Raw genomic sequence first — 72,089 nt, 5'->3', positions numbered from 1 at the left:
CCCTTTCTTGGCTGTCCCCCCAGACCCATTCGCCACCTTTGCGTAGGAGCACGTGTAGCGGCTCTAGCAGCGTGCTCAATTTGTGAAGAAAGTTACCAAAATAGTTCAGGAGCCCCAGGAACGAACGCAGCTCCGTCGTGTTACGGGGTCTGGGTGCTCTCTGGATCAATTCCGTCTTGGACACAGTAGGGCTGATCCCGTCTGCTGCTACCCTCATCCCCAGGAATTATACCTCTGGAGCTAGGAAGACGCACTTCGCCTTTTTCACTCGCAGCCCTACCCGGTCCAGTCTGCGTAGCACCTCCTCCAGGTTGTGGAGGTGTTCTTCAGTATTGTAACCCGTGATGAGGATGTCGTCCTGAAAAACCAACGTCCCTGGAATCGACTTGAGGAGGCTTCCATATTTCGTTGGAAGATCGCGGCGGCCGAGCGAATCCCGAACGGACATCTGTTATACTCAAACAACCCCTTGTATGTCATAATGGTGGTCAGCTTCTTCGACTCACTCGCCAGCTCCTGGGTCGTGTAAGCTGAGGTCAGGTCCAATTTTGAAAAATGTTTGCCACCGGATAGCGTCGTAAGGAGGTCCTCCGCTCTCGGTAGCGGGTACTGGTCTTGGAGTGACACCCGATTGATGGTGGCCTTGTAATCACCACACATCCTGACCGACCCATCCGCCTTGAGCACCGGCATGATCGGGCTCGCCCAGTCACTGAATTTAACTGGCGAGATGATGCCTTCCCTCAGCAGGCGGTCCAATTCGCCTTCTATCTTTTCCCGCATCACGTACGGTACTGCTCTGGCCTTGTGGTGTACTGGCCTGGCATCCGAGTTTATGTGAATCACTACCTTGGCCCCCATGAAAGTGCCAATGCCGGGTTGAAATAGTGAGTCAAATTTGTCAAGGACCTGTGAGCATGATACTTGCTCCACAGAGGAAATTGCATTGACATCGCTCCATTTCCAGTTCATGACAGCAAGCCAACTCCTCCCCAGTAGTGCGGGTCCGTCCCCCGGGAGAACCCAGAGTGGCAACCTGTTCTCCGAATCTTTGTGGGTCATGACTACCGTGGCGCTGCCTAGCACCAGAATGATCTCCTTTGTGTATGTCCGTAGCTGTGCATCAATCGCCGACAATTTTGGCCTCCTGGCCTTGGACGCCCACAACTTTTCGAACTGTTTGATACCCATCAGGGTTTGGCTGGCCCCCGTGTCTAGCTCCATTGATACTGGGATGCCATTGAGGAGCACTTTCATCATTATTGGTGGCGTTCTGGTGTATGAACTGTATACGTGCTCCACATGAACTCGCTGAACTTCAGCTTCCAGCGATTTCCCCCAGCGTTCATTTCTGCAATTTCTGCAGCTATTTTGCTCATCTCTGCAAACTCCAGCTGAGTGTGTGCCTCCACACCTCCAACATGAGCTGTTGTTGGAAACAAAATGTCCCTTGCCAGTCGATCGTCCCTGACTGCCCCTATTATTGTCCTTGAGTGCACCATTAACAGGTGTTGATGGCCCCATTACTGGCCGCATTGTCCCTTGCAATGGTGTGAATCGCCGTTCAGCTTGCCATTGTCTCTGTTGAACTCCCCCTCTGGGTTCGACTACATGTTGGGGCATGCCCGATTGCCCTTGTCTGCCTGGAGAACTGTGTGCTGCTTTAACAATGTTGAATCTCTGTCCCAACTATTCCTTAACACAGTACCTCTCATCTGTTCTGCTAGTGGCCATGCTCGCATGGTTTAAATCCCAGTTTCTCGTCGCCATTGATACGTCCTTGCTATACAGTATAAATGCACACGAGGCCCATGCTTGAGAGAAGGTCAGTCTGTGACCTGTCCTTTATTCCTTCGCACTCAAGTGATGAAAGTAGGTGGAGCTTCCCCTGTTATACCTGAAGGTCCAGGTTAGGAGTGTCTCCCACAAGTTCACCACCTAGTGGTCATTGTTCTCATAGTGTACCACTTAGGTCAGATTATACATGGGTTACAATGCTGGTTGAATACATGACAAGAACAACCCCACCTTCTCCCATCTATCCATGTAACTGAAGTCTCTCATCCCGGGAACCATTCTTATAAATCTTTTGTGCACCTTCTCTAAGGGCTTCACATTGTTTCTAAAGTACGGTGCCCACAATTGGACACAATACTCCAGTTGAGGCCGAATCACTGTTTTATAAAGGTTCATCATAACTTCCTTGCTTTTGTACTTTATGCCTGTAGTTATGAAGCCCAGGATCCCAAATGCTTTTTAAAATGCTTTCCAAATTTGCTCTGCAAACTTCAACAATTTGTGCACATATACCGCGCCCCCCCCACCCCGCACCCCCATCCCCCGATCTCTCTGTTCCTGCATCCCCTTCAGAATTGTACCCTTTAGTTTATATTGCCTTTCCTCATTCTTCCTACCAAAATGTTTCACTTTTCTGCATTAAATTTCAGCCGCCACGTGGTCCACCCATTCCAGCAACCTGTCTATGTCTTCTTGCAGTCTCTCACTATCCTCCTCACTGCTCACTATACTTACAAGTTTTGTGTCATCTGCAAATTTTGAAATTGTGCCCTGTACACCCAAGTCTAAGGTATTAATACATATCAAGAAAGGCATTGGTCCTAGTACCGACCCCTGAGGAATACCACTGTGTTTCCTCCAGTCCGAAAAACAACCATTAACCACTAATCTCGGTTTCCTGTCACTTAGCCAATTTCGTATCCATGCTGCCATTGTCCCTTTTATTCATGGGCTTCAACTTTGCTGGTAAGCCTATTATGTGGCATTTTATCAAACGCCTTTCGGAAGTACATGCACACTATATCAACCGCATTGCCCTCATCATCCCTCTCTGTTACCTCATCAAAAAACTCAATCAAGTTAGTTAAACACGATTTGCCTTTAACAAATCTGTGATGGCTTTCCTTAATTATTCCATACTTATCCAGGTGACTGTTAATTTTGTCCGATTATCATTTTTAAAAGCTTCCCCACTACCGAGGTTAAACTGACTGGCCTGTAGTTGCTGGGTTTAGCCTTACACCGTTTTCAGAACAAGGGTGTAACATTGGCAATTCTCCAGTCCACAAGTATCAGCCCCGTATCCAAGGAGGATTGGAAGATTATGACCAGTACCTCCGCAATTTCCACCTTTACTTCCCTCAGCATCCTAGGATGCATCCCCTCTGGTCCTGGTGATTTTCCTACTTTAAGTACAGCCAGCCTTTCTAGTACCTCCTTCTTATCAATTTTTATCCCATCCAATATCTCAACTACCTCCTCTTTCACTATGACGTTGCCAGCATCTTCTTCCGTGGTAAAGACAGATGCAAAGTATTCATTTAGTACCACTTCCTCCATGCAGAGGTCTCCATTTTGGTCCTTAATCGGCCCCACCCCTCCTCTTACTACCTGTATACTATTTATATGCTTATAGAAGACTTTTGGATTCCCTCACTGCTATTAATTTTACATACTAGGCCAAAGCAAAGCCTAGCTGAACAATGCTGAGGAAACTGAATAAATGATTGGCAATGCTAACCAGGGTTATAAAACATTCAGCTCGATGATTGGCAATGCTAACAGGGGTTATAAATTGTTCAGCTCCTGCCATTATCTACCACATTAGTTTGCTTTTGGGAGCATGAAGATCATCTGAAAGCATGACAATAGGAATTTATTGTGTGCAAGCAAATTGTGAGTAATCTGTGTAAGATTTGGTCTCTTGAACAAAGAGGCTAGAGGATGATTTGTGGTATAGAGGTTATGTCTGTAATGTACTTATGAATGATTCCACGAGGCAATGTGTTGTACTCAAACTGTAATGACCTTGGTTCTTTATTCGTAACTCCAGAGTGAGGCACAAGCATGGTGGGCAGCCTTTTATACTGGATCCTGCACACCTATGCAGGTGACCCTCAGGTCACCCACCGCAGTGCCCTCGAGTGGACAGCCCCTGCCACAGGGTCAGGAAACCCTAGTCTCCACCAGTTGCACCCTCTAGTGGTGCCAGCATAGTATATACACAGTGTAAACCTTATTGAAAGTACATCAGGTAACAAGTCTCCACCTTATGCAACTATACAGAGACTACACAGAGAGTGTATCTATAGTCTGCATATATAACATCACTCTCCCCCAAGTCCTTTGTGCCGATTACCTTTGCACAATGTGCTCTGGCTTAGCTCTCCCCAGACAGCATGTTGGCTGTGCTTTGGTTTGGCCCTCTCCCTGTTAACCCCCAAGTCCTTTTGCCACAATGTTGGGTAGTGGTTCGATGATGCTGTGGAGGTTCCAGTGGGTTCTGGGTGTGATCCATGTGTGTGTCCATGGCTACATACATCCATTTCTGTCCCCCCTCCCCCATCCCCCACCCACAGCGAGGTCATGCAGCAGGCCCATTATATTAACATACAGGATCAGACACAGTGCAAGTACAAAGAAAGGAAGTTACAGTTTGTATCGTGACACCTTGGTTCAGTGACTTACATTCATTACGTTTTGCGGTCGTGCGCCAGGATTGGGTAGATTGCAGTCATGGTTCAGTAATGGTAAGTACAGATATGCGAGGACGCAGGTTCCAGAGCAACTGGATGGAGTCCTAGTCATCTGATAGCGGCGTTGCACCCCCTGCTAGCGGGGTGAGCTTGGTTCGCTCACCTAGCCAGGACTCTCGGCCTTTGCTGTTGCCTAGTGGTGGGCAGAGCCACAGATGTGTGTGGCCTCCCTGTCCTCCTTTGAGAGCTGCAGAATCTTCTGCCTGCTCTCTAACGGTGTTGGGAACCTGACTGTTCCAGGTCCCGTTTGGAGAACTCGTTGGTTCTGACCTTTCGCTCCCGGACATGGCCGAGGTAGTGACTGGGTCTGGGGGCTGCACCATCTCCAACCGGGTGGTGGGCAATGGCGGCCAACTGCGCGTATTGGCACTGTTTTCGTTTCCAGGTCCGTGGCAAATAGTGCCATCGGGTGCCTGCAGCTTGGGATAGACCTGGGGCAGGGCATCAGGATCAGTACCTTCACCCTCCTGAGGTCACTCGCTTGCTACTTTTGGGGACACTCTATTCCCGACATCTCGCAACAACATTTTGTTCTTTACATTAGGGCTGGTACCGACATCTTGCAACAATATTTTGTTCTTTACATTCAGAATAGTACCGACATCTCGCAACAACATTTTGTTCACAATCTTAATTGGTTCGTTACATTGATTGCCATGCATACAATGTCTCTTTAAGTTCCGTTGGTTGCAGGTCTCCTTTAAGAGAACCCTGCTGGCTTTACCCCAATCAAATCCTTTGTTAGACACCACATGTTGGTCCCTCAGCGTTGCACTCCGTGATATGGCCGCGGCCATCTTTTTTTTCAGCCACGTTGCACCTCGCTGCAGCCGGGATGCCATCTTGCCTCTGTCCTTGAGGTCAACTGCCTTGATCCTTCTCTCCCGTGATTCTGCCACAAACGCTGTAAGAGTGCCTGTGAACTCGATTTTCCTCCCCAGAAGTCCTGCCACTGGAGCCGGGAAGGTACTTTTAGGTCGTTCCGGTTGGATCATTGCCATGTAGTCGTGATGGATGGTTTGTGCCTCAGGTGCTGCGCTGGTCTGTTCTCTGGTGCCTGGCCCAAGCAAAGGTGAGATTTTGCTCTGCCTCTGAGCACGGGGGACATCGATTGCTGGAGTGAAGAGGTCTTCCCCTTTCCACTGGATCTTCCCCATCCACCTTCTTCCGAGTAGTGTTAGACCATCACCTGCAACAATCCACAGAGGTAACTTGTGCACCACGCCATTATGGATTACACTTATATCCGCACTACCAAGGACTGGGATCAGTTCCTTGGTGTAGGTGCGCAGCTTTTCCTGTACTGGAACCAGCTTGGGTTGTTTTTCATTCCATAGCCTCTCAAAGATATCCTGGCTCATCACTGACTGGCTCGCTTCCGTGTCCACTTCCATGAAGACTGGAACACCGTTTATCTCGACTTCCATCTTCACTGGAGGACAATCGGTGGTGCAGGTATACACTCCACACAGTTTTTCTTGGGACTGAGCTGCCTCTCTGGCCAAATCATCATACTCCCCGCTGGATTCAAAGTCATCTACCGACTCCTCTGCTAGATGGTGAATCGTATTTCTTTTACACATACGCTGGAGGTGGCCCTTCGTGTTACAGACTTTGCGTACATACTCAGCAAACCGACACTGGTGAGCCCTATGGTTTCCTCTGCAACGCCAGCATGGTGCTACTCGATTAGTATCCCCTCGGCAGACTCTGAGTTCTAGAACCCTGAGGTCTGTGCTCTCTGCCCTGGGCAGAGCCACATTCTACAGTCTTGCCTGTGAAAGGCACCATTCAGTGTACAGTACTTGCCGGGTGTGAGTCCACAGGATGAATAATTTGCAGGTCAAGGTCATGAACGCCTGACTGATGCTGATGGCCTTCTGCATGTTGACTGTGGTATCAGCAGATAATAGCTTGTGAAGGAGGCCATCGTGGCCAATTCCCATAATGAAGATGTCTCGCAATGTTTCGTTGAGGTGCGTGCCAAAATCACACGGTGCCACAAATCTCCTGAGATCGGCAGCATATTTTTAAATCTCCTGGCCCTCAGGTCTATGGTGAGTGTAGAATCTGTGCTTGGCCGTGAGGATGTTCTGTTTTGGTTTTAGTTGGTCGTGAATTAGTTCAGGCAGCTCATGATATGTCTTATCCTTGGCCTTCATGGGTGCCAGCAAGTCCCTGATGAGGCGGTAGACCTCGAGCCTACAATTGGTCAGCAGTATAACCTTGCGCTTCTCCGCCAATGTGTCCGTCTCCCCTGCCAGGTCGTTTGCCATGAAATATTGCTCGAGCCTTTCGGTGAAGGCATCCCAATTATCACCCTCTGCGAAGTCTTTTAGTGAGCCAAAGGTAGCCATAATTGCGTGAAAGTCCGTATTCTCATCGCCAATTGTTATGTCTGTAATGTTCTTATGAATGACTCCACGAGGCAATGTGTTGTACTCAAACTGTAGTGATCTTGGTCCTTTATTCGTAACTCCAGAGTGAGGCACAAGCATGGTAGGCTGCCTTTTATACTGGGCCCAGCACACCTATGCAGGTAACCCTCAGGTCTCCCACCGCAGTGCCCTCGAGTGGACAGCCCCTGCCACAGTGGCAGGAAACCCCAGTCTCCAACAGCTGCACCTTCTAGTGGCACCAGCATAGTATATACACAGTGTCAAAAACCTTATTGACAGTACATCAGGTAACAAGTCTCCATCTTATGCAACTATACAGTGACTACACAGAGAGTATATCTATCGTCTTCATATATAACAGAGGTTTTATTAAGATGCAATATAAGTAGTAAAGATGATAAAATACAAGAGTACAATTATAACATACTAAATAATATGTTGAGATACAAACTGGTGAAGGTTAACACCGACAAGAATGGTTCCAGGAATGAGAGATGTCAGTTATGTCGATAGACTGGAGCAACTGGGGTTGTTCTCCTTGGAGCAGAGACGGTTGAGAGGAGATTTGATAGAGGTGTTCACCAAAATCATGAGGGGTCTGGACAGTCGATAGAGAGAAACTGTTCCCATTGGCAGAAGGGTCGAGAACTCGAGGTCACAGATTTAAAGTGATTGGCAAAAGAACCAAAGTCGACATAAGGAAAAACTTTTTTATGCAGCGAGTGGTTAGAATGTGGAATGCACTGCCTGAAAAAGTGGTGGAGGCAGATTCAATTGTGGCTTTCAAAAGGGAATTGGATATGTACCTGAAGGAAATTAACAAAATGCAGGGTTACGGGGAAAGGGCGGGGGAATAGGACTAGCTAAAGGGCTCTTGCAGAGGGCCGGCATGGACTCGATGGGCAGAATGGCCTCCTTCAAGGTTTCAAGGGATCAATCTCAAAAGGCCTTGTATTAACACTTGAGCGGTGCAGTCTCGCTCTGAGATCGCTCTAACATATGCGATTTATATCCTGCCTTATATACGATATGATAACCCATTAAACCTGACAGACCTTGACTCTTGAGCCTACCTATCAATCAATGTCTCCCAAGCCAAGCAGCCATCTGCTGACTTCTGCACATTCCACAAGAAGGTAAAAACAGTCAGTACTTGATAGTAATGCTTCCCATTTCACGATCCAAATTAAGTTAATTTAAGGGTTAAGTCATGGCAGGAGAGCCCAGACCCATGTCATGCTCCTCCTGTGCTATGTGGAAAATCAGGGCCGCTTCCAATGTCCCTTACGACTATGTGTGCAGGAAGTGTATCCAGCTGCAGCTTCTGACAGACCACATTGCAACACTGGAGCTGCGCATTCACTCTGGAGCATCCGCGATGCTGATGATGTCACGAATAGCACGTTTAGTGAATTAATCACACTGCAGGTAAAGGTTACACAGACAGACAAGGAATGGGTGACCAGCAGGAAGTGCAGTGGAAGGAAGGTAGTGCAGGGGTCCCCTGCAGATATAACATTTTGGGTACTTTTGGGGGAGATGACTCATCAGGGGAAGGCAGCAGCAGCCAAGTTCATGGCACCATGGGTGGCTCTGTTGCACAGGAGGGCAGGAAAAAGAGTGGGAAAGCTATAGTGGTAGGGGATTCTATTGTAAGGGGAATAGATAGGCATTTCTGCAACTGCAATCGAGACTCCAGGATGGTATGTTACCTCCCTGGTGCAAGGGTCAAGGATGTCTCGGAGCAGCTGCAGGGCATTCTGGAGGGGGAGGGCGAACAGCCAGTTGTCATGGTGCATATAAGTACCAACGATATAGGTAAAAAACGGGATGAGGTCCTACAAGCTGAATTTAGGGAGCTAGGAATTAAATTAAAAAGTAGGACTTCAAAGCAGGATAGTTAAGATGAATACGTAGCTCGAGGAATGGTGCAAGAGGGAGGGATTCAAATTCCTGGGACATTGGAACCGGTTCTGGGGGAGGTGGGACCAGTACAAACCGGATGGTCTGCATCTCGGCAGGACCAGAACCAATGTCCGAGGAGGAGTGTTTGCTAGTGCTGTTGGGGAAGGTTTAAACTAATATGGCAGGGGGATGGGAACCTATGCAGGGAGACAGAGGGAAGTAAAATGGGGGGGCAGAAGCAAAAGGTAGAAAGGCGATAAGGAAAAGTGAGGGGAGAGAAATCAAAGGCAAAAATCAAAAAGGGCCACATTACAACATAATTCTAAAAGGACAAAGAGTGTTAAAAAAAACAAGCCTGAAGGCTCTGTGTCTCAATGCGAGGAGCATTCGTAATAAGGTGGATGAATTAACTGCGCAGATAGCTGTTAACGGATATGATGTAATTGGGATTACGGACACATGGCTCCAGGGTGACCAAGGCTGGGAACTCAACATCCAGGGGTATTCAATATTCAGGAAGGATAGACAGAAAGGAAAAGGAGGTGGGGTAGCGTTGCTGGTTAAAGAGGAGGTTAATGCAATAGTATGGAAGGACATTACCTTGGATGATGTGGAATCTGTTTGGGTAGAGCTGCAGAACACCAAAGGGCAGAAAACGCTAGTGCGAGTTGTGTACAGACCACCAAACAGTAGTAGTGAGGTTGGGGATGGCATCAAACAGGAAATTAGGGATGCGTGCAATAAAGGTACAGTTATCATGGGTGATTTTAATCTACATATATATTGGGCTAACCAAACTGGCAGCAACACGGTAGAGGAGGATTTCTTGGAGTGTATAAAGGATGGTTTTCTAGACCAATATGTCGAGGAAACAACCAGAGAGCTGGCCATCCTAGACTGGCTGTAACAAGAGAGGATTAATTAGCATCGTGTTATGTGAGGCCCCTTGGGGAAGAGTGACCATAATATGGTATAATTCTTCATTAAGATGGAGAGTGACACAGTTAATTCAGAGATTAGGGTCCTGAACTTAAAGAAAGATAACTTTGATGGTATGAGACGTGAATTGGATAGGATAGACTGGCTAATGATACTTAAAAGGTTGATGGTGGATAAGCAATGGCAGACTTTTAAAGATCACGTGGATGAACTTCAACAATTGTACATCCCTGTCTGGCGTAAAAATAAAACGGGGAAGGTGGTTCAACCGTGAATAACAAGGGAAATTAGGGATACTGTTAAATCCAAGGAAGAGGCATATAAATTGTCCAGAAAAAGCAACAAACCTGAGGACTGGGAGAAATTTAGAATTCAGCAGAGGAGGGCAAAGGGTTTAATTAGGAGGGGGAAAATAGAGTATGAGAGTAAGTTTGCAGGGAACATAAAAACTGACTGCAAAAGCTTCTATAGATATGTGAAGAGAAAAGATTAGTGAAGACAAATGTAGATCCTTTGCAGTCAGAATCAGGTGAATTTATAATGGGGAACAAAGAAATGGCAGACCAATTGAACAAATACTTTGATTCTGCCTTCACTAAGGAAGACACAAATAACCTTCCGTAAATACTAGGGGACCGAGGGTCTAGCGAGAAGGAGGAACTGAAGGAAATCTTTATTAGTCAGGAAATTGTGTTAGGGAAATTGATGGAATTGAAGGCCGATAAATCCCTAGGGCCTGATAGTCTGCATCCCAGAGTACTTAAGGAAGTGGCCCGAGAAATAGCGGATGCATTGGTGGTCATTTTCCAACATTCTCTGGACTCTGGATAAGTTCCTATGGATTGGAGGGTAGCTAATGTAACCCCACTTTTGAAAAAAGGAGGGAGAGCGAAAACAGGGAATTATAAACCGGTGACATCAGTAGTGGGAAAAATGTTGCAATTAATTATTAAAGATGTAATAGCAGCGCATTTGGAAAGCAGTGACAGGATCGGTCCAAGTCAGCATGGATTTATGAAAGGGAAATCCTGCTTGATAAATCTTCTAGAAATTTTTGAGGATTTAACTAGTAGAGTGGACAAGGGAGAACTAGTGGATGTGGTGTATTTGGACTTTCAACAGATTAGTGTGCAAAATTAAAACACATGGTATTGGGGGTAATGTATTGACGTGGATAGAGAACTGGTTGGCGGACAGGAAGCAAAGAATAGGAATAAACAAGTCCTTTTCAGAATGGCAGGCAGTGACTAATGGGGTACTGCAAGGTTCAGTGCTGGGAACCCAGCTATTTACAATATAAATTAATGATTTAGACGAAGGAATTGAATGTAATATCTCCAAGTTTGCAGATGACACTAAGCTGGGTGGCAGTGTGAGTTGAGAGGCAAATGGTAAGAGGCTGCAGGGTGACTTGGACAGGTTAGGTGAATGGGCAAATACATGGCAGATGCAGTATAATGTGGATAAATGTGAGGTTATCCACTTTGGTGGCAAAAATAGAGAGGCAGAATATTATCTGATTGCTGACAGATTGGGAAAAGGGCAGGTGCAACGAGACCTGGGTATCACGGTACATCGGTCATTGAAAGTTGGCATGCAGGTAGAGCAGGTGGTGAAGATGGCAAATGGCATGTTGGCCTTCATAGCGAGAGGATTTGTGTATAGGAGCAGGGAGGTCTTACTGCAGTTGTACAGGGCCTTGGTGAGGCCACACCTTGAATATTGTGTACAGTTTTGGTCTCCTAATATGAGGAAGGACATTCTTGCTATTGAGGGAGTGCAGCGAAGGTTCACCAGACTAATTCCTGGGATGGCAGGACTGACATATGAAGAAAGACTGGATCGACTGGGCTTATAATCACAGGAATTTAGAAGAATGATAGGTGATCTCATCGAAACATATAAAATTCTGACGGAATTGGACAGGTTAGAAGCGGGAAGAATGTTCCCGATGTTGGGGAAGTCCAGAACTAGGGGGTCGCAGTCTAAGGTTAAGGGGTAAGCCATTTAGGACCGAGATGAGGAGAAACTTCTTCTCTCAGAGAATTGTAAACCTGTGGGATTCTCTACCACAGAAAGTTGTTGAGGCCAGTTCGTTGGATATATTCAAAATGGAGTTCGATGTGGCCCTTACGGCTAAAGGGATCAAGGGGTATGGAGAGAAAGCAGGAATGGGGTACTAAAGTTGCATGATCAGCCATGATCATATTGACTGGTGGTGCAGGCTCGAAGGGCCGAATGGCCTACTCCTGCACCTATTTTCTATGTTTCTATGTTTCTATAATGGAGCTGGGCAGGGGGAAGGGGAGGAATTTGGTACATTAGCGCCTTCCGTTAACGTCAGCAGATGGATGTAATGAGGCACTAGAGCATTATCACTGGGTCGAGGTGAATCCAGCATCACACGCCAAATCCTGCCCCTCCCACACCGCTCTGTACTGCTCCCGCTAACAGTTATCGCCAGAGCCTCAATGCCAGGTGGATCATGACGTCAGTGAGTGTGTAACACTCACTCACTGCTCGATCTGCAAAATTGAATGTCGCCACCTACCTTAGCGCCTGGAGGAAACAGCGACAGGGAAAGCTGGTATGAAACACCAGGAAGCCGGATCCAGGGACTTTATTTGAAGGTTTCATCAGTAATGAGTTGCAGGTGTAAGTTAGTGGAGCTTCAGTGCTTTCTTGTCAGTTTCACGTAGTGCAACAGTCTCATTCCATGATTTCAAGGTTATTTAGGATCAGGAGTGTTGCAGCAACTAAAAGGTACTACATTTATTCTTTAAAAAATCAAACTGCTACACATGGGGGCTGTACTGGCAGTCAACTTCACCCTCCAGGATCTACGGCGGAGGGAGCAGAGGTAGCAAGAAAGAGTGGAACATGTGGCCAGAGGAGGAGGGCCATCAGGGCTCTCAACAGGAGGCCTTACCCTCCGACGGTATTCCGAGAGCACCTCTCCTACCTCCAATTAAGCGAGGAGCAGTGTACTAGAAGGCTCCGCTTCACCACGGAGGTGGTCACAGACCTCCTGCAATCAAACCTCCAGCCTCAGACCAGGGCGACTCACAGCTCTCCCAGTGGCAATCAATATCACCATGGTCCTCAATTTCTTCCAAGAACAGTGGGATCCTTCCAATCTGCAGCAGGAGATATAGCTAACATCTCACAGTTCGCTGTCCATCACTGCATCTGGGAGGTCACTTAGGCGCTCTACAACAACAACAACAACAACAACTTGTATTTATATAACGCCTTAACGTAGTGAAACATCCCAACGTGCTTCACTGGAGTATTATGAGATAAATATTGAACACCGAGCCGCATAAGTAGAAATTAGCACAGGTGACCAAAGCTTGGTCAAAGAGATATGTTTTAAGGAGCATCTTGAAGGAAGAAAGAGAGGTAGAGAGGCAGAGAGGTTTAGGCAGGGAGTTCCAGAGCTTGGGGCCAAGGCAACAGAAGGCACAGCCACCAATGGTTGAGCGATTTTAATCAGGGATGCTCAGGAGGGCATAATTAGAGGAATGCAGACATCTTGAGGGGTTGTGGGGCTGGAGGAATTTACAGAGATAGGGAGGGGCGAGGCCATAGAGGGATTTGAAAATAAGGGTGAGAATTTTGAAATCGAGGCCAATGTAGGTCAGCGAGCACAGTGGTGATGGGTGAGCGGGACTGGTGCGAGTCAGGACATGGGCAGCCGAGTTTTGGATCACCTCTAGTTTACGTAGGGTACAGTAGGAGAAGGGACTACATTTCCTTCCTCATCACCAGAGAGAAGCAGGAAGAGCGTGCATGTGGCTTTGCCGGAACAGTAGGATTCCCCATGGTGTAGAGCGTCATTGACTGCACCCACCTGGCTTTCCGCGCACCGCATAACAATCGTGAGATCTTCCGTAACTGCAAAGGCTACCACTCACTTAATGTGCAGCTGGTGTGCGACCACAGAAGTGAATCCTCAATGTCAATGCCCACTATCCTGGCATCAGCCACAATGCCTTCATCCTGCACCAGACCAATATGCCAGCTCTCTTCCAAGCTCATGGCTGGCTGGTTGGAGACAAGGGCTGCCCGCTCGCCACTTGGCTCACGACTCTCCTCCACAACCCCAACTCTCCTGTCCAGCACTCATATAATGAGAGCCATTCTGCCACCAAGGAATACCATTGAGCAGACCATCGAGGTGCTTAAAAAACGATGGTTCTGCTGGGACTGGCCCTCCAGTACTTGGCTGAGCGGGTGCCCCATTTCGTGGTGGTCTGCTGCATGCTTCACAACTTGGCCATCATGAGGGCATTGCCCTTGCCACCAGGGATTGCGGGACCACCTCAGGAGGAAGAACAGGGAGAAGAGGAGCAAGAGGAAGACAAGGAGGATGATGAGGAGAACAAGGAGGAGAAGCAACAGGAGCGATCGAAGAGGCAGCCATTCAATCGGCCTTCAGACTGCGGTTCGAATGAATTAAATCCATTGCTCACCACATCTGCATCATTCCATCCCGGTCGCAGGCCATATCACAGCGCAAAGCTGAAATGAGAGACACCACAATAGAACCCGACCTGAATTAATAAATGAACACTAATCCATGAAGACATATTTACATCAAAAATATTAACTATTCACCCTTGTACAATCCCTTAGTGCCTCTTGTTACAGTGCCTTTGCCTACTCCAGCGCTCCTACAAAGTATTGGCCCAGTGGTTGCAGCACAGCAGGTGGAAGCCTGCTGAGTGTCCATGCGGGAGACCCCAGATGGCCTTGCAGGATGCTCTCGACCAGATCAGGGCCTGGAAGGCCCGGCTGTAGACTGCACCACCATAGCATGGGTGGCAGCAGTCTGGGCTGGTTGGACGACAGGCAGCGACAATCATCATCATAGGCAGTCCCTCGGAAATGAGGAAGACCTGCTTCTTCTCCAAAAGTGAGTTCTAAGGTGGCTGTAGAGTCCAATGTGGATCATTTCCCATACCTCGGGAACCTCTTATCAACAAGAGCAGACATTGACAACGAGATTCAACAATGCTTCCAGTGCGCCAGTGCAGCCTTCGGCCGACTAAGGAAAAGAATGTTTGAAGACCAGGCCCTCAAAACTGCCACCAAGCTCATGGACTACAGGGCTGTAGTAATACGCACTCTCCTGTATGGCTCAGAGACATGGACCATGTACAGTAGACACCTCAAGTCGCTGGAGAAATACCACCAACGATGCCTCCGCAAGATCCTACAAATCCCCTGGGATGACAGACGCACCAACATTAGCGTCCTCGACCAGGCTAACATCCCCAGCATTGAAGCACTGACCACACTTGATCAGCTCCGCTGGGCAGGCCACATCATTCGCATGCCAGACACAAGACTCCCAAAGCAAGCGCTCTACTCGGAACTCCTTCACGCAAACGAGCCAAAGGTGGGCAGAGGAAATGTTACAGGGACACCCTCAAAGCTTCCCTGAAAAAGTGCAACATCCCCACTGACACCTGGGAGTCCCTGGCCAAAGATTGCCCTAAGTGGAGGAAATGCATCCAGGAGGACGCTGAGCACCTCGAGTCTCATTGCCGAGAGCATGCAGAAATCAAGCGCAGGCAGCAGAAAGAGCATGCGGCTAACCTGTCCCACCCAACCCTTCCCTCAACGACTATCTGTCCCACCTGTGACAGGGACAGTGGTTCTCGTATTGGACTGTTCAGCCACCTAAGGACTCATTTTAAGAGTGGAAGCAAGTCTTCCTCGATTCCGAGGGACTGCCTATGATGACAGTCCAATGTGAGAATTACAGTCTCTGTCACAGGTGGGGACAGACAGTGGTTGAGGGAAAGGATGGGTGGGGAGTCTGTTTGCCACACGCTCCTTCCGCTGTCTGCGCTTCATTTCTGCATGCTCTCGGCGACGAGACTCGAGGTGCTCAACGCCCTCCCGGGTGCTCTTCCTCCACTTTGGGCGGTCTTGGGCCAGGGATTCCCAGGTGCCGGAGGGGATGTTGCACTTTATCAAGCAGGCTTTCAGGGTGTCCTTGAAATGTTTCCTCTGCCCACCTGAGGCTCGCTTGCCGTGTAGGAGTTCCGAGTAGAGCGCTTGCTTAGGGAGTCTCTTGTCGGGCATGCGGACGATGTGGCCCGCCCAACGGAGCTGGTCAAGCATGGTCAGTGCTTTGATGCTTGGGATGTTGGCCTGAGCGAGAACACTGATGTTGGTGCGACTATCCTCCCAGTGGATTTGCAGGATCTTGCAGAGGCAGCGCTGGTGGTACTTCTCAAGCGCTTTGGGATGTCTGCTGTATATGGTCCACATCTCTGAGCCATATAGGAGGGCAGTTATCACTACTGCCCTGTTGACCATAAGCTTGGTGCCAGATTTGAGGTCCTGGTCTTCAAACACTCTTTTCCTCAAGCAACCGAAGGCTGTGCTGACACACTGTAGCTGGTGTTGGACTCGTCATCAATGTCTGCCATTGCTGATAGTAGGCTCCCAAGGTATGGAAAATGGTCCACGTTGTCCAAGGTCACGCCATAGATTTTGATGACTGGGCGGCAGTGCTGAGTGGCGGGGTCAGGTTGGTGGAGGACCTTTGGCTTACTGATGTTTAGCGTAAGGCCCATGCTTTCGTATGCCTCGGTGAAGGTGTCGATAATGGCTTGGAGTTCAGCCTCTGTGTGTGCGCACACACAAGCGTCGTCTGCGTACTCTAATTCGATGACAGAGGATGGGACAACCTTGGACCTATGAAAGTAAACTAGCATGAAATATAAAAACAGATAGATAGTAAGAGTTTCTGCAGGTACATAAAAAGAAAAGTAGTGGCTAAAGTAAATGTTGGTCCCCTAGAGGATGAGACTGGGGAATTAATAATGGGAAACAGGGACATTGCAGAGAAATTGAACAAATATTTTGTATCGGTCTTCATGGTAGAAGACAATAAAATCATCCCAATAGTGGATAATCAAGGGATATAGGGAGGGAGGAACTGAATTCAATCACTATAATTAAAGAAGTAGTACTTGGTAAAATAATGGGACTAAAGGCGGACAAGTCCACTGGACCTGATGGCTTACATCCTAGGATCTTAAAAGAATTGGCTGCAGAGATAGTGGATGCATTGGTTGTAATCTACCAAAATTCCCTGGATTCTGGGGCGGTCTCTGCGGATTGGAAAACCGCAAATGTAACGCCCCTATTTTAAAAAGGAGGCAGACAAAAAGCAGGAAACTATAGACCAGTTAGCCTAACACCTGTCATTGGGAAAATGCTGGAGTCCATTATTAAGGAAGTAGTGGTGGAACATTTGGAAAAGCATAATTCAATCAAGCAGAGTCAGCATGGTTTTATGAAAGGGAAATCATGTTTGATAAATTTGCTGGAGTTCTTTGAGGATGTAACGAGCAGGGTGGATAAGGGGGAACCAGTGGATATGGTGTATTTGGATTTCCAGAAGGCATTCGATAATGTAAGGGATAAATTGCAAGAGTTGCAAATAGGTGGTCAGAATTATGCTGAAGGTAGTGAACTTATTAGTATTAGAAGGGTCTGTATAATTGCCTATGTATGTAACACTTGCTTATGTAGGTGTAGCACAAATGTATAACGCATTAAACTGAATCAATAACCTCTGTAATACTTAAACAGCAAAATCAGCTGTTGTTGATCAGAAGTCTCTGAGGAAGAGATAAGGAAGCCAGTTTAGGCATCTATTATACTGTGACAAAGTGCAAGTCATGGAACAACACCATAGAAGATGGCCAATTGCATATACCACTCAGAGACAGTTTGATAAGAGTCGACAAATCAATGTAACTTTGCTGATAGAATTAGACCTATGGAGGATTTTGTAGGAAGGTGCTCCTCTCCAAAACCTGTATAAATTGTACGTGAAACCACTTGTATTTCCGAGGTTTTAGACTGAATCTTCCCGTGCATTGCTCGTAATAAAACTGGTAAACCTGAGGTTTCGTTTGTTTACTTCCGTGGTCGGTATACAATGAGAAGCTGGGCGAGGTGTCGATTAACTATATCAGTTAGTCCACCCCAGGGAAGAGGAGCCTTCCTTTTAACCCCAACAGACGGGCAGGTGTCGATTAACTATATCAGTTAGTCCACCTTAGAAGGAGAGAAGCCTCCTTTGTACCTCTACAGTTGGTGTAGTCGGCAGGATACAAACCCTCCGACCTGGATGATGTGAGAGCTGAATGGCAGTGAGTATGATTTTGTATCACCTGCAGCTGTGGCATTGACGGGGAAGGAGGTAATCTGTATAAAGTATTAGAAGGGTTAATCTGTAGAACAAGTTATAGCGAACCACGGAAGGACAAAAACCAAGGTTGGGAATAGGTGTAGTGCCTGAAAAAGAAGGAATACAACCTAAGGGGGAGAGGACCCCAGCGATCGTTAGAGGACAAATAAGGTGTATGTTCCGAAGCGTGACATGGTAATAACACGGAGAAGCCGGTATTGATCGTGTGCAACGCAAACAAGAAGGAATACAACCTAAAAAGTGGGGAGGGACTCCACGATGTTTAGGAAAACTTGCCAGTGAGATAAAATGAAGACCAAGGGAGGTCTCTGGAATATGGACAAAAAGGGTCCTGGGTATATATGCTAGCTGAGAAAAATGGAAAAATAATAAGAGAAAAGAAAAATTGAATGTCTAATTGGGGAAAAAAATGTTTGCGATGGTCTTATGTAGTTTAAATTACAAATTCACAGAGACACAAGCCCTCGGTGTAAAATGCGACCTTGAAAGCTACAGCTGCTAAAAAGGAAAACAAAATAGCTATAATAAAAACTTAACGAGTTAAACCCGACACAGAAGCTTTGTGCCGAGAAAAAAAAACAAAGATATTTAACTATGGACTGGAGGAAGGTCATCAAAAAATTAAGTTCAGATTAAAAAGGGGGAAAAGATCTAAGTTATGCAAACTCAGCACAGAAAGAAAAAACTGGGAATTCGAAAATTCTTTAAAAAGATGGAACCACACGGAAGTTTAGATTGTGTGCCAAGAGAAATAAAACACAAGATTTGCTCAGTGAACGGGACGGTAAAAACAAAATGCTGGAATTTATATAGCTTGTGTGAAAATTGGATTTCAGTAAACAAAATAGCTATTAAAAATGTGTGGTCTCGTTTTAAATCAATGAAAAAATCTTTGGCAAGTATTTGAATTGGGAGTTTAGAGAAATTGGAGTTTAATCTAAAATGCTGTCTTTCCTGATGAGAAGGTTTTATTATGACAATTTTACAAATGATTTCTGCTGTTTTAACAGATTCTTAATTTCTAAGCAAGTTTTGAAAGCACAAAGACTTGGGGGAAAATTTTCGGATGATTACGCGAAGTCACGTAATGATATCAGGCCTTCTTACAAACCTGTAAAGGAGTTAACCCTTTCCATTGTCAGCTGTTTTATACTGGACATTATTAATTTGGATTTCTTAATAAAAGAAAGAATACTCACCTGACAGACAGAGGAAATGGTGGGATAGTCAGAATAAAAATAAAACGAAGAAAGCCTATGTAATAATACTCACCTGCTATAGAGGACAGATAGATACTCAAGCAAAACAAATTCAAGAGTTAGAAACATAGAAACTCAGAAAATAGGTGTAGGAGTAGGCCATTTGGCCCTTCGAGCCTGCACCACCATTCAATAAGATCATGGCTGATCATTCACCTCAGCACCCTTTACCTGCTTTCTCTCCATACCCCTTGATCCCTTTAGCCGTAAGGGCCATATCTAACTCCCTCTTGAATATATCCAATGAACTGGCATCAACAACTCTCTGTGGTAGGGAATTCTACAGGTTAACAACTCTCTGAGTGAAGAAGTTTCTCCTCATCTCAGTCCTAAATGGTTTACCCATTATCCTTAGACTGTTTCCTCTGGTTCTGGACTTCCCCAACATCGGGAACATTCTTCCTGCATCTAACCTGTCCAGTCCCGTCAAAATTTTATATGTTTCTTTGAGATCTCCTCTCATCCTTCTAAACTCTAGTGAATACAGGCCCATTCGATCTAGTCTCTCCTCATAAGTCAGTCCTGCCATCCCAGGAATCAGTCTAGTGAACCTTCGCTGCACTCCCTCAATAGCAAGATCGTCCTTCCTCAGATTAGGAGACCAAAACTGAACACAATATTCCAGGTGAGGCCTCACCAAAGCCCTGTACAACTGCAGTAAGACCTCCCTGCTCTTATACTCAAATCCCCGAGCTATGGAGGCCAACATACCATTTGCCTTCTTCATCGCCTGCTGTATCTGCATGCCAACTTTCAATGACTGATGTACCATGACACCCAGGTCTCGTTGCACCTTCCCTTTTCCTAATCTGTCCCCATTCAGATAATATTCTGCCTTTGTGTTTTTGCCCCCAAAGTGGATAACTTCACATTTATCCACATTATACTGCATCTGCCATGCATTTGCCCACTCACCTGTCCAAGTCACCCTGCAGCCTCTTAGTGTCCTCCGCACAGCTCACACCACCACCCAGCTTAGTGTCATCTGCAAACTTGGAGATATTACACTCAATTCTTTCATCTAAATCATTAATGTATATTGGAAATAGCTGGGGTCCCAGCATTGAGCCCTGCGGCACCCCACTAGTCACTGCCTGCCATTCTGAAAAGGACCCTTTTATCCCGACTCTCTGCTTCCTGTCTGCCAACCAGTTCTCTATCCACGTCAGTACATTACTCCCAATACCATGTGCTTTAATTTTGCACACCGATCTCTTGTGTGGGACCTTGTCAAAAGCCTTTTGAAAGTCCAAATACACCACATCCACTGGTTCTCCCTTGTCCACTCTATTAGTTACATCCTCAAAAAATTCCGGTAAAAAACGGGATGAGGTCCAACAAGGTGAATTTAGGGAACTAGGAGTTAAATTAAAAAGTAGGACCTCAAAGGTAGTAATCTCAGGATTGCTACCAGTGCCGCGTGCTAGTCAGAGTAGGAATCGGAGGATAGCTCAGATGAATACGTGGCTTGAGGAGTGGTGCAGAAAGGAGGGATTCAAATTCCTGGGACATTGGAACCGGTTCTGGGGGAGGTGGGACCAGTACAAACCGGAACCGATGTCTGCACCTGGGCAGGACCGGAACCAATGTCCTAGGGGGAGTGTTTGCTAGTGTTGTTGGGAAGGGGTTAAACTAATATGGCAGGGGGATGGGTGTCATGTATCTCACAACTGTATCTTACCATGCTATACATGACTGTAACTAGATATGACCTGTAACCACAAGCATACTTTACCATCAGGGGTGCACTTGCAGGAGACACTGCATACCTGTTCCACACAGGTATATAAAGGCAGATCTCAGGCAAGTGTGGCACTTGAGAGCTGTGAAATAAAGGTGCAGGTCGAGAATGACCTTGACTTCAGCATGTGCCTCGTGTAAGTCTGTACTGCAGGGTCAGGACTTTACAATGGGAACCTATACGGGAGATAGAGGGAAGTAGAATGGGGGCAGAAGCAAAAGATAGAAAGAAGAAAAGTAAAAGTGGAGGGCAGAGAAACCCAAGGCAAAAATCAAAAAGGGCCACATTACAGCAAGATTCTAAAGGGGCAAAGTGTGTTAAAAAGACAAGCCTGAAGGCTCTGTGCCTCAATGCGAGGAGTATTCGTAATAAGGTGGACATATTAACTGCACAGGCAGCAATTAATGAATATGATATAATTGGCATCACGGAGACTTGGCTCCAGGGTGACCAAGGCTGAGAACTCAACATCCAGGGGTATTCAACATTCAGGAAGGAAAAGGAGGTGGGGTAGCGTTGCTGGCTAAAGAGGAAATTAACGCAATAGTAAGGAAGGACATTAGCTTGGATGATGTGGAATCTGTATGGGTGGAGCTGCGGAATACCAAAAGGCAGAAAATGCTTGTGGGAATTGTGTACAGACCACCAAACAGTAAAAGTGAGGTTGGGGACAGCATCAAACAAGAAATTAGGGATGCGTGCAATAAAGGTACAGCAGTTATCATGGGTGACTTTAATCTACATATTGATTGGGCTAATCAAACTGGTAGCAATACAGTGGAGGAGGATTTCCTGGAGTGTATTAGGGATGGTTTTCTAGACCAATATGTCGAGGAACCAACTAGAGAGCTGGCCATCCTAGACTGGGTGATGTGTAATGAGAAAGGACTAATTGGCAATCTTGTTGTGCGAGGCCCCTTGGGGAAGAGTGACCATAAAATGGTAGAATTCTTTATTAAGCTGGAGAGTGACACAGTTCATTCAGAGACTAGGTCCTGAACTCAAGGAAAGGTAATTTCGATGGTATGAGACGTGAATTGGCTAGAATAGACTGGCAAATGATACTTAAAGGGTTGACGGTGGATAGGCAATGGCAAATATTTAAAGATCACATGGATGAACTACAACAATTGTACATCCCTGTCTGGAGTAAAAATAAAACGGGGAAGGTGGCTCAACCGTGGCTAACAAGTGAAATTAAGGATAGTGTTAAATCCAAGGAAGAGGCATATAAATTGGCCAGAAGCTAACATAAATAAGCTGGAAGAGACAAAGACAGGACCAGATGGATAGTGCAGTGCACAGCCATAGCCATGTACCCCACGGTGGGCAAGTGTAGTCCACAAACCCAACCTAACAGTAAAGCAGACTGGGATAACGAGTGTGGAGTAGAGTGCCCTCCGACACATGATAATGGCTATCTATCAGCGGCACCGATAAACACTACCACCATTCCCTCCAACGGACGTAGAGCAGCTCACATTACCATACAGGAGGTACTCCTCAGCCCAAAGGAGAGACAAATTCTATTGAATGATTTACCAACCCTTAAAGCAAATAATAGGAATACAGAATTCTGGCAAAAGGTGGAAGAAATGCTAGACACCCATGGGGAATAGCAGAACAAGGGAAGAGACAGATTAAGTTAGGATTTAAGATAGGAGATGATTACGATGAAACTTTGGAATGGGCAGAACAGGTAGAAGAGCTAAAGTCAGAACAATGGGAGAAGATAGCAAAATAGTAGCAGAGACGAAGGGGGAGGAGACACTTCCCTGCGCAGCTCCCCTGATGTTTTAGCTGCAATAAGGGAGGAGGCGCAGGGAGGCGAGCCCCACAACAGGCAATATGTGGATGATATTGTCTCCAGCACAGAACAACAACACGGACTAGCTTTAACTACAGTGCTAGGAGCTCTACAGAGCGCAGGATTAAAAATAAATCCTAGGAAGGTGCAGGTGGAAAGGAGCGAAGCAACATCTAGGATACATGACGGAGGCCTAAGGACAGAAAGGAAGCAATTCAATCAATGCCCAGGCCAGGAACCGTGAAAGTGGTCAGGCAGGTACTAGGGCTATTCAACTACTGCAGAAAGATCAGGAAATTTGGTTGTAAGGTTAAAACAAGCGCTCACAAGTGCTCCAGCCCTGGGATTACCCGACCAGAATAGGCCCTACCACATTTATACCCACCACAGTAAAGATCATTACATGGGGACAGGCATAGGCCAGTGGCATAGTAATGTCGGGACACATACCCAGCATACCTTAGTAGAATTGCTTAAGACAGGAAGGCTAAAAACGATATCCGACACGCGAAGGGAAAGGTGGGAAGCATGCTCTTACCCCCCCAACGGGACGGTAACAATAAAAGACAACTGTAACAACCCTGCAGGATGGATCATTACCCAGGGAAAGGAGAAGGAGCATCAGTGTAGCTCGACAGGAGAAGACGAGGGAAATAGTCAGGCTTGAGGAGGTAGACATGGATTTATATGTAGATGGATCTCGGCGCTATATGGGATACCACGGACGGGCCGTGGTAGATAGCAGCGGACAGGTCAAAAGGGAAGGATAGTTTGAAGGGGGTCAATCAGCTCAAGTGGCTGAATTAGTGGCTCTCACTGAAGCTCTGAGGCTGGCTCGGGGAAACACAGTAAACATCTATACAGACAGTCGATGTGCTTTTGGAGTAGTGCATGATTATATGATAGCCTGGAGCAGATGGGGATACATGATCTCAGGAGGAGGGCCGATTGTTAAACACTTAGTGGAAGCCTCCCTCCTACCCCAAGAGTGTGTGATCAACATCAACAGGGGAATGCATGGGTAGATGAAGCAGCCAAGCGAGTGGCAGAGACAGGTACACTGGCCGGGGAAGCCCAAGTCGGAGTATGTACAATCGGGCCTGAGGAAGTAAACATGCTTAAGGAACAGGGAGAAGCCACTCCACAGGAAAAGGAGGGGCGGAAGCAAAGAGGGGCCCAACAAGGGACCGACGGGATATGGAAGAAATAATGGGAATGCGGTGGCCCCGGAATGCATCCAGGGGAGCCTATTAAATTTATACCACAGGTATGTCCATACAGGTAGAACCAACACGATAAGCTCGATGTCCAGATGCTGGTGGTGGAAGGAAATGGGTAGAGATATGGAGGAACACTGTAGAAGGTGTGTGATATGCGCAAAATACAACCCAGGGGGGAAAGTGAAGGTCAGAATGGGAATCAGCCCCAACCGAAAGGACCCTGGGAAAACTTGCAGATAGATTTTACTGGACCGTTACCCAGCAACAAAGGGAAGACATACTGCCTAGTTATAATAGATCAGTTTACAAAGTGGGTAGAGGCTTTCGCCACTAGAAATTGTTCAGTAGAAACTGTGGCCAGGATCCGAGCAGAAGAAATAAGTAGACTTAAATCAAGGTAACCACTTCACAGGGAAGATAATGGAACAGGCCTGTGCTTTACGAGGGATCAGGCAAAAATATTCCATATCAAAGAGACTGGAAAGGGATGGGTAGACAAGATACCCTGAGTACTAATGAAGCTCAAGGCAACCCCTAGTCGGACGACAGGACTGATACCCTTTGAACTAAAAAAAGATAGGATATGGAGATTTGTAATGGAACTCTGTAAGCAGTTACATGATTTAAAGACACAGGCTAGAGATTAGCAAATCAAGGACTTAGAGAACGACACTAAGGAACAGAAGGTCCAAACACCCCAAATAGGCAGTCAGGTGATTACCCCAGAGAGGTCCAGGCTGGCACCCAAATGGACCGGACCCTATCAGGTAATAATGGTAAATTATGGTAGTTATAAGAGGCATCGGCAAGTGGAAACACTGGACCCAGTTAAAAAATAATGGTCATTAACTAACCGGTGAGGACCGGGAAGTATTGTTTTCTGCAGGACTCTAGTGCTCGTGGAAACAACGTGGGTAACGGAGCTTCATATCAAGGACAACAGTCTGAGGGACGGCAAGGCCTGTATTACAGGGATTCGGGCGACATTAGTTTTTAAAAAAATCAAAAACACTGATAGTGACGCATGGAGCAACAGTAGACTTAAATAATGGGCATAACACAACGTAACGAGGAAACGAAACAACATTAGGGAAGGGCCAGTAATACGGGACCAATAATTAGTGGGAATAAGACCACGGTGTGTTTTATAATCAGGAGGGACAAAGATACTGCACCTGGGGGAAGGGGATTCAGATTTCACTCAACATCTATGAATGGTGGTGGAGGGGTATCTCCCGAGATAGACCCACCAACACGGTCCCACCCACTACTTTAATAACAGTGAGCACTACCAGGGGCCCGATCATCACACCCCCAGTGCCACAAACATGTACAACTATGAACGTTGGGGCAAAAGAAGGATTGATAAGGCAGACCAAGGATAAGATACACTTTGGGGTACATCAGCGAATAATGAGTGTATTCCTAAGTTTAAACACTATAACCACCCCCAACTTCTGCGGGTTAAACACTTTAAGCCTGTATAGAAACCTGACCTGCGAGCACTTAAAGGCCCTGAATCAAAAACCATGAAGTTTAATGTGGAAAGAGGGTCAGGTAAAAAACGGGACCGGGGAAAAAAAGAGATATTAGAAATGGTACGCAGTGGGATTATCGGCAGGATACAAGGCGGGATACGTGGCGGGAGTTGCGACGGTAAACATTATAGACCTACACACGATAGATGATCGAGTTAACGCTCTAACAGGAACCTTACAGGGATTGCTGGAAAGGGATGAGGATAATGAAAAGATACAGGCACAACTGGGTAATGGCGCAGGAAGGGAATTATTACAAGTGGCCCACACATTGGGCCCAAGTTTCCACATGATTCACGCCTGATTTTTAGGAGCAACGGGTGGAGAACGGACTATTTTAGAAATCGCAATTTTTTTTCTGCAGTTCTAGTCAGGTTCTAGTTTAGAACAGAATTTTTTCTTCAAAAGGGGGCGTGTCCGGCCACTGATGCCTGATTTGAAAGTTTCCACAGTGAAAATGTACTCCAAACTAAAGTAGAATGGAGCCAGTGAAGATTTTTGTAGAACTAAAAAAACCTGTTCTACACATTAAAAAATCAGGCGCAGGTTACAAATTAGGCGTCCAGAACGAGTTGGGGGGGAAGGGAACTCATTAAATTCGACAATAAATCCTTATTTATACTTCTACAAATATTATACAAATAAATCCAACCTGAATAAACATTTATAAGCCAAGAAAAGATTAAATAAACCATCTTCCTACCTGTGTGAAAGTGCTTCAGACAGGGAGAATTCTGCAGCCGTTCGTGCCGCTGAGCGGGAGGGGGAGAGAGAGAGAGAGAGAGGGGGGGGAGGAGGGAGGGAGAGAGGGGGAGGAGGGAGGGAGAGAGAGGGGAGGGGGAGAGAGGGGAGGGAGAGAGAGAGAGAGAGAGGGAGGGGGAGAGAGAGAGAGGGAGGGGGAGGGAGAGAGGGAGGGAGGGAGAGAGAGAGAAGGGAGGGAGAGAGAGGGGAGGGAGGGAGAGAGAGGGGAGGGAGGGAGAGAGAGGGGAGGGAGGGATAGAGAGAGAGAGGGGGGGGGTCGGGGAACAGGAGCGTGGGTCGGGTCGGGTGGGGGGGGGGGCGAGGGTCTCGGGTCTCGGGGCGGGGGGGGGAGCGAGTCTCGGGTCGGGTCTGGTCGGCGGGGGGGGGGGGGGAGCGGGTGTCGGGTCTTGCCGGGGGCGGGGAGCAGGAGCTGGCCGTCGGAGGAGCCTTCTTCACCCAGCCCCAGTGAGGCCATTGGGCCAGGGCTAGGGGCTGCGTGCTTCGGGCCCCTCCCACATAGTTCGGCGCCTGGAGCTACTGCACTTGCGTGCCGACTGTAGCGCGCATGTGCAGAGGTCCCGGCACTGTTTTCAGCGCCGGGACCTGGCTCCGCCCCCCCACAGCTCGTGCTGGCTGCGCCGAGGGCCACAGGACCTGTAAGTAGGTGGAGAATACCAAGGATTTATTTAGGCGCCGTTTTAGGTGCGGAAAATGGGCGCCCAGCTCGGAGGGGCGCCCGTTTTTTTTCTTGTGGAAACTTGGGCCCATTGTGAGACCACGCCAGAACTATAAATTCAATGAATAGAGCAGAACGGAACTTCAGTAAAACCATACAGACAGAACTAGTATGTACAGGATATGGAGCATGGTTGCTCAATGGAATACAACATAACCTAGAGCAGCTTCAGAATGGAAAGGTGCCGGATTGGATAACACTTGATGTATTTACCAACTGGACCTTGGACAAAAACATGACTCATGCCTGCGAGGTGCGGAGAAACAGTCATGCTTGGGTCCCAAAGGCCAGATGTGTAACCAGACATTTAAATATAATAGGTTTTGTATTATCTATACCACAGTATGATGTGACAAAGGGAGATCCTCTATACCAAACAATGTAGGAGAAATAAGAAATCAAACTCGCGAGCGGTACCATGACAAACCAGAAATGTAACTGAAGAGAACAACATTACTAAGAGTCTCAGCATAGATGATTGTTATAAAAATAACCAAGTTGCTTTATGTCGAGATCCGCTATGAATGATCAAAGATGACTGTGGATATAACCAAGTGGACGGGTGCACCTTGAGTATCACCCCCCTAACACAGGGCTGCTAAATTATCGCTGTTCCACGAGGAAATGGAGATTGATGTGTGAGCACCACGGCAACTGAAATGAAGAAAGGAACACCTCATGCACCATTATGGATATTGACTTCTGCGTTACTCCGCTTGATGAGACAGATATAAACGGGTTTATTATAACCCCTGCTAAAGGAGGAAAGATCGGTGGAACAATGATGGACATTACCTGAGGAGATTATGCGAAGGCCATCGGGCCACAAGGGAAACCGATACTTGAACTGAAAGAGGAACAAACTCGACTGAATTGGACACCATCCGACAACATAGAGGATACCCCAGGCGGGGCAGAAAGTCGGCAGCATAGAGAAGACCCCAAGTGGAGGAAAGATAGAAGAAACAGAGGATACTCCAGGCGGGGCATAATTCGAACACTGAGAAAATGTTGGCTAAAAGGACTTATACACGAACTATGCTGGACTAAATGCACTGGTTGTTGTGGAAATGTATTTTTATCTAAGCTGATACCATACGGTATTTGTGTGCCTTTTGATTAAAATGGAGTCCTGGCCCTTCCAGAACTTTCTGCATTTTAGCAGCCAGCTTGCATAAACAGCCAAACCTGCTGTTAGATGGCTGATGATTATCAGACAGCTAGGAGACAAGTCATGCTGAGACAAGTAACCCCCATGGTGCTCTCCTATTGTCTACACTACAGGAGTTCCATGTCACCCCACCCTTATCTTCTAGCCATTATCTCTTTCCTTTACCTCATCCATTTGAAGCAAACAGGTAAACTGACCAGGAAATTGGATAATCCTGACACAATACAAGACAGGTGATAGCCCATTACCTATGACTCATGGAGTAATGGCCGTTTGGCTTTCTGATAACCCTGACAAAAGGAAATATCTCGACACCATGTCAGGACCAGGATATAGTAATTAACTCTTTATCTGTATTCACTAACTGTGAGACAGAGCAATACACAGGGAGAGGCCAGAACTTGGGTTTTACTGTATAAATATCTTGTGAAGCTGTACCATTGCGGAGGTGTTCATTTAGCCCTTGACTGAGTGAAACCTACCCCTTGCGAGCAAGTAAATTAAAAGGGAAACTTCTATCGGAGCTGTAAGTGTCGGAGTCATTCTTTTCTGAGGTCGAGATTTCGACAGTTATTGGAGGTTCCACCGAGATGCATACTCTCTGTCCTGTGAGTAAAACGGATACAGGCATAGTGCCTCTCCAGTGAAAGGCTTCGGTGGCCAAACAAGGTGAGCCTTTGCTCACAAGAGGTTTCTTCACTGTTGAATCGCAGATGTAATCTGTTGTCCACAGCTGAGGTACTGCATCTACAAGACTCGGCATTTAAAAGTTAAAGGTATTTTTTTTATAACCATTTCTTTCTCAGCTCGCCAGCAGAAGAGAACAGGTTCTGGAAAAAATCTCGAGACAGCCCGGGGAAGGTTTCAGTAGGTAAGGGAGCGCTAGTCGATCGAAAAGGGTTCCAGGTTCTTATGTGATAAGATTTTTATTGTTTTTAATTCGGAAGGGGTTCTTATGTGATAAGACTATTAAAAGAAAAGAAAAAAGAAAGCGCTAATCGATCGAAGGTTCTTATGTGATAAGATTTTTATTGTTTTTAATTCGGAAGGGGTTCTTATGTGATAAGACTATTAAAAAAAAAAGAGCGCAATCGATCAAAGAGTTTGGGTACGGAACCTTAAGTTTTATCAGCTGTTATTAGGATAAGTTAAGGACTCGGTCTGTAGTGGCTTACAATGCAGACTGAGAATTTGTTTAGAGGTTATGATTTGTGTACTCACGGGAATATTGTTTGTTGTCCTTGTACTACTGTTGGGTGCAATACCTTTGTGAGTCATTGCCATTAGAGAAACGGGAAGAGTCACTAGGGAAAATTGTGATTCGAAAAAAAAACACAAGGATTGATTAAGAAAAGAAACAGTAACTGATTGATCAACTACGGTTGGTTCGTGCCAACATATCTCACACACCCAGACTGAGCCCGAATTAAGAGCCTTTTCAGGCCACGTAACGGCCAGGAGAAGTGGGCGTAGAGAACTCGGTTGGCCGAAAGGATTGTGAGATCAGAAACTGTGGGAAAATCTTAATCATCCAGAATGGGTGCCGGAGCAAGTTAAAACACCACAAAAGGCACACCAGCCTATGTCATGCTCCAGAATTGTGGTCAGTCTTCAATTGACCAAAGAAACAAAAACGGTAAAGTGGACTAAGGGTGAAAACAGGCCATTTCCACCCGATGGTTCATTTAATTTAGAGAGAACAACTTGTCTCCAGGAGTGTCTTATAAACAGAGATCCAGGTAGAAAAAAAAAAAGGAAAGTAATAGAAAAGGCCTGGGTTCCGATTCTTCAAGTCCATGTAAAATTAACAGAAGAAGTAAATCAAATGTAAAAAAAAAAGAGAACCTGATAGTGACTTATGGATTCAAAAAAAAAAAATGAAGCTAGCAAAAGAAAAAGCTTTATTGAATGGAGAGAGACTTGTGAATGTCTTGTCTTTCAATGAGAGTGCGTGAATGTCTTGTCTTTGAATGAGAGTGCTTCTGTCTTTTTTCCTTGTGTCTGGAAACCTGTTTGGAAAAGTTGTGGAGCTGCCTGTTTGTTTTAGCTCCACCCACTTTTTCAAACAAAGTGAAGTTTTTTAACCCTTCATAGTGTTGTCCTGTATGTGGGAAGTTTAAGACATTTTAAGTTAGAAGCGCAGGTGTGGATTTATTCGGATGAGAGGTTACGGAGCTAGGAAATGCACAAAGGATAGGTTTGTTGAGACATGGTCCCGGTGGTTAAAAGTTGTAATGCTTTTTTTTTTAAAAAGCCTTTGTGGGTCTCTCGAGGTGCAGGCTGGGGGAGTACACTCTCATTGTCCTTGGTGTAAATTCTTGGTACAAAAGCTTCTAGCTCAGTAAGAGGATTTTTTTGATAAAGAGTGACAGTACAATAGTTGAATTGGGATTTTGAGATATTTCAGGTGATCTCTTGATCAACATTTTGGGTGTATTGGAAAAATCTTGGGTTTGGAAGCCTTTTAATAAAATTAGAAAACAAGTACTTTACATTCTGTGATCTGTGAATCACCATAAGCATAAATGAGAAGTCCGTGTAACACACAGATTTGTCCAGTTCAGAAGCCCACACAAATGGAGGTTTGTCCATGACCTACGAGCTGTGAATGAATCTACTATATTCTCACAATGCTTAAAGGATGTGGAATGAAGTATCCCGGAATGCTTTCCAGAACCTTAAGCAGTCCCTCACTTCAGCACCAGCCTTGGGATTACCAGATTACACTAAGCTATTCAGCTTATTTGTGCATCACAAGTCGGGTTTTGCACAATCTGTTTTGACTCAGTTACATGGGGACAGGCAGCGACCGGTAGCATATTTCAGTACCCAACTAGACCCAGTGGGACGCGGACTACCAGGATGTCTTCCTTCGTTGGCAACAGCTTATTATGCTATGCAACAGGCTCAGACAATAACTCTAAATCATCAGACCATTTTGTATATCCCACACTCTGTCGAGATTTTACTTACTAAATGTGCCACCCAACACCTAACCTCCGCAAGAACCACTAAATACGAGGTCGAACTGTTATCAAATCCGAACCTTGTCATCAAAAGATGTACTACCTTAAATCCAGCCACTCTACTCCCCACGGAAGACGACGGCGAACCCCATTCATGTGAAATGGTAACCCGAATTAGTGACTAAACCACATATCAATCTAACAGATGTACCAATGTGTAACCCTGATCTAGTGTACTATGTTGACGGATCAGCCTTACGAAATGATAGGGGCCAACCTAGAGCGGCTTATGCAATTGTAACTCAGTTTAATGTTGTCGAAACAGCCTCTCTTCCAGACTCCTTTTCAGCCCAACAAGCCGAATTGTTTGCGTTAACTCGAACCTGTATTCTGGCTGAAGGACACACAGTTAATATCTACACTGTAGAGCTGATAATGCAGCTAAGTCAGCAGCTCTGTCGAAAGGGGGGATGCAGGTGTCATTGTTCCCACTAAGGAAAAATAATTGCTCAGACCCGCCACCCACTATTAATGACGTGCTGGCCTTTCAGACACAGGCCAGTACGGAGGAGGTGGTGACCTGGACGAAGGATCAATGTTATAAAAATCCAGAAGGAATATGGGTTCACCATGACGGCCGCGTGGTGGCCCCTAGATCCTTACTTCCATGGATTGCCCGATGTGTTCATACATTCACACATGCAGGCAAAGGGGGATTGGCAGATTATATTTTGGCAACTTGGTATGCACCAGGTATTTCGGCAATTGCAAAACAAATCTGTGAAAATTGTGTTACCTGTCAGACAATGAATCCGGGTAAGACGGAAAAAGTAGAATCTGCCTCCCACCCAAATCCAGTCGGGCCTTTTGTACATTTACAAATGGATTTTATTGAATTACCTATGTGTATGGGATTTAAGTATGTATTAGTTATTGTAGATGTGTTCTCTAGATGGATTGAAGCCTTTCCATGTAAAAAGGCCGATGCCACTACTGTTGCTAAATGTTTGTTAAAAGAAATTGTACCGCGCTTTGGAATCCCTGCTAAGCTTTCCAGTGATAACGGGTCACATTTCACGGGAACTGTCATAAGAGAAATGTGTAAAGCTTTACAGATTAATCAACGTTTTCATTGCAGTTATCATCCACAATCAGCTGGACTTGTTGAAAGATATAATGGAATGCTTAAAAATAAGCTGGCAAAACTATGCAATGACACTGGACTGAAATGGACAGAACTGCTGCCCTTAGCTTTGATGGTAATGCGATCTGCAACCAACAGAACAACAGGCCTGTCACCGCATGAGATAGTTATGGGACGTCCCCAACGACTACCTTTTACAGCACCATTTACTGCAAAACAGATGGACATCCACAAAATGGAGGAAAATATGTTGAATTATTGTATTGCACTAACCAAATGTATTTCCAGCTTTCATTCACAGGTAAAGGAAGCCCAAGTCAAGCCAGCGGAAGGGAAGTGTCATAACCTGGAGCCAGGGGAATTCGTTTACATCAAGATTTTTAAAAGGAAAAGCAGTCTACAGCCAAGATTCGAAGGACCATACCAGGTCTTGCTGGCGACCAATACTGCAATCAAGGTAAAGGAAAGACCAACATGGATCCACGCATCCCATTGCAAACGGGCACCCGACCAGGAGGAAGGGACGAAGGAATCAGAGGAACAGAAAAAGGAAGACTGAATAAGGAACTGTATGGACTATGGGGACTGATGGTACTGGGCTTGACAGGGTTTTACTTCGCATTATTGATTACACCAGGGGTACAGACCCACCACCGAAGGGAATTGCACGTAAACGTATTTATGGCACTGAGTCATAGGTATGCTCAAGAAAGAAACTTGTCGAGTTGTTGGATATGTTCCCATGTACCTGTCCACTCCAGGGGGGGTATTCCCCTGAGATCTGTCCCCTTTAACGAATCAGAAATGGTAGAATGGTTGACAGTGCAAAATAGGACAAAACTAACTAAGGGGCCAGAAACGAAGGAGCAAACAGAATGGAGGTCGGCAGGGTATAAACTCACAGCCTTCCAGGGATGGTACCAGCCCAATTATGATAATAACCATCAGCCTCCCTTCCTAAGCATTACTCCCAGAATAAGAAATCCTGAAGGTATAATATGCCTAGTGAGTAATGAAACTAAAGAAATGGAAATGGAGAGACTGTACAAGATCAGAATGGATTGAGTTGTCCTTGTGAAGGACAAAATGGGGGAATGTGGAAATGTATTTTTATCTAAGCTGATACCATACGGTATTTGTGTGCCTTTTGATTAAAATGGAGTCCTGGCCCTTCCAGAACTTTCTGCATTTTAGCAGCCAGCTTGCATAAACAGCCAAACCTGCTGTTAGATGGCTGATGGTTATCAGACAGCTAGGAGACAAGTCATGCTGAGACAAGTAACCCCCATGGTGCTCTCCTATTGTCTACACTACAGGAGTTCCATGTCACCCCACCCTTATCTTCTAGCCATTATCTCTTTCCTTTACCTCATCCATTTGAAGCAAACAGGTAAACTGACCAGGAAATTGGATAATCCTGACACAATACAAGACAGGTGATAGCCCATTACCTATAACTCATGGAGTAATGGCCGTTTGGCTTTCTGATAACCCTGACAAAAGGAAATATCTCGACACCATGTCAGGACCAGGATATAGTAATTAACTCTTTATCTGTATTCACTGACTGTGAGACAGAGCAATACACAGGGAGAGGCCAGAACTTGGGTTTTACTGTATAAATATCTTGTGAAGCTGTACCATTGCGGAGGTGTTCATTTAGCCCTTGACTGAGTGAAACCTACCCCTTGCGAGCAAGTAAATTAAAAGGGAAACTTCTATCGGAGCTGTAAGTGTCGGAGTCATTCTTTTCTGAGGTCGAGATTTCGACAGTGTAGTGCAAGGGAACTCATCTTGCTAGTATTATCCTGTAAAAAGGTGTAACTGACGTAAGAGGCAGGCCCCAGCCTGTATTATAGTAAAAACATTGAATAAAGGGAAATCGGACAGTCCGGCAGAAAGGACTTACTTAAAATAACCTTGATGGGAAAGCCAACAAGTAGATCCTGCAGCTCAGGAAGTAGCACTACCCAAGCGAAAGGAAAACCCTGGAAGCTCACCCGTGAGGTATTAATTGGGAAATGGCCAATCTTGGGCATATAGCAAAGGGCCATTAGGGGGGAATTTTAAGGGATAAATTATAAGAATTGCAAATAGGTGGTCAGAATTATGCTGAAGGTAGTGAACTTATCAGTATTAGGAGGGTCTGTATAATTGCCTATGTATGTAACACTTGCTTATGTAGGTATAGCACAAATGTATAACGCATTAAACTGAATCTATAATCTCTATAATACTTAAACAGCAAAATCAGCAGTTGTTGATCAGAAGTCTCTGAGGAAGAGATAAGGAAGCCAGTTTAGGCGTCTATTATACTGTGACAAAGTGCAAGTCATGGAACAACACCATAGAAGATGGACAATTGCATATACCACTCAGAGACAGTTTGATAAGAGTCGACAAATCAATGTAACTTTGCTGATAGAATTAGACCTATGGAGGATTTTGTAGGAGGGTGCTCCTCTCCAAAACCTGTATCAATTGTACGTGAAACCACTTGTATTTCCGAGGTTTTAGACTGAATCTTCCCGTGCATTGCTTGTAATAAAACTGGTAAACCTGAGGTTTCGTTTGTTTACTTCCATGGTTGTTATACAGTGTGAGCTGGGCGAGGTTTTGATTATCTATATCAGTTAGTCCACCTTAGAAGGAGAGAAGTCTCCTTTGTACCCCTACAGATAAGGTGCCATATAAAAGTTTACTGCACCACGGGGTTGGGGGTAATATATTAACATGGATAGAGGATTGGCTAACTACAGAAAACAGAGTCGGGATAAATGGGTCATTTTCCGGTTAGCAAACAGTAACTAGTGGGGTGCCGCAGGGATCGGTGCTGGGGCATCAACTATTTACAATCTATATTAATGACTTGGATGAAGGGACAGAGTGCAATGTAGCACATTTGCTGATGATACAAAGATGGGTGGGAAAACAAATTGTGAGGAGGACACAATCTGCAAAGGGATATAGACAGGCTAAGTGAGTGGGTAAAAATTTGGCAGATGGAGTATAATGTGGGAAAATGTGAGGTCATCCACTTTGGCAGAAAAAATAGAAAAGCAAATTATAATTTAAATGGAGAAAAATTGCAAAGTGCTGCCGTACAGAGGGAACTGGGGGTCCTTGTGCATGAAACACAAAACATTAGTATGCAGGTAATCAGGAAGGCAAATGGAATGTTGGCCTTTATTGCAAGAGGGATAGAGTATAAACAGAGAAGTCCTGCTACAACTGTACAGGATATTGATGAAGCCACACCTAGAGTACTGCGTACAGTTTTGGTCTCCGTATTTAAGGAAGGATATACATGCATTGGAGGCTGTTCAGAGAAGGTTCATTAGGTTAATTCCGGAGATGAGGGGGTTGACTTATGAGGAAAGGTAGAGTAGGTTGAGCCTATACTCATTGGAAGTCAAAAGAATGAGAGGTGATCTTATCGTAACATATAAGATAATGAAGGGGCTCGACAAGGTGGATGCAGAGAGGATATTTCCACTCATAGGGGGAACTAAAACTAGGGGAAATAGTCTCAGAATAAGGGGCCGCCCATTTAAAACTGAGATGAGGAGGAATTTCTTCTCTCAGAGGGTTGTAAATCTATGGAATTCTCTGCCCCAGAGAGCTGTGGAGGCTGGGTCATTGAATATATTTAAGGTGGAGATAGATAGATTTTTGAGCGATAAGGGAATAAGGGTTATGGGGAGTGGGCAGGGAAGTGGAGCTGAGTCCATGATCAGATCAGCCATGATCTTATTAAATGGCGGAGCAGGCTCGAGGGGCCAAATGGCCTACACCTGCTCCTATTTCTTATATTCTTATGGATCTAGCCTGGAGGCGGTGAAGGTTGAACAGGTTCCCATTAGTTTCAGAATTTAGTTGCACTCCAGCGGGGAGCTTGTTGAGAGTGAAATGGAGCATTGCAGCAAGCAACATCGAGAAAAGCATTGGTGCGATGACGCAGCCCTGCTTGACCCCGGTCCAGACTTGGATTGGGTCCATGGTGGATCTGTTGGTCAGGATCATGGCTTGCATGTCCTTGTGGAGCAGGCAGAGGATGGTGACAAACTTTTGGGGGCAGCCGAAACGGAGGAGGAGGACGCTCCATAGTCCCTCACGGTTGACAGTGTCAAAGGCCTTTGTGAGGTCAAAGAAGACCATGCACAAGTATTGTTGCTGTTCCCTGCATTTCTCTTGTAGTGAAGATCATGTCCATTGCACCCCTTAGTGGATGGAATCCATTTCGCGACTCTGGGAGGAGCTTTTCAGCCACGGGGAGAATACGATGGAGGAGGATTCTTGCGATGACTTTCCCAGTGGCCGACAGCAGGGAGATTCCACTGTAGGTACCGCAGTCGGACTTGTCCCCTTTTTTGAAGATGGTCACAATTACGGCATCTCTGAGATCTCCCAGCATGCTCTCCTCCTTCCAGAAAAGAGATAAGGCAATGGCGGGGTGGCAGTGGTGGGAGCAGGAATGCTGTCATCCTGAAAGAGGATAGCAGGTTCCTGCTCCACTGACCCACTGCCACTCCCCCAGAGCAGCATCTCAGCATCTCTCACAATCTGTTGGAGCACAGATTGCTGGCCTGCTGTGACACCGTGAAAGCCCCGGTCAATGGTGGTAGACCCAGCCATGATGGCAGCAGTCAGAGCTTGCGTGGCATCAAGCTGAGACTGCATAAGAGCAGTCTGAGATTGGATGCCTCCAAGCATAGACTCCATTATGGCACTAAAATGTTGCTACACTTCCACCTGTGCTGCAATGGAAGCTGCCAGATCGCCCATCACATGTGGCATCAGGTCTGGGTTGCCACAGTCTCTCTGGAAGTCTAACATCTTTTGCAGACTGGAAATAAGGGGCTCCATGGTGTGTGCGGAGCCTTGTGCAATGTTGGAAGCGGACTCCTCTGTGTTCTTTATCATTGCTGAAAGGCTCTTGGGCATCCTTGCCATTGCACCTATTATCTCCGTGTGCATGCCCATCACCCTTCTTCTGAATGCTTCCCCATCGAGGTCCTCATCTGAGTCCAGTGCAGCAGAACTCACTCGCGAACTCGCCCTGTGCGGAACTGGCTCCCAAGTTACCCTTTCCCTCTGGCCTTGCTGCAGCCCACTCGTCTCCGGTGCCTCACCATGTGCATATCCCGCTACTATACTAGACTGTAAAGAGCACGTAGTGCCAGTTTCTGAGCTGGTGTCTGCGGGTAAGAGATGCAGTGATGCGGTGTGTTCCTCCTCCTCTTCTCCCGCCTCACTCTCTACGGTGCCCTCAGGGACAGGCTGCTCAGGTGCTTGCTAATTATCTGAAAACATAAAGGCACAAGAGTCGGGTTAAGTTGAGGGGAGGAGGGCAGGAAGGGACAAATGCATGCATAAAGCATGATTAGCTGGAAAGTGCGAAACGCCTGTGGTGTGAGGGGGAAGTGAGATTTGAGAAGAAGGAATAGGGATGAACATACAAGTGGGCCAACGTCGCTGGTGGTCACGGTGCCCACCACCTGGCACCCAATAATCAGCAGCACTCTATTCTCCAGCAGAGACAGTGGTTGGGTGTTGGCTTGTCGCTGGCCTGAGCACTCCTGCTCATCCTGTTATGAGCCACCTTGGCCTGCAAGAGAAAGGAAAGTGTGTGAGTGAGTGTGGAGCAATGTATTTGGATGATGTGCCTGCAATAGTGTGTGCAAGGTGTGAGATGCGGGTGTGAGTTTCGATGGTTGGTGGGTGAGTCCTGGGGGTGTTGTGCTTTGGGCCATGTGTGAAGACTATGATTCAGATGGTGGTACATAGCATTTGTAGAACCATTCACTCACGCTGATCAACCGAGTAAGATCGTTAAATTTTTTCCTGCACCGTGTGTGGGTCCTGGGGACCAGAGTGGTGCCTTTGACGTGCTGCTCTACCTCACTCCACATGGTGCGGAAGTCCTGCAGTGAGGGCCTTCTGCCACTTGCTGGGTAGAACACCGCCTCCGTCTCTCCACAGCGAACACCAACGCCTCCAATGCTTGCTTGCAGAATCTATGGGCTCTCTCCCTGGGGTGTGGATCTGCCATCAGTACATAGAAACATAGAAACATAGAAAATAGGTGCAGGAGTAGGCCATTCGGCCCTTCTAGCCTGCACCGCCATTCAATGAGTTCATGGCTGAACATTCAACTTCAGTACCCACTTCCTGCTTTCTCGCCATACCCCTTGATCCCCCGAGTAGTAAGGACTTCATCTAACTCCTTTTTGAATATATTTAGTGAATTGGCCTCAACAACTTTCTGTGGTAGAGAATTCCACAGGTTCACCACTCTCTGGGTGAAGAAGTTCCTCCACATCTCGGTCCTAAATGGCTTACCCCTTATCCCTAGACTGTGACCTCTGGTTCTGGACTTCCCCAACATTGGGAACATTCTTCCTGCATCTAACCTGTCTAACCCCGTCAGAATTTTAAATGTTTCTATGAGGTCCCCTCTCATTCTTCTGAACTCCAGTGAATACAAGCCCAGTTGATCCAGTCTTTCTTGATAGGTCAGTCCCGCCATCCCGGGAATCAGTCTGGTGAACCTTCGCTGCACTCCCTCAATAGCAAGAATGTCCTTCCTCAGGTTAGGAGACCAAAACTGTACACAATACTCCAGGTGTGGCCTCACCAATGCCCTGTACAACTGTAGCAACACCTCCCTGCCCCTGTACTCAAATCCCCTCGCTATGAAGGCCAACATGCCATTTGCTTTCTTAACCGCTTGCTGTACCTGCATGCCAACCTTCAATGACTGATGTACCATGACACCCAGGTCTCTTTGCACCTCCCCTTTTCCTAATCTGTCACCATTCAGATAATAGTCTGTCTCTCTGTTTTTACCACCAAAGTGGATAACCTCACATTTATCCACATTATACTTCATCTGCCATGCATTTGCCCACTCACCTAACCTATCCAAGTCACTCTGCAGCCTCACAGCATCCTCCTCGCAGCTCACACTGCCACCCAACTTAGTGTCATCCGCAAATTTGGAGATACTACATTTAATCCCCTCATCTAAATCATTAATGTACAGTGTAAACAGCTGGGGCCCCAGCACAGAACCTTGCGGTACCCCACTAGTCACTGCCTGCCATTCTGAAAAGTCCCCATTTACTCCTACTCTTTGCTTCCTGTCTGACAACCAGTTCTCAATCCACGTCAGCACACTACCCCCAATCCCATGTGCTCTTGTGTGGGACCTTGTCGAACGCCTTCTGAAAGTCCAAATATACCACATCAACTGGTTCTCCCTTGTCCACTCTACTGGAAACATCCTCAAAAAATTCCAGAAGATTTGTCAAGCATGATTTCCCTTTCACAAATCCATGCTGACTTGGACCTATCATGTCACCTCTTTCCAAATGCACTGCTATGACATCCTTAATAATTGATTCCATCATTTTACCCACTACCGATGTCAGGCTGACCGGTCTATAATTCCCTGTTTTCTCTCTCCCTCCTTTTTTAAAAAGTGGGGTTACATTGGCTACCCTCCACTCGATAGGAACTGATCCAGAGTCAATGGAATGTTGGAAAATGACTGTCAATGCATCCACTATTTCCAAGGCCACCTCCTTAAGTACTCTGGGATGCAGTCCATCAGGCCCTGGGGATTTATCGGCCTTCAATCCCATCAATTTCCCCAACACAATTTCCCGGCTAATAAGGATTTCCCTCAGTTCCTCCTCCTTACTAGACCCCCCGACCCCTTTTATAACCAGAAGGTTGTTTGTGTCCTCCTTCGTGAATACCGAACCAAAGTACTTGTTCAATTGGTCCGCCATTTCTTTGTTCCCCGTTATGACTTCCCCTGATTCTGACTGCAGGGGACCTACGTTTGTCTTTACTAACCTTTTTCTCTTTACATATCTATAGAAACTTTTGCAATCCGTCTTAATGTTCCCTGCAAGCTTCTTCTCATACTCCATTTTCCCTGCCCTAATCAAACCCTTTGTACTCCTCTGCTGAGTTCTAAATTTCTCCCAGTCCCCAGGTTCGCTGCTATTTCTGGCCAATTTGTATGCCACTTCCTTGGCTTTAATACTATCCCTGATTTCCCTTGATAGCCACGGTTGAGCCACCTTCCCTTTTTTATTTTTATGCCAGACAGGAATGTACAATTGTTGTAGTTCATCCATGCGGTCTCTAAATGTCTGCCATTGCCCATCCACAGTCAACCCCTTAAGTATCATTCGCCAATCCATCCCAGCCAATTCATGCCTCATACCTTCAAAGTTAGCCTTCTTTAAGTTCTGGACCATGGTCTCTGAATTAACTGTATCATTCTCCATCCTAATGCAGAATTCCACCATATTATGGTCACTCTTCCCCAAGGGGCCTCGCACAACGAGATTGCTAATTAATCCTCTCTCATTACATAACACCCAGTCTAAGATGGTTCCTCGACATATTGGTCTAAAAAACCATCCCTTATGCACTCCAGGAAATCCTCCTCCACCGTATTGCTTCCAGTTTGGTTAACCCAATCTATGTGCATATTAAAGTCACCCATTATAACTGCTGCACCTTTATTGCATGCACCCCTAATTTCCTGTTTGATGCCCTCCCGAACGTCACTGCTACTGTTTGGAGGTCTGTACAGAACTCCCACTAACGTTTTTTGCCCTTTGGTGTTCTGTAGCTCTACCCATATAGATTCCACATCATCCAAGCTAATGTCCTTCTGAACTATTGCCTTAATCTCCTCCTTAACCAGCAATGCTACCCCACCTCCTTTTCCTTTTATTCTATCCTTCCTGAATGTTGAATATCCCTGGATGTTGAATTCCAAGCCCTGATCATCCTGGAGCCACGTCTCCGTAATCCCAATCACATCATATTTGTTAACATCTATTTGCACAGTTAATTCATCCACCTTATTGCGGATACTCCTTGCATTAAGACACAAAGCCTTTCGGCTTGTTTTTTTAACACCCTCTGTCCTTTTAGAATTTTGCTGTACAGTGGCCCTTTTTGTTCTTTGCCTTGGGTTTCTCTGCCCTCCACTTTTCCTCATCTCCTTTCTGTCTTTTGCTTTTGCCTCTTTTTTGTTTCCCTCTATCTCCCTGCATTGGTTCCCATCCCCCTGCCATATTAGTTTAACTCCTCCCCAACAGCACTAGAAAATACTCCCCCGAGGACATTGGTTCCGATTCTGCCCAGGTGCAGACCGTCCGGATTGTACTGGTCCCACCTCCCCCAGAATCGGTTCCAATGCCCCAGGAATTTGAATCCCTCCCTGCTGCACCATTGCTCAAGCCACGTATTCATCTGAGCTATCCTGCGATTCCTACTCTGACTAGCACGTGGCACTGGTAGCAAACCCGAGATTACTACTTTTGAGGTCCTACTTTTTAATTTAGCTCCTAGCTCCTTAAATTCATTTCGTAGGACCTCATCCCTTTTTTTACCTATGTCGTTGGTACCAACGTGCACCACGACAACTGGCTGTTCTCCCTCCCTTTTTAGAATGTCCTGCACCCGCTCCGAGACATCCTTAACCCTTGCACCAGGGAGGCAACATACCATCCTGGAGTCTCGGTTGCGGCCGCAGAAACGCCTATCTATTCCCCTTACAATTGAATCCCCTATCACAATCGCTCCCCCACTCTTTTTCCTGCCCTCCTGTGCAACAGAGCCAGCCACGGTGCCATGAACTTGGCTGCTGCTGCCCTCTCCTGATGAGTCATCCCCCTCAACAGTACTCAAAGCAGTGTATCTGTTTTGCAGTGGGATGACCACAGGGGACACCTACACTACCTTCCTTGCACTACTCTTCCTGCTGGTCTTCCATTCCCTCGCTGGCTGTGGACCCTTCTCCTGTGGTAAGACCAACTCACTCCACGTGCTACTCACGTCATTCTCAGCATCGTGGATGCTCCAGAGTGAATCCACCCTCAGCTCCAACTCCGCAACGCGGACCATCAGGAGCCGGAGGTGGATACACTTCCCGCACATGTAGTCGTCAGGGACACTGGTGTTGTCCCCGAGTTCCCACATGGTACAGGAGGAGCATATCACGTGACCAAGCTGTCCTGCCATGACTTAACCCTTAGATACACTTAAATTGGCGACAACAATGTTAAAAGTTACTGACTAATAAAGAAAAAGAAAAACTACTCACCAATCAGCAGCCAATCACTTACCACGTTGGCTGTGACGTCACCTTTTGATTTCTTTCTACTTCTTTTTTGCCTTCTCTCCCAGCTGGAGCTGCACCGGTACGCCTCTCTCGACTCCCGCCTCTCTCGACGCTCCCCGGACTGCTGAGCCTTTTATAGGCCGCTGCCTCTCTCGACTCCCGCCTCTCTCGACGCTCCCCGGACTGCTGAGCCTTTTATAGGCCGCTGCCTCTCTCGACGCTCCCCGGCCTGATGAGCCTTTTATAGGCCGCTGCCTCTCTCGACTCCCGCCTCTCTCGACGCTCCCCGGACTGCTGAGCCTTTTATAGGCCGCTGCTTCTCTCGACTCCCGCCTCTCCCCGGACTGCTGAGCCTTTTATAGGCCGCTGCCTCTCTCGACTCCCGCCTCTCTCGACGCTCCCCGGACTGCTGAGCCTTTTATAGGCCGCTGCCTCTCTCGACGCTCCCCGGCCTGCTGAGCCTTTTATAGGCCGCTGCCTCTCTCGACGCTCCCCGGCCTGCTGAGCCTTTTATAGGCCGCTGCCTCTCTCGACTCCCGCCTCTCTCGACGCTCCCCGGCCTGCTGAGCCTTTTATAGGCCGCTGCCTCTCTCGATGCTCCCCGGACTGCTGAGCCTTTTATAGGCCGCTGCCTCTCTCGACTCCCGCCTCTCTTGACGCTCCCCGGACTGCTGAGCCTTTTATAGGCCGCTGCCTCTCTCGACTCCCGCCTCTTTCGACGCTCCCCGGACTGCTGAGCCTTTTATAGGCCGCTGCCTCTCTCGACGCTCCCCGGCCTGCTGAGCCTTTTATAGGCCGCTGCCTCTCTCGACTCCCGCCTCTCTCGACGCTCCCCGGACTGCTGAGCCTTTTATAGGCCGCTGCCTCTCTCGACGCTCCCCGGAATGCTGAGCCTTTTATAGGCCGCTGCCTCTCTCGACTCCCGCCTCTCTCGACACTCCCCGGACTGCTGAGCCTTTTATAGGCCGCTGCCTCTCTCGACTCCCGCCTCTCTCGATGCTCCCCGGACTGCTGAGCCTTTTATAGGCCGCTGCCTCTCTCGACACTCCCCGGCCTGCTGAGCCTTTTATAGGCCGCTGCCTCTCTCGACTCCCGCCTCTCTCGACGCTCCCCGGACTGCTGAGCCTTTTATAGGCCGCTGCCTCTCTCGACTCCTGCCTCTTTCTGAGGCAGCTGCACAGCCAGCAATGCTGAGAATGAGTTTCTGCAGCATCAATGAACCTCCCCTTTAAGAACTGGAAAAAGCTTGTGATTAGACTGCAACTGATATTGGTCCACCCTTTGAGTGTAACGCCAATGAGCTTGGGCTTAAAGGGAAGGAAATTGCGTAGCGCCCGGTAACAGCTGCGAGGCAGGATTTCCTGCGCCAGGCACAGAAATCCCGCCCCACTCGCGATATTGGGGTTACCGCCCCCGAGAGCAAGTACAGCGCAAAATAACAGGCTCCACTTGCTCTGTGGGGTGCAAGCAGAGTAGAAGCAAAAGGAGAGGAGAGCAGCGCTACACCCGAAGACATGTAGTGCTGCTGCGCAGAAGGGGCCCTCCCCTTCATAAAACGCTGCAGGGTGCTATGGCATCAGCTCGGCACTCAAGCGGAGTGCCGGGCTGCAAGATGATGGCACGGACCCCGCGTTCCACGATTCAACGGGCCGTGACCGGTAAGTCGGGTGATTTTATTTTGTGCGAGCACCACCTCCCCTTTAAGTATCGGCCGCGAGCAGCCTACGGCCCGGTACATGCCCCCTGAAGCTGTCGCTGGCATGGTCCACCGCAGCTTCATGGGGTGCTCCCGAATTTTCGTTCCGGGGCAAAAATGGGTCGCTGCACACGGTGATGACGTCTTCATTGCCGCTGCAGTGGAGCGGGGCGCTACCGGTTACCGCCGCTGTTAAACACCCACGGAATTTAGCTGGAGTCGTTAGCGGCGCTGCTCCCAGGTGAAAAGTCGTTTGGGCCCATTAGCGCCCCTGGTGGCAATAATGGGAGGCGCAAACGACCTGAATTTCTCCCCCAAAGACTTAAATTATGACTCCAATCATTTATTTGAATGTGCAGTCTAAAGCATTTGTGCCTGGCGCTAATTCTCCAATCCGCTCATATAATGAATTTCTAGCCCCGTGTTTCATTACGTGGCATTCATCAAGAGCACAGTAACTGAACAAGGTTTAGGCAATCTTTAGCTGAAGGCATAGTGATGCTAACAATATTCACTGGAAAGCATTATTCTGCAGAAAGCCTGCAAAAATGCATTTCTTACACAAATAAAAAAGTGGCAAAGTTCATGGAATTAAAGCAGATAAGGCCAAAGTATCAGAAAATGTATTGTGAGGTCTAAAATGCTTGCGGAGAATAAAATCATTCTTAACAAAATAAACCTTGTGAAATAAATTATTCCCGAAGACTACACACTCCTGGTATCAATATTTTAATATTAAGTTGATAGAATTATTACAAATTACAAGCGGATTAGTATTCGGGAGAAGTACATATTGCAGGATTATATAAACTCAAGCCACAAAGGTAACTATAGAAGATAAGAAAGAAGTTGGATTTATATAGCAACTGATCACACCTCAAGATGTTCTGAAACATTTCACAGCCAATAAATTACTTTGGAAGTGCAGTCACTGTATGTTATGTAGGCAAACACGGCTGCCACTTTGCAAGCAGGAAGGCTGCACAAACAGCAAATGAGATGGTTGATCGGATAATCTTTTTGGGTGGTTTTCAATTAGTGCCAATGGATCTTTTATCTGAACAACAGGTAAAGCCGAGTTTAACATCACATCCAAAAGATAGCACCTTTAACAATGCTGCACTCCTTCAAAACTGCACTGTACTTTCAACCCAGAATATGTGCTCAAATGCTGGATATTAGAACCAGTAGCTTCTGAATCAGAGGGCAATAATTCCATCAGAGCCAAGCTATCAATACCTAAAATAAGCTTCATGGAAGAAGCAGTAATCAAAGGCTCCTTTTACAATAGATAACAGAAAAATACTCAGCATAGGGGAGAACAGTTCTCTTCGGATTTGGGGATTAGAAAAAAGCTGGGAGACAAAATGCTATCAAAATATAGACAAAACAACATTTTGTTTTCTAACTTGGCACTGCATAATTCTGATTGACTGAGTTGTTGGATGCATGTTAAACCTGGTGCTAGGCAAGGATGTTACAACATAAAGGTGTGAAATAAATGTGTAATTGCTGCCAATGTGCAAGATATAAATGTATTTTTTGGCCATATATATATATTGGCATGATTTGGCTTGACAGTTTGGAGCTCATTGGGAGCAGCTCAACAAACCTTAGCTCTCTATACAGGCCAACCTAGAAAACTAACAAACGCTGACAACAGCTTCAAACAACTGATACATCCCCAAAGGGCTGGCAACATGGCCTGAATTATAAGAAAACAGGAAGAAGACGGTTGAGGAGGACTCCAGCAATGACTTTCCCAGTGGTTGATAACAGGGAGATTCCTCTGTAGTTGCCGCAGTCAGACTTGTCCCCTTTTTTAAAGATGGTCACGATCACTGCATCTCAGATCCCCCGGCATGCTCTCCTCCCTCCAGATGAAAGAGATGAGGTCGTGTATTCGTGCCAGCAGTGCCTCTCCGCCATACTTCAAAGCCTCAGCAGGGATTCCATCCGCACCCGTAGCCTTGTTGTTTTTAAGCTGTCTTATGGCTTTTTCTACCTCGTGCAGTGTTGGGGTCTCACTGAGGTGGTGGCAGGTAGCATGCTGTGGGATTGAGTCGAGAACACTTGAGTCAAAGGCAGAGTCTCGATTGAGGAGATCTTCGAAGTGCTCCTCCAGCGGGTCCTGACTGCCTCGGTGTCCTTGATGAGTGTTTCCCCATTCTTGGCCAGCAGTGAAGTGGGGCCTTGGGTGTTTGGCCCGTATGTGACCTTGACTGCGATAAAGAATCCTCGCACATCATGGTTGTCGGCCAGCTGCTGTATCCCCTGTGCCTTCTCCATCCACCACCTGTTCTTTACGTCCCGTGGCCGAGGAGCTCCTCCCGGAGTCACAGTGCGGATTTTGTCCACTACGGAGCACAACGGGCATGATTTTTGCAAAGCGATAGCTACAGGAAAAATGCAGTGAACAGCGCCAGCCCTTATACATGGCCTTCTTCGACCTTACAAAGGCCTTTGATACTGTCAACCGCGAGGGTCTATGGAGCGTCCTCCTCCGTTTCGGATGCCCCCAAAAATTCGTCACCATCCTCCGCCTGCTCCATGATGACATGCAGGCCGTGATCCTTACCAACGGATCCATCACAGACCCAATCCACATCCGGACCGGGGTCAAACAGGGCTGCGTCATCGCCCCAACCCTCTTCTCAATCTTTCTCGCCACCATGCTCCATCTCACAGTCAACAAGCTCCCCGCTGGAATGGAACTAAACTACTGACAACCTGCGCCTTCTCCAGGCGAGGTCCAAGACCCCCCCCAAACTCTGTCGTCGAGCTACAGTACGTGGACGACGCCTGCATCTTCGCACATACAGAGGCTGGACTCCAAGCCATAGTCAATGTATTTACTGAGGCGTACGAAAGCATGGGCCTTACGTTAAACATCCGTAAGACAAAGGTCCTCCACCAGTCTGTCCTCACTGCACAACACTGCCCCCCCAGTCATCAAGATCCACGGCGTGGCCCTGGACACCGTGGACCACTTCCCATATCTCGGGAGCCTCCTATCAACAAGAGCAGGCATTGACGACGAGATCCAACACCGCCTCCAGTGTGCCAGTGCAGCATTCGGCCGCCTGAGGAAAAGAGTGTTTGAATTGAAGACCAGGCCCTCAAAACTGCCAGCAAGCTCATGGTCTACAGGACTGTAGTAATATCTGCCCTCCTGTATGGCTCAGAGACAGGGACCATGTACAGCAGACACCTCAAGTTGCTGGAGAAATATCACCAATGATGTCTCCGCAAGATCCTACAAATCCGCTAGGAGGACAGGCGCACCAACATCAGCGTCCTCATCCAGGCCAACATCCCCAGCATTGAAGCACTGACCATATTCGATCAGCTCCGCTGGGCAGGCCACATAGTTCGCAAGCCAGACACCAGACTCCCAAAGCAAGTGCTCTACTCGGAGCTCCTTCACCGCAAACGAGCCACTGGTGGGCAGCGGAAACGCTACAAGGACACCCTCAAAGCTTCCCTGAAAAAGTGCAACATTCGCACTGACACCTGGGAGTCCCTGGCCCAAGACCGCCCTAAGTGGAGGAATTGCATCCGAGATGGCGCTGAGCACCTCGAGTCTCAACGCCGAGAGCATGCAGAAATCAAGCGCAGGCAGCGGAAAGAGCATGCGGTAAACCAGTCCCACCCACCCCTTCCCTCAACGACTATCTGTTCCACCTGTGACAGAGTCTGCGGCTCTCGTATTGGACTGTTCAGCCACCAAAGAACTCACTTCAGGAGTAGAAACAAGTCTTCCTCGATTCCGAGGGACTGCCTATGATGATGATGATATAAGAAAACAAATAGTTACAGAGTTTGTAAAGTAAGCTGCAGGTATTTGCTTGAACTAGAGAAGGGAAAAAAAACCAAACATATGAAAACCTGAAGGGAGAAATACAAATGTTGAGTGCCCAAAATTGGTGGTGCATTTCTGTGGCATTGTCTGAGGTATGCTCCCCTAGAAATTTTACATTATAATTATGCACTGTAAATAGAGCGAGCACCCGAGACCAGCAGTGGGATCAGAGGAGCAGTGATGGCCATAAATAGACCGAGCACCCGAGACCAGCAGTGGGATCAGAGGAGCAGTGATGGCCATAAATAGACCGAGCACCTGAGACCAGCAGTGGGATCAGAGGAGCAGTGATGGCCATAAATAGAGCGAGCACCCGAGACCAGCAGTGTGATCAGAGGAGCAGTGATGGCCATAAATAGAGCGAGCACCCGAGACCAGCAGTGGGATCAGAGGAGCAGTGATGGCCATAAATAGACCGAGCTGGGAGCAGAGTGAACGGACCAGTGAGGGGGAAAAAAAATCAAAGTGTGATGTCACAGGAAAGCAGGTAAACATAGAAACATAGAAAATTGGTGCAGGAGTAGGCCATTCGGCCCTTCGAGCCTGCACCACCATTCAACAAGATCATGGCTGATCATTCCCTCAGTACCCCTTTCCTGCTTTCTCTCCAAAACCCTTGATCCCCTCAGCCGTAAAGGCCATATCTAACTCCCCCTTGAATATATCCAATGAACTGGCATCAACAATTCTCTGCGGCAGGGAATTCCACAGGTTAACAACTCTCTGAGTGAAGAAGTTTCTCCTCATCTCAGTCCTAAATGGTCTACCCCTTATCTGAAGACTGTGTCCCCTAGTTCTGGACCTCCCCAACATTGGGAACAATCTACCCGCATCTAACCTGTCCTGTCCCGTAAGTGATTGGTTGGTGAGTATTTCTCTCTTTTTCTCTAAAACTAGGGCATTGGTTTAAATTAAGGGCCGTGATTATAGAGTAAAAACTATAAATAGATAATTGAGTGATATTTCAAAACTTAAAAAACAAATTAGTTAAATAAAATACAATAGGGATGGCAGAATAGGTGATGTGTTGCAGCTGTAATATGTGGGAGCTGGTGAACACCAGTGTGATCCACAGCGACCACATCTGCAGTAAGTATTGGCGGCTCGAGGAACTTCGGCTCAGTGTTGATGAGCTGGAGTCCGAGATTCGGACACTGTAATGCATCAGGGAGGGGGAGGGTTACTTAGACACTTTGTTCCAGGCGGCAGTCATACCCCTTAGGTAAATACTTCAATTTTGGTCCGTGGTCAGGGACAGGAGGGTGTGACTACGAGTGAGCCAGGTATGGGGATCCAGAAGGTAGCATTGAAGGAGCCTCAGCCCTTGCACTTGTCCAACAGATACGAGGTTCTTGCAACCTGTGTGGACGAAAGCAGGGACTGCAGGGAGGATGAGCAAACTGTCCACAGCACCATGGTACAGGCATCCATTCAAGTTGGGGGAGTAAAAAGGAATGTAGTAGTGGTAGGGGACAGTAGAGTTAGGGGGATAGATACTGTTCTCTGCAGCCGAGAACGTGAGTCCCGAAGGCTGTGTTGCTTGCCCGGTGCCAGGGTTAAGGACATCTCCTTGGGGCTGGAGTGGAACTTGGAGTGGGAAGGGAAGGCTCCAATTGTCGTGGTCCACGTAGGTACCAGTGACATAGGTAGGACTAAGAAAGAGGTTCTGCTGAGGGAGTATAAGCAGCTAGGGGCTAAATTAAAAAGCAGAATCACAAAGGTAATAATCTCTGGAATACTATCAAAGCCATGAGCAAATTGGCATAGGGTCAATAAGATCAGAGAGTTGGACATGTGGCTCAAAGATTGGTGTGGGAGAAATGGGTTTTAATTCATGGGACACTGGCACCAGTACTGGGATAGGAGGGAGCTGTTCCATTGGGATGGGCTCCACTTAAACCAAGCTGGGACTAGTGCCCTCGCGAATTGAATAACTAGGGCTGTAGATAGGGCTTTAAACTAAAAACTGAAGGGGAAGGGGTCAGGTGAGGGGAAATTTAGAAAGTTAAAGAGAAAGGACAAGGCAATAGTGCAGGGTAGCGATAGAGATAATGATAACCAGAGTGTGACAGGAAGGGACAGAGCATACAAACATACAAGTGTACCAGGAAATAAGGATTGAATAGAGAAAAATTGTAAAAAGCCAAAATTAAAGGCTCTTTATCTGAACGAACATAACAAGATAAATAAATTGACGGCACAAATAGAAATAAATGGGTATGATCTAATAGCAGAGACGTGGTTGCAAGGTAACCAAGGTTGGGAACTAAATGTTCCCAAGTACTTGACATTTCAAAAATACAGACAGAATAGTAAAGGAGTGGAATAGCCCTGATAATAAAGGATGACATAAGGACAGTAGAGAGAAAGGATTTCGGCTCGGCCGATCAAGAAGTAGAATCTGTATTGGTGGAGATAAGGAATAACAAGGGGAAGAAAACACTGATGGGACTAGTATATCATGGAACCAACCAAGGTTTTAGATCTTGTATTGTGTAATGAGACAGAGTTAATTAGCAATCTCATAGTAAATAACCCTCTGGGGAAGAGTGATCATAATATGCAGGACATTGATTCTGCACAATATTTGTAATGACAAGCTGTCCAATTTGGACTCTTGTTTCCAATGGAAGCATCAGCCATTCATTGGTTATTTTGACGTATGCCAAATAATGGAATAAAAACAGAAAATGCTAGCATTATACACCAGGGCACATTATGTGCCATAGTGGTTATGTTACTGGGCTAGTAATACAGAGGCCTGCACTAATGATCCAGAGACATGAGTTAAAATCCCACCACAGCAGCTGAGGAATTTAAGTTCAGTTAATTAAATAAATCTGGAATAAAAAGCTAGTCCCAGTAATGGTGACCATGAAATGATCAGGTTTGTCGTAATAACCCTAATGTTCTTTAGGGAAGTAAATCTTCCATCCTTACCTGGTCTGACCTATATGTGACTCCAGACCCATAGTTTGACTCTTAACTGCGCTCTGAAATGGCCACTCAGATGTACCAAACTGCTGCAAAGAACTGTGGGTTCAAGAAGGCGGCTCACCAGCACCTTCTCAGGGGCAATTCGGGATGGGCAATAAATGCTGGCCTTACCAACGACGCCCACATCTGGCCATGAGCAAATTTTTTAAAAAGACAGGACGGGCTAATGTTTTGGGCAGGAACTGCTAGACAGAACTTATTTCAGACCGCTTTAGGGCTGTGACAAGAGTGGTTTCATTGTTCAATAAAGGTTGCAGTGGAACTGTAGAAAACTGGCCCACTCTCCCTTTCCTAGCTGTCATAGCTACAGCAAAGAAAAATTATTTCTAAGAAAAAAAGATCCTGATTTGCATTTCTAATCACCCACGCAGTGAAGTGGGAAGTCATCGGGTCTCTGGTACATAGGGACTTTTCCAGTCGTGGAACTTGAAGAAGGAGGAGCTGCACCTTGTCTAAGAAACCCCGCAGAGAAGTAAGTGCTCACTTTTTATAGTTAATAATCATTCACCCTTGTTGGAACAAACTAATCTGATCAAAATTATTTGGTCAACACAATCAGAATGCACAGGTCTTTTTTCATTCATGGACTTTTTTATTATTAAATTAATAGACTACTGAAACAAAAAAAAGCCATGCACTTCACATCAGCTTTATTTAAGATCAAGAATGTGCTCAGTCTTCCTGAAGATCCAGTCCCACAAAATACAACAGCTGAAGTTTACAGTATTGGTGGAGAATGTATTTTGGAGATTACTGGAAGACCAATAATGGGGAGCCTAAACAAACATAAAGGACATGCAAAGACAAAACACACAGCTAAACCCCCTCTAGTCGAAGATACTATAGAAAGTAACCACATCACAGTTTGGGGTTCTCTCAAGTTAATCTCTATTGTATAGTTAGAGCGAAGGAATATTATAGAAACCAAATCACATAAAACTCAGGAAGGCAATTACAGATAAAAATAGTGGAAGGCATTGAGCAGATTCTTGTCATTTCACCACAGAGAAGATATATAAAATGGAAAGTCACATAACAGACGAACCTTAATATGGGTGATATAACAACAGTAAATGCTGGAAATACTCAGTATGGTCAGGCATAAACTGTGGAGAGATTAACAGAGTTAACATTTCAAGTCGATGACCTTTCGTCAGTATTAGAAAAGGTTAGAGATGTAACTTTTTTTTAATGCAAGTGCAGGGGCAGGGAAAGAGGAGGAGGGGATGAAAGAACAAAAGGAAGGTCTGTGATTGGGTGGAAGGCAGAAGAGATTGAGAGATGAAAGTGATGTTGGTGCAAGGCAAAAGGAGATGGTAATGGGACAAGTTAAGAAACAAAGGGCTCGAATTTGATCACCTTACCGCCCACTGCCACCGACATTCCTCGTGAAGATCCACCCAGTGCCACTTTCGAGGCGGTCTGGAGCGGGCGGGAGGGGAGAGCCGCCGGGAGCCTCCCGCTGACATCAGCGGGCGGCCGAGTGGCGTAAGTGACCACCCGCCCGCCGAGCTGCCAGATTGATGTGGGCGGGAGTCGGCGCCAGAACAGGGGTGGACCACTGGCTGGAGGCTGGCCTGTCCCCGACGGTAGGTAGGAAGTTAGTGAACTTTTTTTAATTTATTTTTTCACAGCGACTTACCTGGATTCAGATGTGGTTTTTTTTCTCTCTGATAATTTTCCTTTTCAGGTCTTCAACCCTCTGTGGGCCCGACTCCATCCTCGGCGGCACCTGGGCAGCAAGCGCCTTTGCCGCCGAGAATGAGAGCTCCAGCCGGCTGCCGCGGCAGATTGGCGGCATATGTCACAGATTTGTCGCCCGACGACCTTCGAGGGACCTCTCCGATGAAAACCCCACTCAAAATACCGGCAGGTACATCGGCGGCCATCGGCAATCCTTTGGGCAGGCAGAGGCCTTCATCAAATTCGGGCCCAAAGTATGGGCAAGTTCGGCCTAAATTAACTCCAGCTTGTTCAGCATAAACCCATTTCTGTGCCATGAAGAGCACCCAGTCAGTACTTTATATGATAAGTCTAGTTTTTTTTGCTGGGTTGGGTTTGCATTTCCCACTATGCAAGGCAATTTTCCTTTTGACAAGAAATGTGAAACTGGATTATGAAAAGCTGGTTGCAGCAGAAACTCGTAAACCAACAAGGTTCAAATGTTTTTGACTTATAGCAAGATGGTCACCACCTGGAATGTTTGAATTGGGCCCATTTGGTTGAGTTTGACATTGTGATGAGGTATGACTTTTTAGTTCAATCTTGTAACTGCCCTGGTAACAGACGTACTTAATTTCAATGTGCAGTAAACCATGACTTAACAGCTCACCTCTGGTTCAAAGTTTGGTTCAGACCAAAGGGAAATCAATTTTAATACTTCACTTGGCTCTGCCTAGCTATTCCCAGCTGACAGTGATTTAAAGTAGAGTTGATGTAATTTATGCCCTGTGTGCACAGTGGCTGATTGACTAAGCAAACTCCTTTAGCTTGAAGAAATAAGTTAAAGTAAGGTGAAGTTGTGGGGGAAAGGAACATGAAAGTATTTTCATTTATTATTAACCCTTCAAAGCTAAAGTACAGTTTATTTGGACAAATATTTTTTTTAACAGACCATTGAAAATAATTGGCCCAGAATTCCCTGGAGAACTGTGCCATTGCAATGGTGCATCTACAGCATTGGGTTTGTTTCCCACTCCAAAAGTCCCAGGAAATTATGCCATAAGTGAGTTACACCATTATTCACACTGAGCTATAATTGCCTGGGAATTTTGCACCGTTCTGCTGGTGAAAAATTGATAATCGTAGCTCTGCCCCCCCAGCGGTCAAGTCAATGGCGATCGGGAATTTCCTCGTTTTATGCTAGTTTTCTTGCTGCAGCCACTTAGACTGAAAAATAATGCCGCTGGGGAATGTATTTAAAATTATGAGTTCAAAATATTTGATTAAAGTAATATAAAATCTCTAATAAAAACATAAAATTCTGGAAATACTCAGTGGTCAGGCAGCATCTGTGGAGGGAGAAACAGAGTTAACGTTTCAATTCGATGACCTTCGTCAGAACTGGAATAAGTATTTATTTTTATTTCTTATTTCAGATTTCCAGCATCCGCAGTATTTTGCTTTAATATAAAATCTCTGCTGTTTCTTGCCATACTTAAGGCCCGAATTTGGTGAAGGCACCTGCCCACCCAAATGTCGCCTATGGCCACTGAGGTACCTGACGGTATTTTGGGCGGGGTTTTCATCAAAAAGGTCCTTCAAAGGGCGGCGGGAGGCAAAAGAGGGACTTACGTCGCCAATCTGGATGGCAGCGACAGGAGCTCCCAATCTCGGCGGCAAAGGCGCTTGCCGCCCAAGTGCCGCCGAGGATGGAGTCGAGCCCACGGAGGGTCGAAGACCTGCAAAGAAAAAGCATCAAAAAAAAACATCGGAACACCTTCAGGGGACCCCATACAGGTAAGTCCCTTTAAAGAAAAAAATTTTTAAAATGTTTACTCACCTTTTGGTTCAGCTCTTCATACATACCGTTGGGGACAGACCAGCCTCCTCGCAGCAGTCCGACTCCCGCCCACACCAATCTGGCATCTCGGCGGGCGGGAGTCCACTTACGCCACTCGGCCGTCCGCTGACGTCAGCGGGCGGTTCCCCGCAACGCTCCCCTCCCGCCTGCTTCAGACCAGATCGAAACTGGCACTGGGCGGAACCTGAGGATGAATGTCGGCGGCAGTGGGCAGCGAGTGCATCAATTTTGGGCCTTTAATTCTCAGATGAAACACATCTTCTTGTCACTGTGTGCTAGATTTAGTGTACGTTGTGTGCATGGTGTAGGGCACCAATGAGCCATTGATGAAGGTGGGAGGCGGGGAGAAATTTGCTTTGGTCTGTATTCGGACCCTCAAAGGATTGGCTGCCAAAGCCAGAAGCTCATCCGGAATTGGACCTCGAACCACATCTGAATAATTCCCACGAGCTGCCTTTAGCCCAAGTTAGGCCCTCAGGTAGGTTCGTGTTGGGGCTGGGTGGGGGGCGGCGGGCGGGTGGGGGGGGGGGTTGCTAGAGGTGAATTATAAATAAAATAAATCTGTATCTTATAATGCTCCTGGAAACTGAATACAGCAGCTGGGTGTGTCCGTAACTCAGCCAATTCTCTGTGATCAAGGTCAACAAAATGAAATTTCAGGTTTGAAAGTTAGAATTCTGTGACTTGGGTTATGCCCATATTGGTCTGCTGAAATAGGTCATTGATACAGGTGGGGTAAGCCATTGGCTGCTCTGTTTCTGAGGTCCCTGATTCACTGTTATACTCGCAGCAGCGTAATCAAATTACTTTGCTAGAAAATTTTGGCGTAAGTTTGCAACGGAAAGATCGGGTCACGAAAGGGTGTAATTAATGGTATAGGTTGCTGTTTGCAACATTCCACGAAGTTCCGGGCAATTGAACTTTTAAAAAATGTTGCCCTGTGTCTGGGTAGTAAGAAGAAAAATTCCTTTACTGAACTGCTGTTACATACCAATGATAGATTATTAAAAGCATTTCTCCTTAAATTTACATGCAGCAGAAAATATACACACCTAATCTCATTCTAATGTGTGGTTTTGAATCCTGAAAGACTCTAAGGCCAGGATTTTCCACTTTACAATCACAAGCCGGGGAGCACAGAAGCGGAAAATCCAGGCCGAAAATGTTAACATTTCCTTCTGGGAATTTATGCCTGACCTGTATCGTAAATCAGTCATTGTGTTGTTCTGAGTGACCAGTCCAGCTGGACTGCAACTCAGCTGGTGGCAATCAATGTGGGATCAAATTTCACCCGCAGAACAAAGCAGATTGTTCAATCTTTAAATCTAAGTAAATCAGCAGAATTCAAACACAAGTCATTAAAAACGAGTACTCGGGTATGAAAGAATTGGATTACAAGCTAGAATCAGCTAGGCTGGATTTTCCGATTCAGTGAAGTTTCTGTCAGAGCTGTGACAGGACAGGACTTCAGCCCATCAGCATGACCCTGTACTGACCCCGCCAAATTCGATAGGTTCAGATTCATTATATGAATGAGGACAGGTTCTCAGCACTATTAACTATTGGGAGCTTGCAGAGGGGGGAGGGTTTGTGGGGACGATAGATGTTACCACATTACAGGAAAGATGTGATTGCACTGGAAAGGGTGCAGAGGAGATTTATAAGAATGTTGCCTGGACTGGAGAATTTCAGCTATGAGGAAAGATTGGAGATGCTGGGTCTGTTTTCTTTGGAACAGAGGAGGGTGAGGGGAGACCTTATTGAGGTGTATAAAATTATGAGGGGCCTGGATAGAGTCGATAGGAAGGATATGTTTCCCTTGGCGGAGGGGTCAACAACCAGGGGGCATAGATGTAAATTAGGGGGAGGTTTAGAGGGGAAATTTCTTCACCCAGAGGGTGGTGGGGGTCTGGAACTCACTGCCTGAAAGGGTGATAGAGGCAGAAACCCTCACCACATTTAAAAGATACTTGGATGTGCACTTAAAGTGCCGTAACCTGCAGGGCTACGGACCAAGAGCTGGAAAGTGGGATTAGGCTGGATAGCTCTTGGTCGGCCAGCATGGACACGAAGGGCTGAAATGGCCTCCTTCTGTGCTGTAAATTTCCATGATTCTATGATTCTATGATTCTATGGATAAAGTCTAACTAGAATATTCTATATGGATGAGTGTAAAAGAAGTAGGAGCTTTAAAATTCTTTGCTGCTTGAAATTTTGTTAGGGAATGATTTGACTGGTGAGGGAATCCAGGCCTCACATGCATATAGTTGTTTTAAATTAGTGTTTACAACGATATAGCTGGTGATAGTACCTTGCCCAATGGCTGAGGAAGGTCCATTCAGCCCAACTATAGCAAAAGCACTTCCCTGGGATGTATGGCTGGGGAAAGGGTTGAGAAACAGGGTAGCAGTGGCTGAGACATGGGGCTAGAACCCCCAGTTATCACCCAAAAATGGGCGTTATTTCTGGCGTGGGCGGTAAAAAAGGGTTTTCAGATCGCCGGCTTCTCGCCCATTCTCAAAACACCTAGTTTACCTTTTTGAAAATGGGCGTTACCGCGAGCAATGTCAAATGGACGGTAGCGTTACATTTTTCTGACCCTCTGCCATAAAGTGTGGCCGTCCTTAGCAACAGCATGGCTACGCTTGATTCCCGTGATTCTGAAGGTCAATGGTCACCATGACATGCGCAGAAGAGGAGACAGAGAGAGAGGGAGCTCAGAGGGACTGAAAGCGTGTCTGGGTGTGGTGTGGCTGCTTTGGGAGGAAGGAGGGAGACTTTAGAGCTTCACAGCAAGTAGGCAAACAAAAATGAGCTGTTACCAGCCACATATTTGCCCGAATTTGGCCTATCATGGAGAGAGAGGAGGAGGCATCACAGCACGCTGTGGAGACTGATGCTGGAGAGAGCAGTGAGCTGGGAGAGGAGCACATTGGAGGCCGCAACAGAGCCAGGAGGTTCTCAGATGAGGCAAATGCCTCCCTCCTGTAGCAGGTCGAGTCAAGCTGGGATGATTTCATACAGGGAGGGCGTGGGAAGCCCACCCCAAAGGTCGACCAGAAGATACAGCACAGGTGGTATCGTCAGCGACCAATGAGGTGCGTGAGGGCAACCAATGCCGCAAACGATGGAATGACCTTGTGGGATCCGCAAGAGTAAGTATTACATGGATTTACATGTACTTATGTATTTATATAATTTGATTTGTAACAGTCATGAGTGACTATCAGCAGATGTGAGGTCTTGCATTTTTACCGGGAATGTTTTACTCAAAGCCTTCGGTCACTGTAAAGTCCTGTCTCCTCAGTACAGATTCACACGAGGCATGTAGTGAAGTCAAGGTCACTCTGGAATGAGCACTTGCCTGAGACCTGTCCTTATATACCTGTCTCTTGCAAGTGCACCTCTAGTGGTAAGGTATGCTGATGGTTACAGATCATATCTTATTCAGCCATGTATAGCATGCTAGGATACATTATATATAATAATGTAAGATACATGACATCACCCTCCCCCCAAGGTCTTATTGTCTTTATAGGTTCAGTCTCTCAGGTGGTCTATGCTCTCGCGTGGAGCGTCTGAGTTGTGGTTCAGTTGTTTGCCTTGGTGTCTGTTTTTCTTTGGGTGTGGTTGCTGGTATCTCGCCTGGGCTGTCTGTTTCGATTGGTGTGATTGTTGTTGACTCGCCTGGGCTGTCTGTTGGGATTGCCCTTTCCTCAGGTTGTTTCCTCTGGCTGTTCACATTGTAGTGCGAGTTCCACATTGTAGTCTGCCTCTGGTTCCGCAGTGTTGTTGGTAAACCTGCTTTTGACTTGGTCTACATGCCTCCGGCAGGTTTGGCCATTGTCCATTTGTACTACCAGTAGCCTGTTTCCTTCCTTGCCCATTACTGTCCCTGCAAGCCATTTGGGACCTCTGCCATAGTTTAGTACAAACACTTTGTCCCCTATTTCATTCCATCTCCCCCTCGAATTTCTGTCATGGTACTCAGTCAGCTTACGGCGCTTTGCCTCAACGATTTCGTGCATGTCTGGGAGGATTAATGAGAGCCTTGTTTCTAAAGTCCTTTTCATCAACAGTTGCGCGGGGGGGATCCCAGTCAATGAGTGCGGACGAGATCTGTATGCCAGCAGCAGTTGCGACAGGCGACCCTTCAGAGTTGGATCTTGGATTTTAACCATGCCTTGTTTAATGATTTGCACTGCTCTCTCCGCCTGGCCATTGGAGGCCGGCTTGAACGGTGCCGTCTTCACATGATTTATGCCGTGGTCAATTATAAAGTCTTGGAATTCTGCGCTGGTGAAGCACGGACCATTGTCACTGACCAATATGTCAGGGATTCCATGCATTGCAAACATGGTTGCGAGGCTCTCCACAGTGGTGGAGGTTGTGCTCGAGTTTAAAATGGTGCATTCGATCCACTTTGAAAATGCATCTACAACTACGAGGGACATTTTGCCCATGAATGGGCCCGCATAGTCTACATGCACCCGCGACCACGGTTTGGTAGGCCAGGGCCAGGGGCTCAGTGGAGCCTCCCTGGGGGCATTGCTGAGTTGGGCACAAATGGTGCACCTTCGGACGCAGAGCTCCAAGTCCGCGTCAATACCAGGCCACCAGACGTGGGATCTGGCTATGGCCTTCATGAGAACGATCCCTGGGTGCTCGCGGTGGAGCTCCCGGACAAATGCCTCTCTGCCTCGCAGAGGCATGACTACTCGGCTGCCCCACATCAGGCAGTCTGCTTGTAGTGATAGCTCATGCATGCGCCTGTGAAAGGATTTTAATTCCTCCGGGAAGGCATCGCGAGCCTCTGCCCAGTCACCGGTTAGGACACATCTTTTTACTAAGGATAACGTGGGGTCGCTGGCCGTACAGGCTCTGATTTGGCGAGCCAAACCTGTGGATTCAAAGGCATTGATTGCCATGACTATCTCACAGTCCTGTACGTTAGACCCTTCAGTGGTCGCCAGGGATAGCCTGCTGAGCGCATCGGCACAGTTGTCTGTGCCTGGTCTGTGCCTTATGGTATAGTCGTAGGACGCCAGCATGAGTGCCCACCGTTGAATTCGCACCGAGGCGTTGGCGTTTATTGCCTTATTCTCGGATAGGAGGGATGTGAGGGGCTTGTGGTCAGTTTCTAATGCGAACTTGGCCCCGAAAAGGTATTGGTGCATCTTTTTGACACCGTACACGCACGCGAGCACCTCCTTCTCTACCATTCCGTACCCACGCTCCGTTCGCGAAAGTGACCTGGAGGCATAAGCTGTGGGTTATAATTTGCCCGCACTATTGACATGTTGCAAAACGCACCCGACCCCATACACTGACGCATCGCATGTGAGAACTAGCTTTTTACATGGATCAAAGAAAGTCAAAACACTGTTGGAACACAGAAGGTTGCGTGCCTTATTGAAGGCGCGTTCCTGGGCGTCCCCCCAAAACCAATTGCACCCCTTCCTAAGTACACGTGGAGAGGCTCCAGCAGCGTGCTTAAGTTCTGCATAAAGTTCCCAAAGTAACTGAGTAGCCCGAGAAAGGCGCGCAGTTCTGAGACATTCCGGGGTCTGGGTGCCAGGCGAATTGCTTCTGTTTTGGACTCTGTTGGGCGGATTCCATCAGCGGCAATCCTTCTGCCCAAAAATTCAACCTCGGGTGCGAGAAACAGGCACTTGGATTTCTTGACTCGTAGGCCTACCCGATCCAAGCGCTTTAGTACTTCCTCCAAATTACGGAGATGGGAGTCGGTGTCCCTGCCCGTGATAAGTATGTCGTCTTGAAATACAACGGTCCCCGGGATGGACTTGAGCAGACTCTCTCATGTTGCGCTGGAATATGGCAGCTGCTGACCTGATGCCGAATGGGCATCGGTTGTACATGAAAAGGCCTCAATGTGTGTTGATGGTGGTGAGTAGCTTGGATTCCTCGGTCAATTCTTGCGTCATATATGCAGATGTGAAGTCTAATTTTGAGAAAAGTTTACCTCCAGCCAATGTGGCAAATAAGTCCTCCGCTCTGGGCAGCGGGTACTGGTCCTGTAGGGAGACTCTGTTTATGGTAGATTTGTAGTCCCCACAGATTCGTACGGATCCATCAGGCTTCATGACAGGGATGATGGGACTTGCCCAGTCGCTAAATTCCACAGATGATATAATGCCTTCCCGCAGAAGCCTGTCTAGTTAGTGTTCAATCTTTTCCCTCATCACATAGGGTACAGCTCTGGCCTTGTGATGGACCGGTCTAGCATCCTGTGTGATGTAGATTTTGACTTTGGCCCCTTTGAAAGTGCCCACACCTGGCTGAAAAAGATGTTCAAATCGCTTTATAACTGTTGAGCAGGAGGTCCGTTCCTCTAATGACATGGCATGGACATCATCCTATTTCCAGTTTAGTTTTGCCAGTCAGCTTCTCCCCAGCAGTGCTGGGGGGTCTCCGGGGACAATCCACAGGGGAAGTCGGTTCACTGTCCCTTTGTGTGTGACAGAGAGCATGGTGCTGCCGAGGACTGGTACGATTTCTTTGGTATAGGTCCTTAGTTTGGTGTCGACCCTTGTGAGTTTTGGTCTGTCTCTTTTATGCGGCCATAGTTGTTCAAATTGTTGAGCGCCCATGAGAGATTGACTCGCTCCCGTATCCAGCTCCATGTTGACAGATATCCCGTTGAGTAGGACCCTCATCATTATAGGAGGCATTCTGTTGTAGGAGCAGCGGCCATTGATCGTGTTGACCCGTTGTACATCGGTGTCCCGGGTACTGTCCCCACCATCTTCTGGTCCGCTTTCCGACCCATCCGATTCGTATACCAGCCGAGCTGCCGTTTTTTTGCACATGGGGGCCAAATGCCCTGTATTTTCACAATTTCTGCAAACAGCCTGCTGAAATCGACATCCCCTTGACGAGTGCCCACCCCCACACCTCCAGCATAGACCTGTTCCATTGTTCAAAGTGTTCCCAAAGAATGAGCTGCGTCTGGCTGATCTCTCTTGAGCTTCTCTCAGTTTGTAGTTGATTGCTCGCATTGTGGGTTGATGAGGTGTGAACAGCCGTTCCTGTGGCCCTTGATGGCTTCTGCCTTCTGTCGAGAGCCTGTTCTCCCGGTTTTGTCTGTGTGTGGGGGTAGCAGCTTGTTTAGTGCTGTGAACTTCTTGTTCCAATATTTCGTTAGTTGTTGTACCTGCATAGTAAATCAACCTCGTTTCTTCTTCCCCTGCCAAGAATGTCTGTGCAACCAGTGCTGCTGCCTCTAAGGTCAGGTTCTTGGTCTCTATGAGCTTTCGGAATATGCCTGCGTGGCCTATTCCTTCAATGAAAAAGTCTCTCAGCATTTCTCTCCTCAGTTCATCGGAGAACTCACATAAACTAGCCAACCTCCGAAGTTCCGCCACAAAGTCGGGTATGCTCTGGCCCACACAGCGTCTGTAGTTGTAGAACCTGTGTCTGGCCATGTGTAGGCTGCTCGCTGGCTTCAGGTGGTCTCTTACCAGTGTGCTCAATTCTTCAAACGACTTGCTTGCTGGTTTCTCGGGTGCCAACAGATCCTTCATTTAAGCGTATGTTTTCGAGCCACAGCTGGTCAAGAGATGGGCTCTTCTCTTGTCTGCCTTATCGTTGCCTAACCAGTCTTTGGTTACAAAGCTTTGCTGGAACCTTTCTATAAAGTCCTCCCAATTGTCTCCCGCATTGTACTTTTCATCTGATCCGTTGTTCGCCATTCTGTGGATTCTGTAATCCCGTAACTCGTTGCCACTGTAAAGTCCTGTCCCCTCAGTACAGATTCACACGAGGCATGTAATTAAGTCAAGGTCACTCTGGACCTGCACCTTTATTTCACCGCTCTGGAATGCTGCACTTGCCTGAGACCTGTCCTTATATACCTGTCTCTTGCAAGTGCACCCCTGGTGGTAAGGTATGCTGGTGGTTACAGGTCATATCTTATTACAGTCATGTATAGCATGTTAGGATACAGTTATATATAATAATGTAAGATACATGACAGTCACGGTGTACGTCTTTAGATAAAGAATGATAATAATCATAATAATCATGATTACATCTCGGTTATGTGCTGTATCAATGTCTGTGACAGTACCTAGCAATGATATCACGCAATGATCTCATGCCATGTCGTCCTGTCACCTTTTACAGAAGAAGCTATCGACGATGCGGTCCGAGCAGAGGCGAACGGGTGGGGGGCCACCAGTCCGCAGCGACATCACTGAGATGGAGGAGCGAGTGCTCACAGTCGTGGGGAAGCACCCCCGGACAGCCACAGACGTATCTGCAGACCTTGAAGTGATGTCACGTGTGTAAAGCTTACACCAATGCGTGATCTAAAGCCAATAGATTTCACACCAACTCATATCCGAACAATCATATATGATAGATGATTTCTAAAAGTGTCATATAAATAATGCTCGCCTCCTGAAAATCATTGCAATGCACAATGTGTTGATGGTCATGAAATGTGATGTCTGTGATGATTTTGAGAGCAGTGGTGCTTTTGTCGTGCATATGCTGTGTGTAGCGCTGAACTCACCTTGTGACCCTAGCACCCCCTTCTCCTCTAACAACCTCATTTGTGTTTTGCAGCTCAGCCAGCAGCATGGCTCCAGGCAAGGCCACAGAGGCCAGAAGGTGGGTGCGCAGGGCAGGAGTCAGTAGATGATCCTACTACATCTGGTGCTGAGGAGCTCCGATTGTCGCCCGTCAATCCGCTGGGTCTGTTCTCGATGGATGAGAGCGCAGACTTCGAAGAACCTGCATCACCACGTTCCGGAAGCCATTCCACCCCAAGGCCATCTAGTGGTCCTCCGGTCATTCCCGCCTCCACTCTGGAAGTGCCAGCCCCAAGCACCTCTCCACAGGACACCCCATTTGTCCCCAGGATGGCGCCGACCCCGTGGAGGCCTCGTGGACGTGGCAAGTCTGTTCCAAGAGCGTGACATGACAGCGGAGAGATGGTACAGGTGTCCAGGAGGACTGTAGACATTGGTGACCAGCTCATCGAGGCATTAGAGGGCATATCCCGACAGCTGGCCACCATGACCGAGTACATTCCATGCACGGCATAGTCCCTGGATGCGATAGCCAGGAACACTGCTGCCACAGGCCTCCCAGTGGCCCCCCGAGCACGGCACTCCACCCCTAGGTTCCGCCCCACCACTGCGAACGACAGATGAGAGCAAGGACTAAGATCCTGCTTCTGCATCAGAGAATGTTGCCCCCTCGGCACCCCCCGCTCCCATATCCAAGCAACCACCGCATCTGCCTTCATCCCCCCCAATGAGGCACCGCCTGAGGAGCTCCTCGGCCCAGTGAGGAAACTGAGGTGCATGTCCGCAGATGATGGCTGTGTTATATCTCCATCTGGATGTATGCAATTTGTTGCAATGTATGGGGGCTGGGGACCACGCTCCTGCTTTGCATTTGTATTCTGTGTTGCTGGACATGTTGAACATGTGACTTATGTCAATGGTGGAAAAAGTTGGGTGTGGGCGGGGGTTGGTGTTATTGGTTGTGATACTTATGATTTCAGACCAACGTTGCTATTAAACTTTTGTTATTGAACATAACCTTGTTGCGCATTGTCTCAGATAGCAGGACCGTCACACACTGGTGATTCCTTACCGTGAAAGGGTTAAATACAACTTAACATCAATCAACGTAAACTTTAACTGGCACTAAGGTGATGGGCACCATTGATGTCTGAGCTGCACACACACAGCAGTGTGTCAGTGTTGTCACTCACATCAGCGCTCTTTCAGGCAAATCTTTCCAACACCAGCTCCTCACGTAAGAGTGGGATTTAACAAATGCCAGCCACACCGCTGGCGTCCGTCGCGGTTAGTTCCACTTTTTGTGGCTGGTTTTTTGAGCGGGCGTTATTCTGGGCGATATGTGTGCGAGGTGGTGAATTTGACGGTGGGTGATCTCCATGGCTGCTAGTTTGGATAAATATGCTCTGTACAACAAAAAACAGTCGGCGGGCGTTATTATTGAATCTCGCCATTAATTCCGTGAGGAAAGTAACGCTGGCTGATAATATGGGCTTTGAAATCGCCCATTCTGCTGATTCCGCCCCAAAAAAAGTGGGCCGGCAGTAACATTTTTTCTCGGCGTTAAGCCCATTGAGAAAATAACGCTTGCCGATAAGTCTCCTAAAAAAACAATCAGTTTCCATTTTGTGCCAAAATGGGCGATATATGGGCGTTATTCGTCACTTCAGCGGTAAAATGGACATTAAGTGGGTGTTAAGCATGCAAAAAAAGTGGGGGTTCTAGCCCATGATGCCTAAAGGCACCTAAAACAACATTGTCATTTTGGTCTCCAACTAACAGCCTCAGGTTCTGTGTGGTGACACCAAAGACTATCAGAGACAATAGTGCTGCATTTAGGCCCTGCTGGCAGTAGTATTTACATTGCTAGATTTGCTGATGACAGCAGATTTGCCATCTATGGAGCACCAGCAATTTAAATACGGCATGTAATGTACCACTCATTTGTATTCCAAACATGGGTTACAACTTTCATTTTATTCCAAGAATACTGCAGGTTGGAAAAGGTATTTTGATCCAGCAGATTTTATAGATTGTAATTTATTTTATTTGCTCATGGGATATGGGTGGCACCGTCAAGACCACATTTATTGCCCATCACTAGTTGCCCTAAGAAGGCCTTTGTCTTGAACTGCTGAGGTCCTTGTGGTGATGGTGCCCTCATGATGGTGTTAGTATTATAGGGCCTGAAATAACGATGCTTTCAACAGAAACATGCGCTGTGCAAGAAAAAACCCGGAACTTGCAATCTGTCAAGTTTCGCATTGACAGATCCTTCACAACTATTGCAAAAACACTTTTGCTGGTGCAGAGTTGGACTATTTACCCAACTACTGCCCAGCGAACACCCACAAAACATTTACGCTTATTTTTTGTGATAAACAATTTTTAGCTATATAATCAAACTGCACCAAATTACCACGCTTAAATATATCATGGAATATTTTTAAAGCAAAAATGCTGCCCAATTGTGCTGGTTCATGGCAGATTTTACATTTAGGGATATGCAAATGAGATTGAATGGAAACTTGAGGAAATAAAACACTTCTCAAAATTAACATAATTTTGGCTGTAACTTGTGCCCGGATCACTGATTGCACTCAAAGCGTAGACTCCAGGTCAGTGTCTTTAATGTAAAAAAAAACAAAGCTCTTCACAGAGGTGCTTAATGGTACATTGCACCATTAGAAATGTATTGAGATTAATTCTTACAAGAATTATGTAAATTCACATGTATTCTGAAAATGATAATAATTCTGCTTGCTGCAACCTTGGGTTAATAGAAAAAACAAATCAGCTTTGGTAAGAAATTCTCCATCTGGATTTTTAAAATTCTATCTCCTCTTTTACAATATCATTCTTTGAATCACTGCCACAAGGCTGAAACAGCGGACACAGAATTTAAATCAGTGGATATTTTTAGTAAGGCTTTGTACTACATGGAGGTCTGCAATGAAATAAATCACCTTTCTAAAGTCTCTTCACCCAAAGGTTAATAGACTTGTGGAGTAAGTGACCAAGAACGGCAAAGGGAGTGTAACAGTATCATCGTGCTCAAGAGAAAGTTAGCTTGATGGATATCTTCTTCTTAAGCAGTCCCTCGGAGTCGAGGATGACTTGCATCCACACTAAAATGAGTTCTCAGGTGACTGAAGAGTCCAATACTTGATCTGCAGTCTCTGTCACAGGTGGGACAGACGGTGGTTGAGGGACGGGTGGGTGTGGTGCCTGGGTTGTCGTGCGCTCCTTCCACTGTTTGCACTTGGCTTCTGCTTGGATGGATATGGTGACAAGGTGGGTAGGTGGCATTGATCTGAGGAAGGGATGGGCTTGATGGGCCTAATTCTGCTGATAAAAATTCTTATGCTCTATAAGATAAGGAGACATAACAAGAAAAAGGCAGAAAATTCAATAAAATAAAATCCTGCATTTCCCACCTGTTGACTATGAATGGGTAGTTAGTCTAGCCCAAAGAGACATATTCTCCCTACCCACCCCATCACAAGGTGACTTTTCAGTGTCTGAGCAATACCCTGGACACAGTAGGTAGAAGAGGTGGGCTGGGTCGGGGCTCCTAATGAATAACGTCACTGGGGCACAACAAATCCCACGGCTCGCTGTTCAATCAAGAAGAGTTCATTGTATTCTCGCCTGTAGCCTGTACAGGGTACCTGTAATGGAACGGTAATGAGAGTCTGAGTGGTTACTAACCACTACCCATTCACCAAGGAAACTGCATAGCTATTCACCAGCATCAGTAATCATAGACAAAACTACATGGTAAATCACCCCAACCCCCACTTACTGAGGAATGCTGCATTGATATTCACCAACGTTCCCCACTCACCAAAAAAACCAAACAGTTATTCACCACCAACCCTCACTCAGAGGACAGCGCACAAATATTCTGATCACCATTTCCAATTCACTTGAGTAACTACAATTAAATATCCCAAACTCACGAATGTTACTTAAATCCAGTAAGTACACAATTTGACAGTTCAATCAGTAATCAAGAAGCTAAGCAGTCCATCCAGAGCATTTGTAAAGCGGATGACATTTGTTAATAAGTCATGAATTTTATATTAGCATATTAGTAGGTTAGTCACCTCACAGCTGATTGTTCTAAAGTATGACGCTGAGCAGATGGTAATGTGAAAGGGCACATATTGTTCCAGGATGAGAGCACAGGGGCTGTCAACATGTTTATTCAGTGTCCTCTCTATGATCTATAGAAACATAGAAACATAGAAAATAGGTGCAGGAGTAGGCCATTTGGCCCTTCGAGCCTGCACCGCCATTCAATGAGTTCATGGCTGAACATGCAACTTCAGTATCCCATTCCTGCTTTCTCGCCATACTCCTTGATCCCCCTAGTAGTAAGGACTTCATCTAACTCCTTTTTGAATATATTTAGTGAATTGGCCTCAACAACTTTCTGTGGTAGAGAATTCCACAGGTTCACCACTCTCTGGGTGAAGAAGTTTCTCCTCATCTCGGTCCTAAATGGCTTACCTTAGACTATGACCCCTGGTTCTGGACTTCCCCCAACATCGGGAATATTCTTCCTGCATCTAATCCAATCCTGTCAGAATTTTATATGTTTCTATGAGATCACCTATCATTCTTCTAAATTCCAGTCAATATAAGCCTAGTCGATCCTGTCTTTCTTCATATGTCAGTCCTGCCATCCTGGGAATCAGTCTGGTGAACCTTCGCTGCACTCCCTCAATAGCAAGAATGTCTTTCCTCAGATTAGGAGACCAAAACTGTACACAATATTCAAGGTGTGGCCTCACCAAGGCCCTGTACAACTGCCGTAAGACCTATGCTCCTATTCTCTCGCTATGAAGGCTAACATGCCATTTGCCTTCTTCACCGCCTACTGTACCTGCATGCCAACTTTCAATGACTGATGTACCATGACACCCAGGTCTTGTTGCACCTCCCCTTTTCCTGATCTGTCACCATTCAGATAATATTCTGCCTTCCTGTTTTTGCCACCAAAGTGGATAACCTCACATTTATCTACATTATATTGCATCTGCCATGCATTTCTCCATTCACCAAACCTGTCCAAGTCACCCTGAGCCTCTTAGTGTCCTCCTCACAGCTCACACTGCCACCCATCTGCAAACTTGTAGATATTACATTCAATTACTTCGTCTAAATCATTAATATACATTGTAAATAGCTGGGGTCCCAGCACTGAACCCTGCGGTACCCCACTAGCCACTGCCTGCCATTCTGAAAAGGACCCGTTTATTCCTACTCTTTGCTTCCTGTCTGTCAACCAGTTCTCTATCCACGTCGATACATTACCCCCAATACCACGTGCTTTAATTTTGCACACTAATCTCTAGTGTGGGACCATGTCAAAAACCTTTTGAAAGTCCAAATACACCACATCCACTGGTTCTCCCTTGTCCACTCTATGAGTTACATCCTCAAAAAATTCTAGAAGATTTGTCAAGCATGATTTCTCTTTCATAAATCCATGCTGACTTGGACCGACCTTGTCATTGCTTTCCAAATGTGCTGCTATCACATCTTTAATAATTGATTCCAACATTTTCCCCACCATTGATGTCAGGCTAACCAGTCTATAATTCCCTGTTTTCTCTCTCCCTCCTTTTTTAAAAAGTGGGGTTATATTAGCTACCCTCCAATCTATAGGAACTGATCAGAGTCTATAGAATATTGGAAAATGACCACCAATGCATCCACTATTTCTAGGGCCACTTCCTTAAGTACTCTGGGATGCAGACTATCAGGCCCTGGGGATTTATCGGCCTTCAATCCCATCAATTTCCCTAACACAATTTGCTGACTATTAAGAATTTCCTTCAGTTCCTCCTTCTCGCTAGACCCTCAGTCCCCTAGTATTTCCGGAAGGTTATTTGTGTCTTTCTTCGTGAAGACAGAACCAAAGTATTTGTTCAACTGGTCTGCCATTTCTTTGTTCCCCATTATAAATTCACCTGATTCTGACTGCAAGGGACTACATTTGTCTTCACTAATCTTTTTCTCTTCACATATCTATAGAAGCTTTTGCAGTCAGTTTTTATGTTCCCTGCAAGCTTACTCTCATACTCTATTTTCCCCCTCCTCATTAAACCCTTTGTCCTCCTCTGCTGAATTCTAAATTTTTCCCAGTCCTCAGGTTTGCTACTTTTTCTGGCCAATTTATATGCCTCTTCCTTGGATTTAACTCAATCTCTAATTTCCCTTGTTAGCCACGGTTGAGCCACCTTCCCCGTTTTATTTTTACGCTAAACAGGGATGTACAATTGTTGAAGTTCATCCATGTGATTATTAAATGTCTGCCATTGCCTATCCACCTTTAAGTATCATTCATCAGTCTATCCAAGCCAATTCACATCTCATACCATCGAAGTTACCTTCCTTTAAGTTCAGGACCCTAGTCTCTGAATTAACTGTGTCACTTTCCATCTTAATGAAGAATTCTACCATATTATGGTCACTCTTCCCCAAGGGGCCTCGCACAACAAGATTGCTAATGAATCCTCTCTCATTACACAACACCCAGTCTAGGATGGCCAGCTCTCTAGTTGATTCCTCGACATCTTGGTCCAGAAAACCATCCCTAATATGCTCCAGGAAATCCTCCTCCACAGTATTGCTACCAGTTTGGTTAGCCCAATCTATATGTAAATTAAAGTCACCCATGATAACTGCTGTACTTTATTGCACGCGTTCCTAATTTCCTGTTTGATGCCATCCCCAACCTCATTACTACTGTTTGGTGGTCTCTACACAACTCCCACTAACATTTTCTGCCCTTTGATGTTCCGCAGCTTTACCCATACAGATTCCACATCATCCAAGCTAATGTCCTTCCTCACTATTGCGTTAATCTCCTCTTTAACCAGCAATGCTACCCCACCTCCTTTTCCGTTCTGTCTATCCTTCCTGAATATTGAATACCCCTGGATGTTGAGTTCCCATCCTTGGTCATCCTGGAGTCATGTCTCCATAATCCATTAACAGCTGTCTGCGCAGTTAATTCATTCACCTTATTACGAATGCTCCTCGCATTGAGACACAGAGCCTTCAGGCTTGTTTTTTTAACACTCTTTGTCCTTTTAGAATTATGTTGTAATGTGGCCCTTTTTGATTTTTGCCTTTGATTTCTCTGCCTTTCACTTTTCCTTATCGCCTTTCTACCTTTTGCTTCTGCTCCCATTTTGCTTCCCTCTATCTCCCTGCATAAATTCCCATTCCCCTGCATATTAGTTTAAACCCTCCCCAACAGCACGAGCAAACAATCCCCCTCGGACATTGGTTCCAGTCCTGCCCAGGTGCAGACAGTCCAGTTTGTATTGGTCCTATCTCCCCCAGAACCGGTTCCAATGTCCCAGGAATTTGAATTGGAGCTGAGGGTGGATTCACTCTGGAGCATCCACGATGCTGAGAATGACGTGAGTAGCACGTGTAGCGAGTTGGTCTTACCGCAGGTGAAGGGTCCACAACCAGCTAGGAAATGGAAGACCAGTAGGAAGAGCAGTGCAATGAAGGTAGTGCAGGGGTCCCCTGCGGTCATCCCCTTGCAAAACAGATACACCGTTTTGAGTACTGTTGAGGGGGATGACTCATCAGGGGAGGGCAGCAGCAGCCAAGTTCATGTCACCGTGGCTGGCTCTGCTGCACAGGAGGGCAGGAAAAAGAGTGGGAGAGCAATAGTGATAGGGGATTCGATTGTAAGGAGAATAGATAGGCGTTTCTGCGGCCGCAACCAAGACTCCAGGATGGTATGTTGCCTCCCTGGTGCAAGGGTCAAGGATGTCTCGGAGCGGGTGCAGGACATTCTGAAAAGGGAGGGTGAACAGCCAGATGTCGTGGTGCACATTGGTACCAACGATATAGGTAAAAAAAGGAATGAGGTCCTACGAGACGAATTTAAGGAGCTAGGAGCGAAATTAAAACGTAGGACCTCAAAAGTAGTAATCTTGGGATTGCTACCAGTGCCACATGCTCGTCAGAGTAGGAATCGCAGGATAGCTCAGATGAATACGTGGCTTGAGCAGTGGTGCAGCAGGGAGGGATTCAAATTCCTGGAGCATTGGAACCGGTTCTGGGGGAGGTGGGACCAGTACAAACCAGACGGTCTGCACCTAGGCAGGACCAGAACCAATGTCCTCGGGGGAGTGTTTGCTAATGCTGTTGGGGAGGAGTTAAACTAATATGGCAGGGGGATGGGAACCAATGCGGGGAGACAGAGGGAAACAAAAAGGAGACAAAAGCAAAAGTCAGAAAGGAGATGAGTAAAAGTGGAGGGCAGAGAAACCCAAGGCAAAAAACAAAAAGGGCCACTGAATATATAGGGGCTGCAGGAGGGGTCAAAACTAAAAATCATGGTTTAAAAACTAGCATTAAAACACTCTACCTAAACGCACGCAGCATTCGAAATAAAGTAAATGAGTTGACGGCACAAATCATTACAAATGGGTATGATTTGGTGGCCATTACAGAAACATGGTTGCAGGGTGGCCAAGACTGTGAATTAAACATACAGGGGTATCTGATGATTCGGAAAGATAGACAAGAAGGGAAAGGAGGTGGGGTAGCTCTGTTAATAAAGAATGATATCAGGGCAGTTGTGAGAGACGATATTGGCTCTAATGAACAAAATGTTGAATCATTGTGGGTGGAGATTAGAGATAGTAAGGGGAAAAAGTCACTGGTGGGCGTAGTTTATAGGCCCCCAAATAATAACTTCACGGTGGGGCGGACAATAATCAAGGGAATAATGGAGGCATGTGAAAAAGGAACGGCAGTAATCATGGGGGATTTTAACCTACATATCGATTGGTCAAATCAAATCGCATGGGGTAGCCTGGAGGAGGAATTCATAGAATGCATATGGGATTGTTTCTTGGAACAGTATGTTACAGAACCTTAAAGGGAGCAAGCTATCTTAG

General features: G+C 46.6%; 1 long non-coding RNA gene across 2 annotated transcripts; it reads left to right on the top strand.

Moving 5' to 3' along the window:
* The first annotated feature begins 48,403 nt into the window (after nucleotides 1-48,403).
* LOC139272603 (uncharacterized) lies at nucleotides 48,404-64,179 on the top strand. Of its 2 annotated transcripts, XR_011594902.1 has the most exons (4): nucleotides 48,404-48,937; nucleotides 51,441-51,541; nucleotides 62,738-62,894; nucleotides 63,182-64,179. It is a non-coding gene; the product is annotated as an uncharacterized lncRNA (long non-coding RNA). The 2 variants fall into 2 exon arrangements; XR_011594901.1 differs by having other exon boundaries at nucleotides 62,738-64,179.
* The last annotated feature ends 7,910 nt before the right edge of the window (nucleotides 64,180-72,089 follow it).

The sequence above is a fragment of the Pristiophorus japonicus genome, chromosome 9 (assembly GCF_044704955.1).
Source record: "Pristiophorus japonicus isolate sPriJap1 chromosome 9, sPriJap1.hap1, whole genome shotgun sequence".
Taxonomy (NCBI): domain Eukaryota; kingdom Metazoa; phylum Chordata; class Chondrichthyes; family Pristiophoridae; genus Pristiophorus; species Pristiophorus japonicus.
This window is presented reverse-complemented; position numbering and strand designations above follow the sequence as displayed.